Source organism: Vanellus vanellus (assembly GCF_965231255.1).
Source record: "Vanellus vanellus genome assembly, chromosome: 4".
In the NCBI taxonomy this organism is placed as follows: Eukaryota; Metazoa; Chordata; class Aves; order Charadriiformes; family Charadriidae; genus Vanellus; species Vanellus vanellus.
Genome location: NC_138909.1, coordinates 10,108,040 through 10,180,128, shown reverse-complemented (window position 1 = coordinate 10,180,128; position 72,089 = coordinate 10,108,040). Strand labels below are relative to the sequence as shown.

At 38.2% G+C, this 72,089-nt stretch overlaps 1 long non-coding RNA gene across 1 annotated transcript; it reads right to left on the bottom strand.

The window, feature by feature from the left end:
• Nucleotides 1-33,560: 33,560 nt before the first annotated feature.
• Nucleotides 33,561-68,992, bottom strand: LOC309671310. Its single transcript, XR_014269123.1, has 4 exons — nucleotides 68,958-68,992; nucleotides 65,053-65,182; nucleotides 46,691-46,762; nucleotides 33,561-33,652 (listed from the first exon to the last, which is right to left on the bottom strand). It is a non-coding gene; the product is annotated as an uncharacterized lncRNA (long non-coding RNA).
• Between the last annotated feature and the right edge of the window lie 3,097 nt (nucleotides 68,993-72,089).

Genomic DNA, 72,089 nt, shown 5'->3' with positions numbered 1-72,089 from the left:
AAAGTTTGTTTTCTGTAGTTCTGCTTAGAAAAAATAAAATATATTTTCGTAGTAAATAGCAACGCGCCTTCAGACAGGTATTTCTTTTCAATCATCGAGGCTCAGCTTCCTATTCGAATCATTGCCAAAATAGTTTTCTTCCTGAAAGGGAGACAGGGAAAAAGAAGAATCCCTTTAAGATTTATCACCAATCCAAATCCATCAATCCAAATGTGCCTGTGGTACTTTGCAGGCCACAGCTTCACCAGTTGTACACACTTTTTTTAACACACACACCCCATTGCACGCTCTGCACCATCTTCTGTTTTGCAAAGTTTAGTGCTGCACCCATCCAGGTGGTCCAGATTATTCACGGTAATCGAGTATCTCCACTGTCTTCTGGACTATCTGGCCTCTGGATGTCAACAGGGACACTTGTGGGGCCAGTATGGCATTCAGGCGGATGTTCTTGAAGTGATACATGGTCAGGGCAAGCTCCCAATGTAGTCTTAAGGCAGCACTGTATTGCTCAATTTCGGCTGCCACATTCATGTCATGTCAGAGATGAAAGGTACTAAAAATTAAATCAGCCACGTCTATATGAGGCATTCTGCCTGTAGAACATGAGGACTTCCCTGTATCTTTGGATCTGTGAATTTGAATTATGTCCAAACCATAGTAACTTCATTAACTTGAATCAGAGGCTCACCTTGGATAAATTAATGCAAACAAATTTAGCAATGTGTGAATGTTTATCATCTGTAGAGGTTTATTTAATAGACTACACTTAGATCATTCATTCATCATTCCATAACATTAGGCTTTAAACGGCAAAATGAACAAAGTCTCTTTGCCAAGAAAAGACCTATTAGTATAGATCTTAGAGTACAACATACTGAGCTGAAAATTGCACTACCTATACTCTTAATTGATAGGTGAGAAGCTGTTGCTGTCTCTGTTTCGCATGGCATCATCCTGATGGGTCACAATAATCTGCGGAGTAAATGATGCGGCACTACCAGAGTCTGGATCCCAGGTGAAGAAATCGGTACCTACAATCACACCCTGTAGCAGAGGCTTTGATAAATGCCGTCATAGTTGTGCAGAAGGAACGGTAGGGAGCTGTTTTATTTTGTTATCTCCGAGAATGTCAGTGACAATATCGTAGCTAGCCTGTCCGCACAAACTGTTTTTCTTGCTGAGATTACATAGTCCAAACGGGATGGCAAGTAGGACATGCGCATACAAATAGCTCCCTGCTGAAGGCAAGGGCTATTTGTGAACATGTGGGACTTTCTGGTAAGTCTTTAGATATCTTTATTTCAATGTAACTTACTCTGGCAGTTAGGATTGACTGGCTGTTCTATTGAAGTGGATATTTTGCAGTTCTCAACTGACACAGAAGGGATGAGGTGTTGAGTTTCGTGTGATAGAAAAATAACTGCAATAGTGTAGACAATCCAGTTAATAGGACGCTCCTTATTCTCTAAGTATGCTCAACATCATGGTTTCCAAGAAAATATTCATTAATATTAATTAACGTATCCTCATCTCAACTCCTCTGAAGTATGAAAATTTGATCTCTACATCACACAAGTTGCTCTAAATAATTTTCAAGCCTTAGAGTTGCTGTCTTTCTTAACTAACTCCAGAACAGTCCTTTCTCCTGCTCCAGGTTCCACTCTTCTTTGATGCCATATTATTCTACCTTCCATTTTTATTTTGTCTGCAGCTTATCTATTATTCCTCTCTTGTTAATCTAATACGTGGGAATACAGTATGCTATTGAAAAGGAATGAATATATAACTATGTTTTTATTTCTTCATTTATCAGATGTTAAATACTGCATTGATATTATATTTGTAGTACTTTAGGTTCAATTTCTAAATTAATTAGGCATTACACTAGCAGGTCATTCAAAATAAATTCAATTGTGTGCATTTTAGTAAAAAATATTTGACTTCTGAAGATTATGTTTCATGAGCGTTCAACATGTTAATTCACAGAATACCTCACTGTGGAATTAATGAAGTCCCTATTTCTACACAGGTACAAACAGGCTGCAGGTTATACACAGACATAAATATACACGCATGTATTTATGATATTAACAAAAGTTGTGTGTATATATATATATGAAAAATCTCATTGTACCTATACATATTTTACAATTTTATACATAGTTTTATGTTTGGTGTATATTATGAGTACTATACAACAATAAATACATAAATACAGAAATAAACTGCACTTACATATTATATACACCACACATACCTTATGCAAATGTACATACTTACATGTATTCACACATATTAACATGAATATCACTTTTCTGTCATTGCTAATTAGGATTGATAGTGATAATTTTGATAGACCCTTAACAAATAAAACATGACAGGCATTGCAGTTTTGGGCAATTATACTGCACCCCAGGTGGTGTTAGCTGGCACTAAGCCAAATGACTATAATCACTCAAGAACTCCAACAATCTCTCTGCAATGTTTTAGTTTGAGTGTCTTGTTGCTATTCTGTAATGCTATGTCATACATAAAAATAAGGAGGAGAAATTATTCTGTTCAAACTTATCGGGGTCATGGGAATGACATCAATGTCAATCAGTCAAAAAGGTTCAAATGTGTTCTGAGCTGTGAGTTTTTCATTTAATTATAGCAGTATTCATAGATGTCACTGTAGTTTATATCTTTTTCGGTGTGAGCTGTGCAACAGAATAGATTGTCTAAAAAGCAGATGATTTTTGCATCGTCTCAGGCAAAAGTAAATACAGACAAGATTTGGAAGAACTCTTTCATCAGATTGAAACACCTGTAATGGTAGAACCAATCAGGTACACTTTCTATACAATTCTTTTTCTGTTTTTGAATATGATGCTTCTGGATCAAGTGTTTGCGCACTACTTTGGAAGGCCACTGCTTTTAAAAAGTACTTTAAACTGACTTTGCAAAATATATGACTGTCAATAAATAAATACAGCCAAAGACAATTTTTATATGGGGTTACATTTTTTTGTAATTTTTCTGATCATTCTGGGAAAAGAAAGAGTTCATGCGTTGTACATATCTTGTTCCACAAAAGGGAACATAAAGCAGAATGGCAGCAGAATGAGAATGGCTGCAACCTGACCTCAAAAATCCCTCCCAAAGTGTGTTAGTCCTCGCTTCCACAGATACTTAATGATCCTGCGCGTGGCCAGAGAGGTACCAGTATGGCAAGGCCATGTAAGGAAGGCTCAATCTTTCCTTTAGGCTGAGGAAAGCCAGGGATATCTGCCATCCCTCCTGATGCTGACCTTCCCTCCTGCGAGAAGCAGGTTCGGGTGTCACACTCGACTCCTAAGCTGGAAGCCGTGCCTGTTTTTGCAGAGAAATTACTTTTTTTAAATCACAGAGTGGGAGCCCTCCCTAGCAAGTGATACCTGTGCTACAGCCTGCTTGCCAAAGATTGTGCCGTGTTAGGTTTATAATCAATATCATCAGCTCTGCCTCCCTCCGTCTGGGTGCCCCGATTGTGGAGCTGCAGCCCCCGGACCGGTGGCTGCCGTCACATTCCCATTTGGAGACATACGCGTTTGCTCTCTCACAACATCATTTCTCTACGTATGTTAAACCTCCTCATACCTGTGTCGTTCCTGTTCATGGATGACAGATCACTGCGCTTTTTTAGGAAAACAGCTGTATTCTAAAATCCAGCTGTAGTCCTGTATCTAAAACATACTGATGAAATAGTGTATTAGAACTAGGCCAACAAAGATATCAATCGAAATAGTTATTAAGTGCCAATTACTTTGTTTGGTAATTAACTAATACCTAATGAATTTCCTCATTGCTGTTTCCTTTAAAGCCAATTAAATGCTCGAACAGACCTTCCATGTTTAATAAACTAATAAGAATGATTCATTTATAGCGTATGCATTTTTGAATAATTACCCAGCAGCTGTTCTTATCTCCAGTATTTTTATTAAACCTCAGCAATCAGTTTTAACAATAATTCAGTATTTAAAATGCATGATGTTGAAAACTCAGTTATATTAATTTGTGTTGCTTCTTTTGAATAATTTTATTTCAGTACACACCGTTTGTGATTTGTCAACACACAGAATTTAATTTTAGTTGCTGGTAATAAGTTACTTAGAACTTGGAATTCCATTGTTCTGCTATGTAATTATTTTCTTATCTGTAAAATATTGCTATTTGGTTAAGTATCATCAGACACAAACACCACAAAAATGGTGCTGGTTCTGCACAAGGGTTCATGCAGCCCAGTATTATTTTCCAACAGTGCTCACGAGCAGACACCAAGAGAGAAAACTATGCTCCAGGTGCACATCCGATTTCCATAGAGCCATGCAAGATATGCATCCATCCTGTACCACCCCTTCTTTGCTACTCAGCTCTCCCACAGCTCTGTGGTATGAGTCTTGGTTCTTGTTTCGGAAGGAACGGATGCCCCATGCCTGGAAGTGTTCAAGGCCAGGCCGGATGGGGCTTTGAGCAACCTGGTCTAGCGGGAGGTGTCCCTGCCCATGGCAGGGGGGTTGGAACTCGATGATCTTTAAGGTCCTTTCCAACTCCTTCCAACCATTCTATGATTCTATGACAGTGTAACTCTGATCTCAACCCACTTTCTTCTCGCCACACCTGATTCAGCAGCTCTCTGCCCTTTCCTCCTCCACCTTTTGCTCTTCCAGACTGAACACGCTAAGCCATTCAAAGGAGCACTTTGCAGTGTGCATGTCACACCTCCAAAATGCACAGCAATGCCCCGTTTATACCCCAGTTTCCTTTTTTGTGAGAGGAGAACACTTGTACTTACCCACCTTTTCCAAGGTGTTTCAGGTTCCCCTGAAAGGCTTTTTGATACGTATGAAAGAATACTAATTTGATCCACTTTTACATTTTCAAATGCAAAATTATTATTATTAATGCTAAAATGAAAACATTGAGGCTTTATTTCTACTTCTTTAGATCATTTAATTAGTATGTTAATAAGAAAAAATCAATAGATTTCATATAGTAGATGCTAAATTTTATATTTCATTTAAAACTAACATTTTTAAAAGTTAGTTTGGCAAATAAACAGGTGTACAAAGCATGAAAATGCATACTAAACAATGGTATGTGTTAGGGCAGATACGGGATTGTAACACCAAGCACTAGAGAATGCACGTTTAGCCTTCTCAGAACAAAAACTCTAGATTTGCTAGAGCTAAAAATGAATGTATGAGATGCTGTTCTAGTTTTTGTACTTCCTGAAGGCAAAAGACTGTTTTCTGCGGACACAGTGAGGAGGACTCTTAAATAAATAAGGGAAAATTAAGTCAGAAGAAGGTCAGCTCAGGTTCCTATCTTATTAAAATCAAATGAATTTGGATAATGTGTTTTTCTTCTTGCTAGACGATCAGTGCTGTGCAGTCTGTGAGTTGTCCTCTAAAGAAGGATCACTAACAGGAGCCCGTTAGGTCATCGCCAATCTGTTCGCAGAGAGGTTCAGTGCTGGGAACTAACCTGAGCTGACACGACCACAGCTGTGGGTCCCAACAAGTGGATGGCATGCACAGACCGTCTCCAGCACGCAGAAAAACACAGGCTTTGCGTATTTCTAATCGGACGGTGTATTAATCCTCATGTATAGACATGCAAGATAACAAATAGCAACACACACTTGAAAGCGCTTGCTGAGATGTGGAATGAAGGGATGACTGACAGAAGCTTAGAGCTAAAAAATAATTCAAGTTGTCATTATTTTTCTTCTTTTTTCCCTAAGTGAACTATGTAATGATGCAGAAAGTCTAATTAAGTGAATGCGCTGTCTCCAGGAATTTTCGGATACTGCAGATGCCAAAGTTTGTCCTTCATTATACAATTTAGGATTTCAAGGATGTGTCTTATATTGTAGGAGCTATCTAGTCCTTGTTAGCCTAGCAAATCTACCATTCTTAAAAAATGTATTTTGAGCTTGAAAGTCAATTGTCTTTATGATTTATTAAATCAATGGCTGTTTAGTGTAATTAGCAGGTTTTAAATACATGTTTAGTAAAGCAGGAACAGAATAGGTATGCCCTGATTTCTATTGAAAATAATTCATTTTGCAAACTAAATTCCCTCAAATTTCTTTTGTTCCAGTTTTCCAAGTTTAACTCCCATTCCCTCAAGCGATCTTAATGTCCTCTAACTATAAATTCCTATAACTATAAAAATTATGCATACGGTCTAAGTCAGGACCTTAAGTTAGGATCCTGTGTTGTCAGTGAAAAGATATAGGAATCTCCAGGAGAAAATTCATCCCACCCACCTTTAACGGTTATCTTTAAGTGATACTTAACCCTTCATGCCTTGATCATGCCCACTTTTCTTTGTTAGGCATGTGAATTGGCCCAGCCTAGACAAATGGCTCGGAGAACAATACCTAATTGCGGTCAGATGAATTACATCTTATTTGGTCCCTTTTCCTTTGCAAAGGTGAAGGACTGGTCTTCTGGCAAGACCGGTTTAAGCAATGAATGAGCACAAAACTCTTGGACTGACTGTTTTTTCTGCTAGGATTGTCACCTCCTGTCCCTCAGAGACGTGACACCTTATTGAAGAGGGATCCCTGGGTGTCAATGTAAATAAACTCTTTATTAGTAAGTTTTGGGTCTGCAGGAGTAATGACAAAAGGGATAAAAACGGGCAAGTGTCCCATTCTTCATTTCTTCCCTCCTTTGAAGGTGCCAAGAGGGCAGAGGGGTTATGAAGGGCAAATTAATACCTCTCTTTGATCATCCCGGGGCACACAGATAGAGGTTTTTTCTATCCGTGTGGAACAACTCTAAGAAAGGAGGTAGAAAGAAAAATTGTTCCTTATTTTGTGATTTTTTTAAAACTTACTGCAAAATAGGTCCTTATTTGGAATATATTATCACTTCATAATAAATGAAGAATGAAATGTCTATCCAGGCAGCTTTCAATCATATCTATATAGTATAATACATACTGATCAGCATAAAGATATATTAGCATAAAGATTGATGGAGTAAAAAAGATTAATAATTTTCTTGTAATTTGTCTATGCTTTTTATTTATTGTTTCCTAATATCATTCTATAATTTATGTCTCACATTTCAGGAAAATTGGGGAGCATCTAAAGTAGGTGTTTATGCTTTGCAACAATTATTCCCACTACTGGTTTTGGTATTTCATGGGAAATTAGTTTATATCCATTAGAAAGCACATTGAATCCTGCAGTAGACATAGGTCTAACAAATCAAATTCTCAACTTACTACTTTGGGGAAGACTTACTTTGAGAGTTAATAAACCAGTAATGTCAACAGCAGTGACCAGAAGGCTAACTACAATAGGAGCCCTGGGTTTCATACACGCTTTTTCTAATCAAAAGGAGCCAATTATTTTTCGAGTTGTGCAAAATGTCATCTAATTGGCTGCCTGAAAGTTGTGTAGACTGAGAGAAATGTAAAATTAATCAAAATCCTGTTTTAAAAAATGTACAAAGAATGTAATACATTGTTATTTTCCGTGAGTGACGAAGCTCAAATCCTTCTTCCTTTCTAGAGCCCACAGTAAGGAGTAAGGGAGGGGAAAAGATGCTCACAGTTATTATACTTAAAAACAAGCAAATTGATGCTTTTCTTGGCTCCTGTAGCCAGTTGGCTAAACTGGGATGGAGATGTACGCTGTCATGCACCCCACGGTCCTTCATCTCCCAATCATCCAGGCTGAGGACCTGTCCAGACAGGCCCAGGCATTGCAGTTCCTTCCATGCCAGGCATAAAAAAGAGTGGGTTTAAGCACAGCTCTTGCCTCAGGTTGGAGTTAAGACGCAACAGCAAAGGACCCTTGGAGCTGTAAGCTGAGGAGAGTGTTTCAGTCCTCCAATTTAGAGTCTAATCTCCACGGTCACCCGGGGGCAGCTCGGAAACAAGGGAATGCAAAAAATCATCAGTGCTTCTTGCTTGGTATTAGTCCTAATCCCAGGCTGTCATTTCAGGAGCTCAGTGAAGACTACTCAAGGTTTTGCTGGGGTTTTTCATACACGCACACACACACACACACACACACACACACACACACACACACACACTGTAAAGGTTTTAGTCTAAGTTTTTGCCAGCAAGAGGACTAAAGAAGTCGCTCTATTGTTATGTGATCTTGCTTTGCTACTTTTCCCTAGCACTTTTATTGGCAAAATAATAAGTCACAAAACATAGAACAATATCATCTTTGCTTAAAAACATGGTTTAAGAACCAAAACTTCTACTTAGATCAATATGAGGGTTGTGTGGGTCCCATGAGCATTAGTTATTGCAGGAAGATTAAAATAAATGCACTGTAATGAAAGAATTTGCAAACCTCAACAATTTGTGTAACAACAGGAGACATATTTCTTTATAAAGGTACTTGCCATTTATTAAAACTACCTGTATTTTTTTAGCATTTTAAATAGCAAAGATTTTTTCCCCTTCATTAAAAATAATCATCTCCCTTGAACGGATGTCCATAATGATTGCAGTAAAATTCATTGTCGTAAGAAACAACAGGTGGAAAGCACAGTTGTGCCATGAGAAAAATGGGTTTAGGCCTTTGCACCATTTAATATCTTTGTTTGTTATTTTCTCTAGTACTTGTTCAACTCGAATGTTTTATGACTGCACAGGAGATTTTATAGCACAGAACTTCTGCAAAGCTTTGCAGAGTACTAAGATGAAATGAGTTTCGTTTAAGAATATAGAATATGAGACAGTGAAAAATAAATTGTTCTCACCTTATTTAATCTTTTTCTTCTGCATCTAGCCTATTCAGTTCAGTTTTTTCTCTTCTGTATCGCAGGTCTGTTTCTCTAAGGAGTAGTGTAAGTGTGTATGAAGTTGGGTATTCTAATTTTTGTGGAAGCCAGTACGATATAAGCTTCAAATTCTGCTTCTTGCTCACAAGGATCAAGCGCCGCCTTAATTTCCATTGTATTTTAGGCATGGCTTTGGTTTGTCATCTGCCTTCTTTTGGAGCAGTGAGCGCTCTTTTGCCTGACGTTTCCTTTGAGCTGTATCTTCAGCTTTTACTAAATGAATTATTACAAAACAATGAGGTTTCCAAGTTACTGTATGGTGCGATGGCTGTGTGGTGGGTTCCAGAGAGACCGGTGGGTGCAGTGATTTGGTAACTGGATTGTTTTCCTACGTCCCTGGGACTAGAAAAAGAGTTCAGCTTTCAAATTAAGCCTGTGAAAAGGCTACCTAATGACATACTTACCAAACAGGGGAAACGGATGGAAAAAAATACAATTTCCCTCGTGCAAGTGAAAATGGCAACATCCCGCACCATCAGCCCCAGTTCCCCACGGGATTAGAGTCCTGTGTCTAATGACGAGGTGGGGCAGGTGTGTAGGTTGTTTCCTACTTTGTTACTTTCCAACTGCTTCGGGGGGTTGCATTTTTCAGAAGAGGAATTCCACCTTTTTCAGACTGTAAGAAATGAAGTGAAACTCACTGAACCTATGGAGCGCAAGGCTCAGTTTCTGTGGCAACGCTCCCCATTTGACAGCTCTCAGGACTTGCCTTTGCCTCCCCTGACTTATTTACTGCTTCAGCAGCGCGGGCAGCAGAGGTGAGATCAGCAAGTTGCACAATGATCATGCAAAGCGCAGAAATACAAGTATTGGGAAAGTTCATTTATGCAAAAAAAGGGAAAAATAAAAGATTAAAATAACATCAGCTGATAATGTTAAAGAGTTGTTGCGTAAAGCACCGGTAAACAGGTGCACAGACATGCTGCTCAAATAACCATTTTGCTGGTTTGGACCATGATGTTTAGATTTTCTTGAATTAAAAATAATGATGGACAAACTCAGTTTTCTTCTTTACCCCCTTTTAATAACGCTTTCATTCTGTACCTCGGCCAAGCACCTGCACACCTGCACTGTTACTGTTTTCTTTAATCTTACACCAGAATGACACATACCATCTGATTAGAAATAGGTAAAACCTGTGGTTTTGGGCGTGCTGGAGACGGTCTGTGCATGCCATCCACTTGTTAGGACCCACAGCTGTGGTCGTGTCAGCTCAGGTTAGTTCCCAGCACTTAACCTCTCTGTGAACAGATTGGCGATGACCTAACGGGCTCCTGTTAGTGATCCTTCTTTCAGAGGACAAATTGATGTTTGCAATGCTACTGCTTTTTTTATTTTTTTTTTTTGGGGGGGGGGGGAAGAGACACAGACATTATCAAATTCAGTCTGATAAATCCAGCAATCTGAGCTGAACTTATTATGCCTTAATTTCCTCTTAATTAATTAATTTAGAGTTGCTTCAGGTACCTTCTAGAGCAAATATAAATAGATATTTACAGGTAGTAAATTGTGTTTCATTGGTGCCTTCCAACAAGTAGGAGGAATCAGAGTCTAATTAGTGAATTGTACCAAAGCCTAAAACAATAATGATATTAATTATAAAGAATACTCCACATAAGCATGTAGCTTTAAATCATTACAAAGGTGCCCTCATTAAATAACAATGGTGGCTATTACCAAAATTGCAAAGAAATGATATGCTGAAACAATATGAAAAGCAACGCGGTAATTTCCAAGTATCTCTAGCTCTATTTATTTTGGTTTTTTAGAATTGCACAGTGGGAGTTATCTGGAGAAGGGTTGAATTCCACATTCCCATCACAGAATGCATCAAGAAACCATCAAGTGACAAATAATGGTATGACCTTGATAACTGGCTGTCTGAGCATCATCTTTCCAAAGCACAGGCATTCATAGCACACCAGTAGGATCTTCAGTTACTAGAGATACGTTTTTCAAAAGCTATTAAAATCTCTAACATAAAAGAAGAAACCTGACCAGTCATGATAGATTATGAGTAACACATCAACTTTTGAAGTTGTAAATATGGTTTTGATAACAAGGGGATACAAAGTCCTGAGTGGTGCATTATACCCAGGATGAATCACGAGTCAAATGACTGAGAAGACGAGTTCTACTTTTGTGAAGTATTTAGGTGCCTGTGAAAGTGTTTTTATAGGTGTGTAGCTAGCCAGTGGTACAAATGCAAACCTGACAGGCTCAGGACTCCTTTAAGAATCGTGTGTTTGGTGTAAGATAGTTATCTGGGATGCTTCATGTTCAAAGGCATCTCAAAATTCACAATGAGGCAATGAATGAGGTGTATGAGCTATTGGAGGTTTCCATCTTCGTTGACTCTAAAGGAAAATTAGCTGAATAGCTAAGTCCGGCCCCGGAGCCTGAGACAGGTCGGGTAGGTGAGACTGATGGAGGTCTGCTGTCACTGGCATCAGTCCGTGATGCCATTTTCATTTTAAAAAATGGGATCTAGGCTGCTACCTATTGCAGTTAGAAATGCATATTCTTTGCTTGAAATACCAACTACTTATCACTGAACACCAAGGCGTTATGAATATTCTTTTGTTATTTTCTTTATCTAACATTCTTTTAAGCTAATGAAATATGCTCACTATCCCCTCTTTGGGTCTACTTAATTTGGATAAAGTTCTATGGAAAAGTAATACATGAAGAGCATTGCTAAAAATAGAAAACAACTTTCTGTTAACTCCTCTGACAGATTTAAATGCAGACATATTTTACACATTCATAGACATATAAATAGGTACATCTTTCATTCACAGCCCTTTGAAGTTTATCGCCAAAAGAGAATTTGTTACATGCAGATGTTTCATTCTGATTCCTGATGCTTAATCAACCCACATTGTCTTTGGAGATACAATTGTGATTTTTCACAGAAAATTTAATTACAATGACTATTCCAGGCTGGATTGAAAAATTAATGACAGAAAAAATTATATATTGGTATTTAGTATAATCTTTGATATTTCAAGAGCTGGAGAGAGCCTGCAAAGGATTTGAAAGCTGGCTGAATAAGTCAGTCCCTGGTTGAGCTGGTTCCAGCCCTGAATGATAGACTTCTATCTTCTACCTATTATTTTTGCAGAATATTCACCTTGCTTTTGGCATTATATTTATCTGATTGCTTCAGGCAAAATTAGATTACTGACCTCATCACTTGGAGCTTTGCTTTATTCTCAATAGAAAGCAGTTAGATCAAACTCATATAAAGGATTGGCAATGAAGTTGGCACAGGGGGAATTTTATTTTTCATTTGTTTTTTATTTTCCTTTTACTTCTTTGGTGAAACAGTTTTTACTAAGTTATGGGATATGAGTGAAAATTGAAAGCTAGGTAAAACAGTGGTGAAACAATGCAGCTATTTCCCCAGAAAGAGGAGAGGAAAAATGCGCAGCTATGCTGAAACTCATGTTTTGTAAAAGCAAATGTACTGGTTATTTTATAAATAGAGCAGGCCCTTGGTTTTGGAGTTAAGACAGTGTACATGTTTTCTGGGAAGCAAGACATATATGTACAGCGCAAAAAGATTAATAGAACTAAGTGACTTGTGGATGGAATAGTTGAAATAATTAGAATAGAACAGTGGTTCTTTATTCTCTTCTCATGAGCTACTCATATACAAGCATATCTAAAAATATAGTTTATTTGGAAGTATTGCCATGGTAAATCAAATCCAGATTTCCCGGTTCTATAAGTTTCCAGCTTGGATGGTTCAGAAAGAAGCATGAAGTGTGATCATCTTTACCTATGCAATCTCTTCCTCATACCCATTAGTCCAAAATTGCCTTAGATCTTGAGACACTATAAACAAAACTGTATTGCCAGATACTTGTTGACAAATAAAAGGAGAGCAGGGGAAGTACCTCAAAAACAGAAAGAAAACAAAAAACCCATTTAATTCTGTCATTTGCTTTTCTCATCCCTCTAATGATGGATGTCAACTGAGTGCTTTCAGCATTAGATGACTCATCACATGCTCTGATCAAAAGCAAATTCTTCTTCTGTATATCTCCTAAAGCAGAACTGTCTCATCTAGAGCTGAGGTTCCTTAGCCGATACATGCATCCTACGGCAGTGACAACAGAAACACAGATGAAAACTTAACTGCCAAGTGTGTAAACTGTTTCACTGCAAACCACTTTAGCAGAAACATTTAGCTAATGTGCTAATCTCACAGTTTTTATCCCCTGCCTTTCTGCCTGACATACCAGCCGTCCAACCTTCTCCTGACAACATAAGCTGCGAGTGTAGCTTGTACAAATGAGGTGGCATGGAGACAATGTCTCTACAAGCGTGGAGACCAGGCAGAAGGAATTGCAATGTCTTTGACGTCGAGAAGTCTTTGAGTATGACAGAACTAGCAGTGTCAGTAACTTCTCACCAGCCGGTAAACAGCCTTCACATTTTTACGCTAACACAAATAACACTGAGATTTCTTAACTGTTTGTGTTATTCAGCATCATCTAATTAAGGCTTTTCTGAAGCACCAGCTAAATTGTTTTTGTGGTCATGATCAATGTATTCCAACTATGGATGGGGATGAAGAGGTAAGGAAGCAGCCCTGCAATGCAAAGCCATCGTTACGGAATTTATTGAATTGCGGCTTGGTACTGGTGGGACATGGGAAGCTGGCAGCAGCAAAAACTCCTTCTAAGGAAGACACTTTCAACCTCTATACCTGCCCTCCAAAGGCGTTAACACACCGCTGCTTCTTTCAGCAGCAGCAAATCTGCCTCTCCAGAGCTCAGCAGAGCTCTAGCCATTTCCCATCCTTAGCCTGCTACCCTCAGCTCTGCACTTTGCTCGGATATATTTAGAAGTGGTCCTGATTCAAGGTTATAATTAACTCAACACATTTTTACAGTTTGCGTTGTTTAAATAAAGCTACCTGGAATTTTTAGGTGCCGTCATGCAGAATCTACTGAAAGGTCACAGATTTTTATGCCATGTACATAGGTGATGATTTACTTCTGTAGTCTCATGGAGGCCAGTTCACAGAAAATTAAAATTGCATAAAATAATAATGGCCAACCACTGCTTCTTTTTTTTGTTTGTTTTCACAAATACTTCATTTACCTAATTTTAATGATATGGGCATTTGTGGAAAATGAATTTAAAATCCCAACATACAAATCCATGAAAACCAGCTTCTAAATTCCTATATAGCATGGACTGATGCCAAAAGGGCTTGAAAAGTCATCTAGGAAAAAAATAAAAACAATTCACAAATAACTAGTGCATCCAATATGAAATACGTAATACAGCCTAAAACCTAAAAAATTCCATTAAATTCACATTACAAAATAAAAACGAAAGTATATCATGCAACATGAGCAGAGTAAGTTTAATTAGCACAGAGCATTAATTTAGGTAAGGATACTCCACAATAGCCTTGTCAATATGTTACAAGAGGTATTCCCAGCCTTACCTATGAATTGTGTTTTGAGCATAGGCACAAGCCTATACTTGAATCCAAATTTGCTTGACATTATCACAGTGTGTGAGCAAGTCCAAGTTCAGATACAGGCATTAGGACTGAGAAACAAAAATACCTCCTCGCTAATCTTTGGTATCGAGTCCAACAAGCATCTTCCAGAACTTTTCCATCGCTTAATCAATCTGTTCTCACAGCAGTATCTGTTCTTGATGGTAACAGAGAAATTGGTCAAAAGATCTTGCTCGGGGAGCCCGCGTACCACAAGAGGGATTTGTTGGCACGCTGGTCGTCTCAGGATGCCTTTGGCTGTCTGCACAGGAATCTCATATGGTGGGTGGCATCTTGGCCAGTTCACTGGAAAGATAGATGTCAATGAGTTAATCCCACGGCATCACCGTTTCGCAGAACGGCACGACGTACAATCTTGTTAATAAGCCATATGAAGCAACTGAAGCCAGCGAGAACTGTCAGGGTTAAGTAACGTTAATAAGCAGGATGCTAATACCTGCCTCTTCGGGAAACGCTTCATTTGCTGCGTTTCATCAGTAAGCCGCGGGCAAGTTTGCAAAGGTTCCTCTCCTCTATTTGCCCATTTCTCCGGCTTCTCCACCAGCACCATAAACCCAGCCTGCGAAGCCGACGGGCACTAAAAGGGAGGAAGAATTATTCAGCTGTGATTCTGTGCAAACATCTGCAACGTTACTGGCCACATGGCAAACAAGGGCACGTCAACCTTCAGACTTGGAGGTTTTTGTGACTGTTCAAAATTGTACTTGGTCAAGCCTCTTGACATTTTTTTCCCTGTACTTAAATACAAGCTTCCACTTTTAGCATTGAGACTCTGACCTCAACCTCGCTTCTTGCTGCTTTATTTCATTAATTTTTTTCTTCTATGCTCTTTCATTTCCTCAAGTATTATAAACTGGGGCATTCACTGAATACATTTGAATTAGACTTCAAGTGCTTAATGATTTAAAGTCAGAAAAATTCTTTTACTAATGAGTAGTGGGGGTTTTTTTTCTGCAAAACGTCACATAAACGGGTAGGAACACTTTTGCTAAACATTAGAGGAGTTTTCCTGATTCAGGTTAAGGACAAAAGTCTAGCATGTAACGGATTTGAAAAAGGAGTACACAAAACAAAAAGTAGGGTTTATTTTTCAGATTGTTTTATTTTCCAGAAAATTGTGGATTACTAAAGTACGATGAATACGTATCACTTCAGTGGTTTAAAACTCATCATTAACACAGAAGGTGTACAAAGTGCTAGACGTGGATAGCAGGGGTGCAGGAGCCTCAGGACAGGAGTGTTGGAGACTGGGAGTGGGAAGCTTACGAGTGGGAAGCGAAGGACAAGACAGGTCAGAAAAGAAAAGTGCTGTGCCATTTGATTACAGTCGCACATAGAGAGAGAAAGGATCACGGCTGCAAAAACATTCCTGTGTGAGCCCTTTTTTTGATTCTTGTAACTGATGCTATTTCAGTGTAAATTAGTCTCTTGACGGAGAAGTTACACTTGGCTTTTTGTACATTTACCGCTAAAGGACCCAGTACATACTGATGTCCCTGCAGCGTCGTAACCACGACCAAGGTGATCTCATTTCTGAAGTTTTAGTACCAACTGCGCCTGTGAAAGATACAAAAACACCCATAAGGTCGATGATGAATAACACTGGAGCTGGTTTGAAATCATTGCTAACTTTTGTAGGTGGTGTCGTGACACTGTGTTCATCCTCTTCAGAGCAGACCCGAAGATGAGTTGACTGCACCGTATCTTCATTAGTGCCTATCTGTTTCTACCTATCTATATGTATGTATGTATGTATATCTTTTCCCTTCCAGGAACCAGGCACAGTGAAAGCCTCACTCAATGCCCCAGAGCAAGTATTTAACATTTAGCAGTGCTAGTCCTGTCGAAGTTAATACAGCTTCTCAAATATACTACAGTACATGTTTATTTAGCAGTTTTTCTATGTCGTCGGCAAAAGGTCACTGCGTTGCCAAGCAGATCATGGTTAAAGTGCTTTGGAATAAAAACAAACCCCAGACCAGAAGTCCCAGTATCCCAAAACTGGTTTTGGCCAGCTCTTCAGACCTACAGTCCTCTCTTCATGCAGAAGGCTTTGGGGGTGCCCACTGTCAGCCTTGGGACCCTAACCACACCGTCAGCCAAGATCCTAGCCCATCTAATGGCTAAACTGTGCCACAAAACAATTACAGTGATTTTGCTCCTCCTGTTGTCATTGATCAGATTTCTCACTGATGGATTTCCTGTGATAGACAGGAAGAAAAAAAGCTAGAAATAAGCTAGAAATAAGTTGTAGCTTAAAAGTAAAGTGGGAAGAGGCAGAAGATACCAGAGAGGAAGAGCTGTAACTGACAAACTGTGCTAGTTAAAGTCACTAAGAGTTAAGGAAAAAAACAGTTAATTAGGTGGAAAAGGAGGAGTAAAGTTCCAGTTTTATCCACTTAATTAATTTCCACCAGTCCTCCAGGAGGCTTAGAGATTTAGTATCAAAGTTAGGGAAAGACGAAAAAAGATATCTATCAGCAACTTCACATAGACAGTTTTGAGCAGGACACAGAGAAAAAAAAAAATCCACAGCAAGGTGGAGTCAGTCTTACGAGAAAAATCAATTAAAAAATTAGATTTGGATATCTTTTGAAAATGGCAAGCTTAATTTATGTGTATATTTCTCCTCTAAGAGCTCTGTGAATGACATGGCAGGGACTGACTCTGCTCCTCTTCTGCTCCTCTGGAACATCAGGAGTAGAACAATAATAGTACACGGCTACTCTCAATACAAGAAAAACAGATACATGCTGTCTATAGAAATATGTCTATTTCTTAATGTCAGTTATATTTAACAGTACTTGCCGAGCATTGCCTGAAACGTTAACACTGATAATGTCCATCAGTACAATCAGTATCCACTTCCTATAAAAGCAATAGCAACAAAAAAAAGGGATGAAAAACCTCAAAGTTAGGGTCACAGTGCTATAATTTCATGCCTTTTCATTATCAGCTTTGTAATTTAGCATCCATTATTTACGCAATAAATGGAACTCTTGAAAATGTGTCAATGCAGGATGTCCATCGCAAACAGTGTGGCATGTTAAAGGACAATGTAGAAATGCACAATGCCCTTAAAATCTTATCATTAATTTTCTACATTTCCTGACTTTTCATCAATTTGACAATGTTACCTGAAGATTCAGTTGAACTGAGCAAGCATTCCATTCATTAATTACATTATTATGTCTAGTATCAAGGAAAACATATTTCCAGAATTCAATTTCCTGCAAAGTAGGACATTTGCCAAGTTAGAGATATGCTAGTACTTGTGTTTAAAATATTTGCAAATGATTTTATGACCATTATTAACACTGCGCTTCATCCACATGCAGATCACCCTCTGGAAAAAAAAAAGCCATCTGTTCCTTTCAACAGTATTTTAATAGTATTTATATATGGCTCTAAGGAGGTCCTTTTATAAGATTAAAATCTTAGATTTGTCAAAAAACAGATTAATTTTTGTTGCCGTTTTCAGATCTCATTATATTTTTGGCACAAAGTAAAATGGTTTTATGTCATTTTCTGTTCTTCTTACAATTTTGTCACTGATAGTGCTTTGTAAAGATAAATCTACATCAAGTATTGAGCCTTGTGATAATTCACTCTTACAGCAGGACAGCACTGATTAGAACTGCCAATTCCACAAAATCAGTTGACTCCTGCTCATAAATATCAGGGGAGGAGGTATAAGTATTGCTTGTTTCGCATGGTAATTTATAGGCAATTTGGAAAAAAAAAAAGTTGTTTGTTATGACTGAGACCACATTTACTGATGCTTTAAATTCTTGAGATGGCTTCCATTTAAATAGAGTGCAAATATTAAAAAAAATATTAAAATTGCAACAATGCAGAAAAGTGTAATTTATGTCCTTTTGCAGTATTGAGCTGTGTAGTGTTTAGAAGCCTCGTGATGCCTAATAAGGAATTATTATCCTAATTTTGCAGATAGAAATTTGGCCGAAGGTAGTTGGAGTGACTGAAGAGGGTAGATTTAGATTAGGTATCAGGAAGAAATTTTCCACTCTGAGGGCGGTGAGGCACTGGCACAGGTTGCCCAGAGGAGCTGTGGCTGCTCCATCCCTGGAAGTGTTCAAGGCCAGGCTGGATGGGGCTTGGAGCAACCTGGTCTAGTGGGAGGTGTCCCTGCCCATGGCAGGGGGGTTGGAACTAGATGATCTTCAAGGTCCCTTCCAACCTAAACCATTCCATGCTGTTATGATTCTATGACCGGGAGCCCAGCAGTTTTTTGACAAAACTGTAATTCCCCCCATCCCCTTACCAGCAGTTGCTGCTGCTTCAGACCCACTGAGATAAACTGGCCACAGGAGCGCTCCCGCCAACTAGCCCGTAAGGCAGAGCAAACCAGGTTAGGAAAGACCTTCCTCCACCACTATGTGCATTCGGTTCATTTTAGGCGCAGTGAGCCGAATCTGGAAGTGCTTCAGCAACAAACAATAAGATAACGGGAACGTATTTCCAGGGCCAGTGGTTTAATTGTTTTTCCTGATTTTTTAATCCTTTTTTTATGGATGTAATGCACATTTCTGGCAAGTTTCAGTACCTTCTGGCATCAGCAGTCTCTGCAGGTGGTAATGTTTTAGCCCACCAAAAGCTGTAAACAGAAAAAGATGGCTAGCAGCGCTGCAAGCTCAGGTTGGCTATGCCCAGACTGTGCATCCACACAGCTGAGAGCATCGCGGTCCCCTTTCTCTTTGTGCATGCGAGACTCCTGGGGAACCCAAGACACATCAAACCAAACTGGGATACTCACAGCGAGCACACTGGAACCTGGTAAACAGTGTGTAGACAGTGATAGATAGCTACAGAGCTACTGCTCCACAGAACTGCTGACGCTGCACAAGAGACCCCGGAGGTTACGTTTGCGTGGTTTTTCCAATAATATGGCTAAATCCTCTTTTGCAGGGAAGCGAATTCTGAAAGTGTTTTCCTTGATAAAAGACATAAAAGCATAAATAACGGGTTGTTATGACATTTATGACAAAATGAGGTGGATGCTGAGAGGTTACACGGATCCAAGGGGAACTCAGTCAAGTTCAAATTAAAATGTGACCCTGAAAGTCCTGGGCAACAAATGATAGGACCCTGAGAGAGTATTTGCAGGGGAGTTTCATATAAATTTTACTTGTTATTCTACCCTTGGTGAGTCTTCCCCTTTTAGCTGTATTTTGAGACACAATAAGGGAGCAATGGTTGCGTCCGACCTAAAGCAGCTACCCTTATATTCTCCTGTTCTGTTTTAGCCTCACTGTTTAGTGCTTATCGTTCCTCAGATCATTCCTGTTCATTACTTCTCCACCTCGCACACAAATCTGCTCAAAGAATAATTTTAAAATTCTGCTTACTCCCATTTCCCACTTCCTTGGGGAAAAAGAAAGCAGAGTGGGAGTCAAACACATTTAGCACAGATGCTGTCATAACAGAAGCTAAGCCATTTTGTCCTTGATTTGAGGTGAAGGGGAAAAAGAAGGAAGGGGAAAAAAAAAGAAAGGAAAGCACCGAAAGACCTGCCTCTTTTGAAAGCGAAAATAAGATCTAAAAGTGAAATTACCATTCAGTTTGAATAATTGAAGGTAATAACTGAGAACCCCAAATAAAAGGTCTAACTTTTGAAAATGTGTAAACTCTCTCTGAGGACAACATATGGTGCTTAAAGCGCGTTATGACTGAAGAAAGCTAATATAAATAGAATTATTTGTGTAAAAAACCCTGTCAATGAAGTAATCCCAAACTAAAAAAGCAATTGCTTTAGAAGAGCATTCCATGCTCTTCTTCAGCATGACCTTGTTAAACCCCTGAATGTTTCAGTGTCGGTACATCTCTAATCTAAATTCAGTATTACAAGGTACAGTGTAAAGCTATTAATGCAGATTGCCAGCACAATAAGATGACAGGCAGAAAACATCTGAAAAGTGTTCCACCTGGATTTAAAGAAGTGCCACAACCCATTGCCTTATATACGCCTATAAAATTCCAAATTAAAGGTACATGCTTAAGGGGTAGGTTTTGGCATATCCATCGTTCTATGACACAGAAAATAGCTAGCTTCCCCCCCCCTCCCCTCCCCTCCCAATTTCACAGCTGGAATAGCTCACTTGAAAATTTTGCTATCTGTCCGTGCCAGTCTGGTTAATCTTTAAAACACACACACACACACACACACACAAAATCCCCAAATTGATGACAGTAGTTAGTGCGCTCCACTGCATTCCTATTCATCTCTCATCATTTCAGTGTATATGTAATAATATTTCTATCTGAAATACTAAATACTGATCTATAAAGTAATATGAAACTATTTACTTGAAGCTAATTAAATACTTCGCTTTTTTAAATAAAAAATCTTTGTGAGATTGCCTAATGAGCAGAATACAGACGTGGCTGGCAAAATGTAAAATCAACACATTTGTTAGGGTTTTTTTCATTTAAACTTTCTTATATACTCTTCTGTTTTCTTAACATAAAAATGCACCTTCCTGATACACTTTTGCTTTGATCAGGAAGAAATAGTGTTGGTAAAACTAAAAAATTCTAAGTGCGGCGTCCAGTTTAATATAGACAAATCTTATTTATTTATATTTACATAGCACCTCTATGTGTGTGTGTGTGTGTTGTTGGTTTTTTTTAATCTAACGTTGCAGCATCATGTAATGCAGCAACGTAAAAAGAGGAGAAAAACCAGTTTCATTTGGCTGCCTGGCATGCTAAGCAGTGTTCATCCAGAATTCTGAAAAAAGTTGTATCCATAGACAACCGTAACATTTCTTCTGCTACTCCCAATTTGTGAGTGGAAAGCATGAGATACTGCAGAGGGACACTAAAAAAGGCCCCACCAGAAATTCCCCAAGCCCCTGACAAAAACTGGGAAGGACAATCAGAGCTCTGCGTTCACCGGTTTTTCATCCAAGCAGGCAATGCCATATGACAGCGCTACAAACTGCTTTGAGAACTTCTGGACTTGCTTTTTCACTACATTAATGAAAACTATGGTGCCGCTTATAAAAAAAATAAATCCATAATGTATAGTCTTACACTTAATACTTTTGTGTTCACTACAATATTCCATAGGCCCTTGAGAAAAACAAAAAAAGTTATTGACTCAGTATAATAAAACCTCTCAGTAAAACATTGCAAAAATATTTGGGCCTCATATGTGCACACAAACCGATTCATATTTTCAAATAATAATACTGATAGATGAGTTTGGCAAATAGGCTCAGAGAGCTTCTCCCTGGGTTAAGCATGGACGCGTAAATGGTTTTAAAAGCTTTTGTGTTCTTTTGCATTCCTGCAAACAGATCTTGAGATACTTACGACACATTACTTTTGAATATCTGGGCGTCCACAAATGTCGGATGCCTTGATGGATGGATCTGGCAAGAAAGGCATGGAAATTTCAGTCATTAATTTTATACCAAGATGGCTATGGGTGCCCATCTTGTATACTTCACGTGCATTAACTGTCGGCCTGTCTACCTCTCTAACTGTATCGAGTGTTTTTGTAGATCTGTGCATGTAATTGTGAATGTCGATTATTTCTAGTCTTGCGGGCTTCACACAAATAAAAGATCCTTAGCACCTTGTGGAATGAGGGCTCCACATGTACACAAAATTTACTGGTGTTAAAAAAACCCATAGAAAAGGATTTTTTACATGATTTCTTCTCGTATGTGACAATCCTAATTAAAACAATGTTTTCAACAAGATGGTGGTTACTTAATTGTTATGGCTGTCTAATCTTGCATCCTCCGTATTAGTGTCGGACAAGTGTCTCTGTAATCAGACTCATGACAAATTTAATGGTTAAGATTTTCTGCTAAGTGTTCGGTCTGTCTCTGTGTTATGAACGGTTGAGGGTTTTTTCAGTCTGTGCTTTTTTTGGCCATATAGTATATTTGACGGCTTTTTTTTCCCCCGTTAATCTCTCAACAATCCAGACAAATGCAGTTCTGTGCCTCTCCTAGTCTCTTGACCCTTAAACACTGCTGCCTTACAGAGCAGAATTACGGTCTGGTTCCGAGGAACCCGGCTCTTCCTGAAGCAAGACATCGAGGGCACTCATAGCTGTTGTAGGGCTGAGTCCTTTACAAGGAGCAGATGGTAAATATTTAACTACTCCTCTTTGTTGTCTTTCTTTCCACCTTTAACAGCATTTCACAGAGTGAAATTGTCCTTCTAGCAGTAGGTTGTGACAAAGCTGTACCGTCTTTTCTTTTCCTTTTTCCTTTTTTCTGTTTCCTTTTCAATTTGAAGACGCCGGTTGCAGCTTTTTAAAAGGTTGTGTTACCAAATCTCTTTGCTTTAGCTCTCATAAATTCCACTTCCCCGTAAAGGTATCAGATTTATTTTGTCTTTTTTTTGTACAAATAGTAATAAAGTTGACTAATAAACGTAGTTGGTTTTCTGGTTTGTTTCGAAACATAGGGTTCTTAATATTCTTTATGGCATCACATGAATGGACAGTAAGTTCTACTTCTCAGTCAAATTAAATATAAACCTCTTTCCTGAAAGATGCGCTATAGAACTTAAACATTAAGGACAGCTCCTATGGAGAGTTTAGTAACCACGACGTTTGGGTGGAATTTAGGGAACTAGGTCTACCTGCAAAACTGTAGACCAAACAGACACTCGCAAAAGTCAGGAACAGGACCTCATTTTCTTAATGTTAAATGCTGTTAAATGCTGCAGCTGAAGGGCTGGTAGCATTTAGAAAAAATGGAAGACAGAAAGTCTACATAATCCATCGGAAGTACGCAGCAAATATTGCCCCCTAAATAGCAAGTTGTTTCAGCGGCTTGTTGGAAGGTTGACAGCTCATACAAACCCTGGGCTACGTGCTCTGGAAATGCCCCCAAGCCGGGGTAACCCCTGGTACTGAGCAGCACGCTTCGACAGGAATCCATCCTGTTGGTCATCCTTAATTCACATCGTCCCCTCTTGCGCTATTTCTGCTCTTTTCCCTTTTCATTCACATGAGCAGTAAGGTCTCTAGGGTAACACCGCCGCGAATGAAGCAGCCCCCCTTGGGGAATAAACGAACCTTATTTTCTATTGGTCTGTATACTTTGCAAATTCCCTTCGGTACACTTTTAAAATTAATCTATTTTGCTTATGATTTTCCTGATGAAAGAATGTCAGTTTAAAGTTTGTCCTTTGAGAGACTCGGGATCTTTTGTTTCAGCTGATGAAGGACTGCCGTTCGTTGTCGGCTGCTGGTTCTTTTTTGCAATGATTGATGCCCAAAAGGTTCCCAAACAGAATAACTTAGAAGAGAAAAGAAGAGATTCCACAGACAAATATTTAAGCTAAAATGGCAAACCGAGGGAGTACAGTTTGTACTAAAAAAAAAAAAAAATGCAAAAAGGAGGGGGAATATGAGAGGCTTTGTATTCTCTTATATTAACTTTGATCTATGAACTCTAAGACTTTAAATCTGATATGGGTTGCATTCAATAAGATGTTTAAGCCATACCAGAAGCGCTTAAAGTAAGACACACACACAACTTGCTCAATGTTATAAAAATCTTGTCTCAAAAGGGAAACACTTTTTGGCCTTTTTTTTTCTTCCCTGCACCATGTTCTGTTTCAAAGGAGTTACTGTCTAGCCTCATCTTCCATCACCAGACACAATTATTACAGTACTCTTCCTACTAAAAATAAATGATACAGAAGTAATGTGATAGCCTGGTGACCGAGGCAGTGACAAATGAAATGTTTTTAAGAGTGACCATTCCCTATAAATTTCACTTCTTATATCTGTTGTATATTAGACGTTGTCAGTAAGTAAATCTTGTTATAGCAGAAATCTAATCATTGCCAGAGTCCTTTTGAAGCCTTACAGAAACTTATTAGCAAAGGATTGATGGCAATTCTGAATTGCTTTCAGAAAGGTACATCACATTTGCAGCTGGGACCCGGCGTGTAGAACAGCTGTCCTGACAGTGTCCTTGTACCACAGTGCTGTCATCCCGGCAGCTCTTTAAGACCTAAAAGCATCTGGTTCACATTTAATTGTTGTACTTAGATGACTTATCTGCATTACATTTTAGCGTAGGACGTTTCGTTCATTATTTATTGTACATAGATGTTCAAAACCCAGCAACTTTGTGTATGCCACAAACCCCTCATCTGCAGTATGAGCTGTTTGCATACGTTTTTGGTAAATTACTTCAGGTAGATTAAAAAAAAAAAAGGCAGAATTTTCTCTGGGAATTTATGCAAAAAACTGATCGAGCAGATTAAATGCTTGAAAACAACTGCATTTCACACTGGAAAACGGCCATTACAGTTCTACCAGTGCTCTGACAACTTACAGCATATATCTAAGTGGAACGCATCGCTAACTCTGACATGTGAAGTCATTCCCTTCCTCTGTCACGGGCATAATGGGACGCTAACAACAGCCAACACACGTCAGCCTTGTTTTGCTAAAAGTGAATGATCAGCATGAAATACTGTAATTTCTTAATTTTATTATTGAAGATGAGCGTCTGGTACCAACTATGGAATTGGGAAAGAATGAAGAGCCTATTGCCTCATCACCTATTGCCTCAGAAATCTGAAGACCGTTTCCAATCCCAGTTGCAAAGGAAAACGTATTTCAGATAAAGTAATTCCACAAGCAAAATGGTGATGTGATGGAATTCGAATTTTGCAACCGCCTTTTGCATTATTTACAGATATTGACAACGCATCTGGAAGAAACAGGGATTTGGGGAACTAGCGTTTCAGCTTGTAGAAACCAGACAAATCTTAAATTAGCAGACTGGCTGAGGGGCAGCCGAAATATCTTAAATTCTTTACTAGCGACACCTCGCAACCACCTACACTTAAAAACGTTCTTGAAGAATCTTAAACAAATTCTTGCGTTATTTTGCTACAGCAGCATAGCAAAAAGATGGTTGTATAGCAATATTATAGTGATTTACCAGTATTCCTCTGACGAGCATCCGTAACTTCCAGACATGCTATGGATACCAGTTTCCAAACATCTCCTGACATCACGAAAGATGATGACTGTGTGATCTTTTTCTTTTTCTTGTATTATTACAAAGCATTAGCAACACAGAAAAGCCCTAATTGGAAAACTGTTGCAAATCCACGGATGCATTTGCATTTTCCAAGTTTATGAAATGAGGTGTTTATCTTTGGTCTTCATTCCAGAGAGAACCCGGTTCAACAAAGGGAATCCAGAGGAACTGTTCCCTTTTTTGTCAGGTAGTATATGAGTTTCAATCATTAAGATGAGTCTGAGCAATTTTATTCTTTGTTCTTATGCAAATGCAGAATTAAAATTAAATGTAATATATAATTCATATAGATAAATTTATTTTTCTATTTAATATATGATAAATTATGAGAAAATACATAGAAAACCATGGGAATTTATCATATATTCTCAAGAGACACATTTCACATCCTAGGAACTAATATTTCAGAATGTGTAAATGAAAAACAGTATCTTGGATTACGCAAAGCGGCATGCCTATTTAACAGCAGAGAATCCTGAAATTTGTGGGATAAACAAATCTCTGCCTTCAAGCTGCATTTCTGGGCAAATAACTGCCCTGTTTCAGCTTCCCAGCTCCCATTCTGTACTAGGTTTTATTTGCTTTAAACAACAAAATATCGCTCATCTCATGTCTTCTGACATCTGTCCATTACTGGTCAACTGTTCCCAATTTGAGATTAAAAAAAATTATTGACCTACTAATTTTATTTTTGCAAGTACATGAACTGTCTTTCATATGCCAATCTAAGTTGCAGTTGTTCTTTGAACAAAATAGTGGAAGAGAGTAACTAACTCTTTGAACTGTAGATTGCAAACCACATCAAGTTGTCCACAGAAGTGTTTTTATTCATGCACTATTCAACCATTTTAGAAATAATTTGATTTTTTTTTCAGTTACAGAAATCTACTTCCTAAAATACTACATTAAAATTCACAGAATGCTTGAGTATAAATTTCAGGGATATATATTTCTAGGGATATATATCTCTCCAGCTATATTGCTGGGATAGATTAAACTGAGTATAGCGTTTTAAACAGGCATTTTAAAGTTCTCAGGGAAAACAATGTTTATGTTGGAAGAAAATATAACCTGAAGGTACGTATCACAAATATCCTTCACTCAGCAGCATAAAGTGACTGACTACAGCAGCAGAAGACCAAGATGAGATTTCCTGGTGTCTTCATACAATATTGAAGCCCAGCATGACTTTTTATTGTTGAGTCATGAATATACTTCTCAAAGGACAAAGCTTTTTGTCCTTCCTCTCTTGAGGATAAATTGCCCACAGGGTTTCCTGGTTATTTTATTCTGGCTGTAGGAAAATACAGAAAATTTTTCATCTTTCTCCTAACCTTGATTTTTTATTTTTTTTTTTTTTTAATTTCTGAGCCATTTAAAAATTTTGCCGGGGCTCCTTGAATTAGCCTGGTTTATAGAAAAACATTATGGATATTTGAAAAGAAACAAAAATACAGCTGCCATGGGGGAAAAAAAAAGAAGTGTCCAGCAACTGATGTTGTTGTTTTCCTTATGTTAGATCTTCCTCCGAGGAATCCATGCAGAGTGACATTGATGCTCTCCCTGGCACGTACCGCTCCTCCTTTCAATCCCTGCACTGATAAACTAGTGCTTAAATGGCTGTGCAGTCGTCTTTAGGGAATGGAAGGCATTAAGAAGGGAAGAAAGAGACACTCTAACTAATTCTTCTACAAAACAAAACAAAACAGAAAATGATTCACTCTTTGAAAGAGCCCACTCTGTTCTGAACCTTTAACGCACAATTGTTTGAAGGCCAAAGTGCTCGATGTCAAAGCGGTAAAATTCCTGACAGGGGACATTACAGTGGCTGTTAATCGCCGAAGGGCTTTGTATAGACAGCCCTTAGAAAAGATATACACAGGCAGTATCCCTGTTACTGTCATGGCATGTACTGCATAAAATTTATTGACCCTTAAGTTGTTAAAAGCCCTGTGATCCAGAGCCTGTTATCTGTGCGCAGGCAGGAATAAAGCAGGGAGACGTGGTTGTGCCTTTAGGCTGATCGGCTGCAGGGAAGCTGGCAGGAGCTGGAGTTGGGGAGGGACGTCTCCCCCAGGCCGGCACATCGCTCTGCTGGCTGAGCAGCCTGAGCGTGCTGGATGAAATCAGTGCGGGCTGGATCCTCGGCGAGGAAAGAAAACATCTGACGGGGCGGCACACACTGAAACAGACGTACTCCGTCGCCGGGAACCCTGGGATCGTGCATGTTCTAGGATTACATTTCCCCAGCTAAAGGGTAGATATTGCTTAATATTAAAACAAAGAGAGTTATGCATAGTTACTTCGGAATAAAACAGTTTGAGGTATCAGCGTCAGTCATCTTCCCTCTCCCCCTCCATAAATGCAGGTGCTTAGACAATTCAGCTTTCCCCCAAACAAACACCTACCTCAGGAAGTTAAATCTAGATTGAAATGGAAGAAGTAGACCTGAAATCAGTGAGAAGTTAAAACAGTAAACTTGGGTAAACTCAAAGTCTATTTTACCCAGGTCCTGAGTTTTAAGCAATTTCCTTTGTTAATTTAAAAGCATATCCTTCATCAGCTGTTGGTAACATTCCTACTGTTGTGATACACTAGTTGCTTTATGTGCCCTCTATTTGGGACTGGAATCCCCCCCCACTCTGGTTATCCACCTCAAAGACTGAGAAGCTCTTCCTGACTTAGTTCCTACCGTGACACCCCTAAGACTGACTTGCCTACCTCCTGCTCTGCACGGGGAAAGCAGTCCTGCTGTAAACCGACTTTGTCAGTAAGTATTGCAGAGCTAGTAAATTTCATAATTCCTCACAAAAATTTTAGCAAAGCTAGTTAGCACAAAGCTTTGAACAAAAGAAAGAAAAAAAAAAAAGAGGATTTTTTTTTTTGCCAGGTTTTAAGGATATTGTAGTTCCCTGGAGCTACTCCAGCGGTTTCATAAAACCTCAGGTCTGCTCATTTGGTTTTTCTTCCTCTGGTCCACAGTTTCCCCTCTACACTCCCTGGATCTTTGGCCAGCTCCGTGGACCTGGACCCAGAAAGCTGGTGGCTGGTGCCATACTTTGTGACCCTCCCCAGCGAAATGTGCAACGTATCAAGGACCATGGGAAGTCCAAATTAATATAGAAAAAAAATCCCATTATATTAAAAACTATTTAGCAATATAGATTCCTTCTAGTATCTACTCCTTTTCTCCAATGTTATGCTCACCCTTGGGGCTGTCTCTCTGGGTCCCAAGGTCCACAGTGACCAAGAAATTTGGAGAGGGAGCTATTACATCAACTCGTCAGCATGCTGAGGGCTTTGCTGGGGGAGCATGGCATCCACGGTGGGATTTTATTTCTCTTCAGTCTTGGATCTGCCCAGGGCTATTATTTCATGTTTTCTTGAGGCAGTCTGCTAACTTATACTTTTTTCCCCACTGGAACCCAGCTACAGCTTAACGATCCTCACCCCTTTGCTGTTAAAGACGCACAACAGCCTCCCACAGCCCCGGTTATCGGAAAAGGTCTTTTCCTTGTTGTGCAGGGACTGCGCGGTCTTGCTAGACCTTTACCACATTTGGTATGCGCAGAGATAAGCTTAAACAAGGGAGGTAATAGTCTTCTGACAGACGGACAATTGCTATCGCAGCTGGAAACAAGCTAAAATGAACTCCAGGCGAGCGCCGAGGCCAGGCGAGCGCCGAGGCCAGCGCTGGTGAGTTAATACGCAGCACGGGGCCTTTAGTAAAATCAGAAATAATCAGATTTGCTGAGCTGCAGCAGCGGCTAGCACCCAAGTTTTGATCTGCTTCCATTTTGTCAGATATCTCTACAACATTTAAAGTTAGACAACCGGGCTTTTGGTGCTGCAAGAGCACGGGCAGATGGAGAAACAGATGTAAAAGTGGTCGAAGGCAGAAACAAATCAGGAGTTAAATGAAGGGAGAAGCATATTAAAGGGATTTTTGACACTTACAAAGCATGAGAAAGACTCAGGTGTTTATCCAGTTTAGTCCCCGAGTCCTGTGGGTACATATTTATAGCTGTTGGACTTCAAAAATAAACGCGTACATCTGGGAGTTTGCTACAAACCTACTGCACGTACTTTTTTGAAGGAAAAAAAAGTTTATTTTCCTCTGAACTGGAGGACTGCAGCACTTGCCCACGACACAATTGTATTTTCCCAAATTAAGACCCCAAAGAAACTAAAATTATAAAACCACGTGGTGAACAGCAGATGTGAACGCAGAGAAGGCACGTGGGGAACACAGCCAGTTATCTTCATAGAGTTAGTTTGCTGGGGATCCAGGAATTTCTGAAATAAATAAATGGGACCAGAGTATTCAGAAGGAGATTCCCCAAATCTGCTGAAGTTACTTCATGTTAGTCTGTCATTAAAATAACGAGAGTGGATAGTACTCCTGTGCAGTTTTCCTCTGTTCTAAGAATATTCTATTTTGTGTCTTAGAACTAGTTAAATTGCCCATCTTTCTGCTACTAAACATATACACACAGCTCCTAAAGTATACCCTACAGTAGCTGCACATTCATATACTAACACTTTACCAATGTTAGGCAATTTCTTACTGCACCATTGAATTCAAGGGATGAATCTGAGACAAATAGAAATCAATTTAAAAACGCCTCTTTACTAGGAGGTTTTCACTGGCATATTTACAGGGAAAAAAAAATCAAAATATTCCAAAAACATGAATTAAAATCTCTTTTCCAAATAATTCTGCCTCCTAGCTTGGTTATGATAACCAACTATTTACGTATTAAGGCCCACAGGGTTTATGAGAGATGGAAGACGCTGTAACCTCCAGAGGAAAGGCGTTAGGTACTCTCAGAGAAATGACAGGGAATTTACGTGGAAGTGGATTTCAGCAGGAATAGCTTTGACCAAATTTAGCATCCTTGTTGGGCCAGCGCCGATCACATTGATTGGTGTGGTTGTCACTACAGGAAACTCACTCCTGTAGTCCTCCACACTCAGTGCATCACCAGTTTTCACCCCCGTTTCCAAAATGAAATTACACCATTGTCTTCACGGGCACAGCCTGTATGAAAGATGATGGGAGTCACACAAGATTATGAAACAGCATAATTAAGGTCCTGGACAGTGACGTACAATTTCAGAGAAAAGAAATCTCTGGAGTGCAGATTCAGAAAGATCCCAGAAATAAACTTCTAAGTTATTTTTGTGGGATTGTTTCCTTGAACGCTAAATACATTTTTTCCCTTCAAATTTTGTGAATGAATTTGGTTTTCCCCAAAATTGTTGCAGCACGTGTACTAGCAAATAAATGTTTCACATGAGCTGGTTTACCTGGAAACTAAAATTTCTTCAATTGACAGATGAAGACCATTATTCACGGTAGACTAACGTATATAACACTATGGCTAGTATTTTCTCTATAAAGTTAACAATACAAGATAGTGAAGCTATTTTTATGTGAATGACATTTTTAGAATAGATTTTAATAGTAAAAATATTTAGTGTATGTGATTTCTGTGAGGATAAACTAAACCCAAAATCTAACGTGACTTAGACACCCCTAAGGAGCCCTTCAAAGAGCGTGTAACTAAAGAGATGTGACATAAGTCAATCAGAGATTGACAATACTTCTTGACAGCCCAAATTTTCATAAAAATTCTTTTCCAAGGCCTTTCCAGTTATTATTAAAAGCCTGTTTCACATACTACATTATTACAAAGTGCCATTTTAACAAGAAGAGAGAGAGTAATTATGCTAATAATTTACGTAGAAACTTCTCAATATTAATTGCCAAGAAATGCGTAAACCCAAGTAAAGAACATGTAAAAGGAGTCTCAGGTCCCAGAAGATTATGAATTTCCCATAAATAAAGCCTTATTTTCTGTGCTTTGTTCAGCCAAAGACCCTGTGGAAATTTGGGGTGAGTTGTAGAGAGGTTTTTTTATGATTCCCATGTTGGATTTGTGATGATATCCTTTTTTTTTTTTTTTTTTTGGTAGAAACTACCATGGGGAGTTTAACTGTAACAAGAACTGTGGAGTTGATCAAAACTTTTTACATCAAAGTCAGTGAAAAAGGAAAGCAGAACATGGGGAATCTATGCAAAAAAAAATAAATTATTTGGACCCTCAGAGTAATTTGAAACAGCTATGCCACTAGGACTGCCTCTCACATTTTCATTAAGTGGACTCAAACAGTTTCCTAAATAACTAATTCTTACGAAAGTACATCTCCCCACTCCTGCTTATGAAAGATACGACTTAGGAAATTTGAGAAAGCAGTGTGAGAGCAAAATGCCTCCATAAAAGAAAATTTCTTGGTTTTCTCCTAACGATTACCTTGTCCCGTTAAATTTACTCCCACAGCTACTTCAAAACCTTTCTTTCTCTTCTTTCAAGAGGCCCTTTATTTCCGTCTTCTGCCACTTTTATGACCGTACACCTGCAGCCCGGGTGTCACCTCCATGGTTGCGAATAGGGCCAGACTCTGCTTAAAGGATGAGAACAGTGCCTGGGATGCAACAGGAGACTGTTGACAGATACTGAAAAGTGGAGGAAAATTATTTTTAATATCACTTGAAATTAAAAGGAGCAGGTTTTAACTTTTACACTGAATGGGTATGTTTATTGCCAATTTGGAGACATTTTCTCAGATGCACATATGCAGAAGTATATGTTTTGATGTTTTAAAGTGTCTGGATTTTTAAGCAATTTTATTTACTTTTCTCCATGCTATCATATTTGACTTAGCATGTGTAACAATGTTCTGAGTGTATCACGACTAAACCAGCAAAACAGAGGCTGTCTTTTATCTCCCACTTACCTATAAAGACATTTATTCCTCGGCCAGCATTAAGGTAACTGAGCCTTTCAGGATACCATTAAATAATAAGCAATCATAACCGACAGACCTAAGCTTAGAGGGACAGAGGGTTCGGTGCTCCATAAGAGCATGCAGATGCAAAATCCCTGAGTTATTTTTGTAAATTCTATCTTGAACTACATGGAACCAAGTTCTGCCCTTGGTTATGTACGTCTAACTCCCAGAAATTTCACTTCTATTTACATGTCTTAATATATCGGGACAGGAGCGGACTTTAAATGCTCTGCTACTAAAATTATAACATTTTTCATGCAGTGAAACTGAGACTGTTCCATTGCCTTAAATGAATTTGTCTGTTGGTTTTATGCAGAAATCTTGAGAGAAAGAAAATCAGATGGTAATTCCACTGACAAAATACGCTGGTGATTTCAGCTTTTTGAAGAGGCAGGCAATAAATTACTCACTTGGTCAAAGAAATACTCTGGAAATGGCAAAATCCTCAGTTTTGAAATGTTAAATGTGGAAGGTGAATCTCACCAGGAAAATGAAAAGTCCCAGCTAATCTCTATGTAGTTGCATTTAAGGTAACCATGTAAAGCGTCTTCTATTAAGTCTAAGGAGGATCTCTTCAGATCACATTCCACGTATTTTGGCAGAGACCTCCTTAATTCAGCTTTTGAATTGCAAACAATGTTGTAACAACTGAAACTACAGTTCCTCACAGTGGTAAGGTATAAGCAAGGTATTCTGTGAGTGCCAGAGGATGTTATTGTGCCTCTTTTTTTTTTTAATCCATTCCAAAAGCATTAAAAAAATACTAATTGTAAGGCATATAACGTGGCATCGGGATCACTGTGTTTACATAGGCTGGTCTGTAGCGCCATTGCTGAAAATTAACAAGGACAGACCTAAGCGTACAGCTTGGTTACATCTAATACTTCAGTATATATTCACGGTGTGGCTGTTCTGGTTACTGCCACTGATTTCCCAGCACGAGCCCATCTTTTTATCTTCCATCTGAGACACCTGGGGGAAAAAAAAAAACAAACAAACAACAAACCACACACACAAAAAAGGAGATGAGAGATCTAGTATTCATGAATAACACCCCTATGTTACAATAAATACCATCTTCTGATGACCCTTTTTCATCGCCTATGAAGCACAAGGCACCATAAGCCTCTGCTCAGCAACTTGAATGCTTTCCTGTTCTTTTGAATATGAAACACAAATCACACGTATTGCAGAAAAGGCTAGATGTCTTGGTGTGGTTTGCTGAGCATAAACCAGGCCCACGGCTATCATACTTTTATGAATGTACCTGGAAAGATGAGCACTGGAGCCTACAGTGTTTGTGTATAACACAGTCGCTTGTTATTGTGAGTAATACTCTACCTTTATTCTTCTATATTCTGGAGGAAAACAAGAAAAAGAAAATTACTTATAATTGTGATATACAAATTACGTTCACTTCGAAAATGTTTAAAACACATTGCAGTTCTAAAATACCTGAAACAAAATTCTTAGCAAAAATATGTGTAGCTTTATAACTGTACAGAGAATCTTGCATCAGGCTATATTGTGGGGGTTGTATAAGAAAGCAATCTATGAGCAGAAATATTTCAGAAACAACTACATTCCAGTAGATTAGTATTTGGTGGCAGATTACTAAGCAAAGAATTATTTTACTGAAAGATATTTTTAAGATATATATACACACACATTTTTATATGTGAACATTGCTTATATTTATTTGTTCACAGAGAGGTTCCAATCACTGGAGCACTTTAATAAAATGGGGGCACAACTGGCAATGGAAGCTTTTAATTAACAGAGAAAGCAGCACTTTAACAAGCATTCCAAAATCTGTAGAGCTACGTGTTCTTAAATCTAATTTATGTACCCATTTAAGTATATGCCCTTTTATATACCCTTTGTGTGCTTAACTGCTTAAAACATTTTGAACAGGCTGTAGCAGCATTTTGCCAAATATATTAGCTGTGAGTAGTGTTATGTATCCGGACTTCTACTATTTGATTAAATGAACTAAATGACACTAGCTCAGCGGAGATTAAAATAGGTCTTGTGTGTTTTTCCAGAATGGTGCTGCTGAGTCCCAGCATGGCAGTGTTCATACTTGAATTTGTCTTCCCTTAATGACAGCAGTGAGAGATTCACTATTAGGAGCTGCTTTTATAATGTGACTAAGAAAAAATAATCAGTGGCTTTTCTCGTATAACAATGCTTTCCTGGCAAAGAAAAAAACAGGGTATACTCTCTTTAAAAAGGATTGGTAGGTTTCCCTTTCCTCTGGATGCTAAATGAAGAGTACGTTTACTTTGAATCAAATACGCACTGCCAGAGTTGCACAGCTTCTGGGGTGGTGCTGTCTCACAGCTGGCTTGGAGAGCTGGTGGAGTCGTGCAGATGCATCTGCACATCTGTGCAATGCGTGGCACAACTGCATGTCAACATGCTACAGTGCTTCTGCATTGGTTTATTTCATTTAGGACTGTTCTTTGAAAAAACGCTGCCTCTCCTTGCCTCCTAAAACCCTCATCGATTGCCAAGTATACCGATATACACAAGACAGGCAAGCAAGCCTTCTGTCATGAATACTACGATATGAGACAAAAAAAGCATTCACCTGGACATAAGTATGTGTTTAGGTGAACAAAAACCCCTAAGTCTGAGAACCTAAGGCCCGAGGGCGCCAGCCGCTGAATGCCAGGTGCTGAGCACTGCTTTCAAATTAGCCAACATTTCCATGGGGAACGCTGTGCTGCCAACTCACCTACGCTGCGCAGGAACCGGGCACGCGCCTATCTCTGTTACCTGTGTGCAAGTTACGTGTATGTCCTCTGTATATGTCTGTATATTTAGATATAAGTCTATAAGTATAGACTCCTAAGTTTATACATGTATACTAGGCATATCAAGATTAGTAAAGGATTTCTTATGGCAACATCTACCACATCCTGACACAAAACCTGAGTTTTACTTTACCTTGCTCCTGTAAATTGGTTTTGAGTCATCTATTACCTGTCATTTACACCCAATTATTTTTACATGTCTGCAACCTGCAATTAAAATGAGCGAAAGAGGAACTCTAGACTATCTGTGATTTATCCACTTACAAATTAAAACATTTAATGCATGATTTAGTCCATCGTAAAACAAAAATATTCGCCACAGTTAGCACATGGAACTAAAATTCTTGGGTCAAAATCTTTTACTTGAAATGCTGTGTGATTTTTATGATTGTTCCACACCTGATTTATAAACACTACTGAAAGGTATCCTCTATTAAGCAGCTCAGTAACCATTACTTTATCCCCTAAAAAGTGACAACTGTTAATTCTCAAGACAAGCTGCAGATGGGGGGGGGAACCTCCAGCGAAACCTCCAGCGAAACTAAAATGAGGCAGTCTACAGGATTGTGTGTTTGTAATTCAAAGCCGGTTTCTTATCATGGGCTTTTCCAGCACAGTTTCTGTAGGGCCGAACAGGAAAACTCTTTCTCAGAGCTTTTGTAAGCCACAAAAGCCAGCATCCCTCCTCTGAGTCCCTCTGAACCTTGTCCCCATCACAGCTGGTGCATGCATTAGGACTAAATATTGATTAACTAGAAATTACAGAGGGACAGAGTCAAGCAATGGAAACCCAAATTTAGATGAAATTCAGATCAGAAAGCATACAGTTACCCAGATGGGGTATTAGGTTTAAGGCTCCTTAGAAAGCTCATGTGAGTAGTCCCAGCTTGAAGTCAGGGAAAGGCTGAAGGCTTCATTTCAGAAACATAACCTGTGTGCATTGAGCCCAACAATGATGATGGAGAGAAGAGAAAAGCCAAAAATAAAGATATGTTATACCACATTACACAGTAAAAAATACAAAATGCCATTCACTGGATAGTAGAAACCTAAACTGGGATGAGGACAAGGGCAAGGGCTGACCTAGACTGTGTAGAGCAACAGCCAGATGGAGAAAGGAAAGTGAACAGTGATGGAAATTTGGTTTTTCTATGTGAAGGGGTTCAGACTGTTAACACGACCACTAATTTCCACTAAGGGTTACAATACATGCAAAAGCAAAACAAATGAAGATGCAACCCCCTCAAACATCAAGCTGGTTTTGAAGTAATTTGACTTGCTTTCTCTACACAGCTTTCTTCAAAAATCTATACTTTCATATAGAGCTACTGCTGTGTTTTCAGTATCTCAGGGGACACAATACAGTATCCGAGATCACTTAAAAAGGCATCTTTGGATTGATATAAGTCGGTGTAGCTGCAGCAAGTGCCTTTTCTTTCCCCTTTCACAAACCCAATGGGAAAAGAGCCACAAAGCAGTGTTTTGTCTCTGAGAACACACCTCAGGGAACCACCGCGCTGCCGCCTGCAGCCTCCACGTAGGTTTAAGATCCCAAAACCGGAGCCATAAATATTGTGTCTTTGCATTTAGGACTTCAGAAGTAGGTGTTCGTGTATTTCACAGGGAATTGATTTAGCTGAAGATCTGGTACTGAAGATCTGCTTGCTTTAACGGCTGAGGCAAGCAGACAAGCCGCGGTTCACACTGGAATGTCACTACCTGTGACTCCATTGTGATTACGGTATTGAGTATTTTTTTCCACTGTGGATTCCTCGCTGAGAAGCTTTTCTTCAAAACCTTAGGGAAGTACATCCTACTATTCTATAATGTAATTGCTAAGGTAACATGGCTTGTGACATAGCTGCAATAGTCTCAGCGTCTGAAAAATAACACATCTCGCTAAAAAGATTAACCTGAGTTGAACCAAGCATTTGAAAACTACTAGGTTTTCTTCTCCCCAATAGAATGATTTCTTTCTTCTGTAGGATAGAGTTTTGTTAACTAAATGCAAGTGTATTTCCCAAACAGCACAGCTATATTGCTTTCTTGTTTAAATTTATTTTATTGTTCATTAAATATTAAAAGTATTGTCTCCTTTAACACTTCTGCAAATACTACTTGCTTCTGCAAAGCCCCTGATATTTTTGTTAGTGTTACACTATTTTACAAAAAAAAAAAAATCACATAATAGTATAATAATTTCATGACAGAATGCTACTTTTGCATAGTAACCCAAATTTCATAGCTTAGCAAAATTGGTAGGGCGAATATTGTCAAGTGTGATCCATCCCAGTTAACCCAACATAATATGAAATTCCATTAGAGAAAAATGCAGTCTAAAGAGAGGACACCTAAATCGTATTCAGAGCCTCTAAGACAAGACTAATTTATGACATTCTGGCTTAGCAAAGGCTCTTTTGAACACCCATGAACAGGCAAGAATTTTCTGTAGGATTTTTCAGTCAAAGGAATAGATTTAAAGCTATCCAGATAGGAGAGAAAAGTTGGTCGGTTTTGTAAAGAGCTTTGTGAGTGGAAGAGAGTTTGCCTCTCTAACCGGATTTTTTTTTTTATTTTGTTTGAAGCTCCTGAAGGAGGAAATGCTTATCTTGAAGGGTTCATGCACACACTCCTAGAAATCTCTCTCACAGGTAATTATTCTTTCCAAGTGCTGTATCTTTGCAAAATATATTAACTTCCTCTATTCTTTCTGCACTGCAATTTGGATTGGCTTAGTCAAAAAGGTGTTCTGCTGGGTTTTAACATTTGAAAAACTGTATTCCCAAAAACAATTATAATCTGATAATTCATTAGAAAATTTTATAAACGTAGACTTGCAAACTATACTCAGGAACAAACAGCAGCTCTATTAATCCACCCATTTCTAAAAACTGAAGTGATCTTCATTCATTCTACATTAGTTAAGAATGAAACAGAGTTTTGCATTGTATACCACAGAAGTTTTAAAATTATTTTTTATTACTTAAAATGTTTTTAGAATGTTTACTGGCATGGGAAAATTTCAAACAAAGCTAACTACAGATTTGTACGTGTGCTCGACCAAGCTTGGTAAGGGTTATGAGAAAGTAATTGGAAAAGAAGTAAGCTTTAACCAACATTATAAAATTACTTTAAAAAAATGTAAGACATTTAAAAACTAATTCCCTCTTGATACACATTTTTGGAACGTCCTCAGTAAACCAAGTACTAGATATTTTTTCCACTATCTTGGCACTAAAAAAAAGAAGATGAAACCTAAATAAGAATATCTTTCCTTCTGATGTGCAATATTGTTCTGATATGCTATATTGTTATACATCAGCTCTTCTCAGTCTCATTAGTGGAATCTGAATAGAAATCTATTGAAACTTATTTCAATATTGTGTTGGATTTTGCCTTTTAAAACTTTTATATGGACCTGAAGGTATCCCCTCACTGCTCTGTCGAGCGGCTCCATCCGCAGCAGAGTAAATAGAAGCAGCGTCAAATATTCCAGCTGTACCCCATCGTGCAGTCTCACTAGCAGGCTACCGTCTGCTCCGCAATGGGCTTGGAGTTAGCTTCCTGAGAAGGAAGGCTGTTTGCGCAGCATTAAGGCTAAGCCCACACACAGAAGTAGATCTCTCAAGCAAAAAAGTCATTGTGCAAAGAGCTGATGGTCTCACTTCAAGCTTTTTGGCAGATTTTACTTCTGGAACAGCTGCCCAGTAGGGGCTGACGTATATAAGGTGCGCTTGTGGAGCACATCTTTTATTTTACTTCCATATGCCAAGGCTACAGACTGTGGCTCTCCAAGGCCACTCCTAGATATTTAGCAAAGCACGCTTAAGTGGATGCGACTGAGATACAGAGTAAGAGTGCACTGCTAAACTCAACTAGAGCATTGGTAGAGACACATCCTAAACTGATACCACTGTCAGATGTTAAAATCACCTTGGACTCAGCAAATTCTTTTGGAAAGCAGGTATATATATATCTGATCCAAATGCATCTTGACCTTCTATTAATCAGCCTACCTTGCTCTCTGCGAGACTATATGGAGAATTGCACGGAATCCCCACCCTTCCAAGGTAGTTTTTGCACAGAATTTCAGGATTTTTTAAAGATCTATTCCTGAATTAAAGTCCTGAAAACCTCCATGACATTTAATTTCTTTCCCCATACTGATATCCTCAATGCCACGTTGCAATCCAACAACAGAGAAATCAAACTCTTCCCTTCTGTTCTGTAGGATGTGACTGGGCAAAGATCTTGAAATAAATATTAAACAGAATATTAAATCTTTCACTGCTATTTCATTGGAGCAAATACATGTTCATTATCCACATATTGGCTAATAATAAGCAGTATCTTAACAGATCCTGACAGATCTTAATTGGAACATATATATGTATCTCTAGCCATATTTCATTTGATATTCTTTTTCTTCCTTTTTCAGACAGTAATTAAGAAAAGAACCGTTGACTAAAAATGTATTCAACAGAACATTAATATATTTTAAATACAATGATCTGCACGTAATATGGGTAATTCAGAAGGAAAAAAGCTGATATTCATCTGTCTCATCTTGAATTTACTTTGTTGATGATTATGGACACAACTCTTGAATACTGGCACAGAAAATACAGAGAACACTGGGAAACCAGCCATGGAGGGGTCCAGAGAGGAGGAGAGAATGAGGTGCTGAAGAATACTAGAATGAAGCTTGTGCACGGATGATGTCTTAAAATGGCTTATGAGCAATTCGAACAGTCTGAGAGAGACGCATGTTGCAGAGATTACCTAGATAGAGCTACCAAATGTGGTTGACAGGGAAGGGTTGTTTGTGAAAATTATTACTATGATTAGTTATGTCACTCTTTATCTTAAGTCTTTATTTAGCTTCTATGGGCATATTCATACTGATTGAGGGAACAAAACCCTGTAGGATAATCTCAAAGTTGCCCTTAAGCATCATTTGGCACAGAATTTGCGGGGAATATCTTTTTAGGGTACTGGGATGAATATCTTAAAAGCTTTGATTGTAACTCGTAATGCAGATGACAGCAGCAGTTATCTACACAGCCTCAGCATCCATTGCTTTACATCTCATTTCTCAGGATCCACTGCTTTACATCTCATTGCATATATACCAACAGGATAATAAAAAGCTCAGTTCCCTCATCTATTTGGTGGATTATTTCTGAAGTGGGATAGGTACTGGGATACCAGACCTCTTTGAGCATCATACCCTAACTGGGCAGGATTGCAGGCAGCTTGTAGCTACAGTGTTTGCCTTACAAACACCTTCTCGGGATTCCCACCGACTAAACCACTAGCTGCTGCACCTGCTGCAAAACACTGACAGATTCGGATAAGACAATATTAATCATATCCCTATTAAAGAAGAAGGCTAGGTTAATTTTAGAGGGTCATTGCAAACTAAATCATATTAGTGTACATGCAATGCGGGTATCTGGCTTCTGTCTGCTTTTCTCTAGGAATACATACTAGACAAATACCAGACTTCTAGTTTCAGCAACCATTCTTCCTTCAAAACATTCACACATCAATATGCACGTGCATCTTTACATGCACAGGTACACACAAACCACACGCTTTCCTTCTTCTCCAGTAACACTGATATGACATCGTTATGGAACAAGAATTATCTATCATCTATAGTCCTTCGTATTCATCTGAAAGGCTAAGAAGTAGGTTAATGCCAGAAGCAGGGTTTTTTTCCCTTGAAATTCACAAGCATTGGACAGTTGCCCCATGTATCCACAAGTCTTGCAGTCTGCAGACCTTGACCCAAAGAGTGTATCATATAATCTTTTTGGTAACCAGTGAAATAAAGACAGCAAAAGTTATCTCATGAGAACAACCTTTAGCAACACTTTACTGCAAATGACACATACTTACTTAAAGCAGTCATCTGTACAAAATAATAGCTGTCAGTGACTTAAAATAAGAGTTTTCTTATGTTAAAAAAAGCCAGTATATCAGATGATTTTCTAATAAAGGCTCTTAGTTCGACTGAGTCAAAATATAGGAGCTTTATGTACTTTGACAAACACTAAAACACAAGTGTCTAAGCACTGGGATATCAATTTATGACTAGACAAAGGTTATTTTCCACTCTCAGTACGAAAATATGATCTACTGTCTGTACCGGGTGCCTATGCGAGTGGTGCAGTCTATTCACTGCGAGCAACAGAGCTAACTCCTTTCTCTATCTGGATTGCAGGTACAGACTCTTCTCTTGAAATAAGGTACTCAGCTAACTTTATATGATGTTGGAAAGGCTTTTACTGAAGCATGTGGCTCTTGTACTACAACGTACACAGCTGCTTGCTTGAGCAGCCAGTTCAATTCAGTATGCGATTCCGGGACTGGTTCATTGATCTGATTAGCTCTTGATCAGCTCAAATTGAGATCCTTTCTTCAGTCTACAAACATAAGAGAGGTCTTTACTTTATGATATCCGCAAAGTAAATTTATTTCAAAAAAATGTACTTCCTTCCCCAGACACTCTGGTCTACTGCTTTTGCTGACTTCTCTGCTCTCTCCGACTGTGGAGACACAACCCAAGTAGCTGCAGTCTAAATTGCTCTTTTAAACGATTTCTCCAAACCCTTTATTTCCATTTTGAGTCTTGGACTATTACAGCTCTGCATTAGCATATATACTTTACATTCATTATAAAATTCTTCAATATTTCCTTTTTTTTTTAATCAAGTCTCTAATACTACCATTGAAGGGATGAGGAAAAGCGGGTGAATAGAAGAATGATTTATCTGGTACCATCACCTTTAAACATATTGTCTCTCTAAAGTTTCAGAGGAACATTTGAGAGCAACAGCCCTATGACAAGACAGCCAGATTTCTTCATTATTGCAGATAATCCCCAATCCTACCTAATCTCTCTTTCTGTCTATTCACCTGTGACATCTATAAAGCTCCAGTCAACATCGTATCTCAGTCCCAGTCCTAGCACTTCTCCAAATATGTGATTCTCTACCTCTACTCTGCTCTCCTGAGACCCCACCTCGAGTACTGCATCCAGTGCTGGGTCCCCCGGCACAAGACAGGCAAGGACTTGTTAGAGCAGGTCCAAGGAGGGCCATGAATATGGTCAGAGGGCTGGAACACCTCTCCTGTGAAGAAAGGCCGAGAGAATTGGGGCTGTTCAGCTTGGAAACGAGAAGGCTCCGGGGACACCATTTGCAACCTTTCAATATGTAAAGGGGGGCTATAAGAAAGACAGATAGAGACTTTTTACCAAGGTCTGTAGTGACAGGACAAGGAGCAACTGTTTTAAACTGAAAGAGGGTAGATTTAGACTGGGTATAAGGAAGATATTTTTTATGATGAGCGTGGTGAGATACAGGTGGAGCAGGTTGTCCAGAGAAGGTGTGGATGTTGCATCACTGCAAGTGTTCAAGGTCAGGTTGGATGGGGCCTTGAGCAACCTGGTCTAGTGGGAGGTGTTGGACTAGATGAGCTTTAAATATTCCTTTCCACCCAAACCAGCCTGTGATTCTATGATACATCCACACTCTAATGACAGCTGTTATAGGAGCACATTCAACCTTGAAGTGCCACAGCAAAGTCTTTGGGAAAAGGCAGTAAAAGCAAATACTTTTTTCCCTTTTAGCTGTTGTCTGTGTGCTCTGCTAGTTTATTCTAGAGATACATACCAATTCCTAACAACATTATTAGAATAGTTCGTGAGAACTGGGACACAGGAGGACACTCATTCAGTTTTAGCTGCCTTTTTTTTTTTGCTACCATTTAAAAATAATTCTTATTCTACAGTGTTTTTTATAAATCAGATCTTGACTTGCACTCAATAACTTGCTATACAGTTTCCTGTCAAAAAATTGGTTATTAACATTGATCTCTCATCAATTGCTTGAGCTGAGCACCAAGCCTGTAAACAGAAGTAAAATGTCTGTTCTGTTAATCTAGATGACTTTTAACCTGGATGTAGCTTCTGGTCATGAAATCATCTTTCAAGTAAAAGATGCTTTTTCCCAGATAAGTGACAAGTCTTTAATTAGAACATTAACTCAGTTTCTCTGCACTTTCCTAGTGCTAGAAAGTATTTTAACAAATTGAACTTGGGCTACTAGTGACAAGAACACATTTTTTTCATCCTTCCTTTTGTTTGTTTGCTTTCAAAATCTGTTTTAATCATTTTTCATAAGTAGTCTGTGTTGCTTCATCCAAGCTAGCAACATTTTGATTACTGAAAAAGGCCATTTTATTTTTCTGGCTCTCTGAGAAATCAGAGCTGACAACACATTCCCACCATTAGTTTTTTTCTCTTTGGAAAGCAGCAGCATTTAAAAAGAACAACTGTAAATTTAGCGTTACTAAACAAACATAAACAAAATAAATAAAAGCAAATTGCAAAAAGAGGACATTTTTCAAGCTTCCTTTTGTACCATGGCTACAAAACAAAGTAAACATTATAGGAAACATCTTATCTGCAGAATACTCACACTCTCAGAACCATGAAGACTGGTAGATATGGGAAACACTGATTGCCATAACATTTTTCAAGTAGAAATGCTGACAGAGAACAGTAATTTCTTCCCTCCAAAACTGTATTATCATTTGTGTAACCAGGAAACTTTCTATTTTAAAGTTAATGTTTCATTAGCTTTTTTCATCAGAAAAAGTACTGAAGCATAAGTGTACAAGTAACCTTTGGGCTTTAAGCAGCATATTTTTTGTGATGTGGTGCTTTCAATAATGTCTCAGGCTACTGCTAGTAGAATCATGGCCAAGATTGGGAATAAAGAGCCGAGTGTGGAAAGTGAAAATTCTCTCTACCTCAGGAAACCTATGGGACAAATTCGATTTAGCTCAGACAGGAGGAAGCCGACTAATTAACTTGCCTAATATTTTCTGCATACCATCAGAAAAGCACACCCAGAAAACCACTCCCATTCATCTTCAGAGACATTTATGTGCAAGGCACATAAATAAATTAAAAAAAAAAAGACGACCATTCCTATAGATAAAACCAGCCACTGCACTGGAGCCTGAAATGCAGCTCAGGTGAATCCTAACACTGTTAAGAAATATTTTAGTTCCCCAAACTAACCTCACTGTTACTGGGTGATATTGAACACTCCTCCTGGCTCAACAGGTCAAGTTTATGTTTAAACTGCAAATAAAAAAAAACCCTAAGATTAATAGCAGCAGCTTTGGTGGGCTCTAAAGAGTTGGTGACTGTTGCATTACCGAGTGGAAGCAATCCTTGCTCCTGGGAGAATAACTGCAGGGCACTTGTAGCTGAATACGTATTTTTGCAGATAAGAGAACTAATAAGTAAAAGTCATGCACATCAAATGGCATAGAGTTTGTGGAAAGTCAACTAGAAAGCAACACAAACTACTTGGACCTTAAACCCCAAAATACCTAAGTGAACACTAAAGCTGGCATTCAAGGCATCCTGTTACAAGATGATATAATTAGCGTTTACTTAAAGTGCTTTCTGCTACTGGAATGACTGTGCTTTTAGAATATGATGGTACACTCGATACGCACAAGGACAAACAATGCTTTGTTAAAATATTTTTGTACTGAATTTATCATTTTGAAGATCCAGGTAAATTTCAGTGTTTTAAATAAATCTTTGCCTAAAAAACATACGACATTCTGTGTATTTGCCTACCCAGATACTAAATCATCAAAACTTGTAAGCACTATCAATTACTTACAGCGACTGTGGTACAAGCATGGATGCCTGCAGTTATTAATTTATGGCATAAATTCACCCAGCTGAGAAGTCTTGAAAGAACAATAAAGTCCTGTGTGTTTTGTTGGGAAATTGCAGCGGGGCCTGAACAGCTGCTTATTGTTAGCTGGATTTCCAAAACAAGACCATCCGTACCAGCTTACAGACAAATTCAGATCCACCGGTCAGCACAGTGTAAGTTCTGCTAAGAACAACAATTTTCTTGCAACTGAACAGTGATTAAATCACACCAGGTTCATACAATTCAGCTGTCCAACTCCTTCTGCCATGCTCTATGGCAAATTCTATCTACACAGATACTGATTCGCAAGGTACTAAAGTATATACCTAACTTTAATCACCCGGATGTGCTATGGCAGATGTGCTATTTTGGCCTTCACAAATTAGGCTGCATAGACTCAGAATTTTTTTTTTTCCCCCAACAGAAATTCTATGTAGAAGTATCAAAAGCACCATAGAGAATTAAGCAAAAAATCTGAGAAAATACCACTAATAAACAATAAAATAATGCCTATCAAACCACTGTAATGATGACTACAGCATATTGTTTACACCATATCATGTATACCACGGGTACTAAAATTTTAACAGTATTAAAAATTTAGTAGCAATTAAAGTCTTAAGAAAAGATAGAATTTGCACAATGTTTAATTTTTGGTTACTTTTTTTAACCAAGAAGAGGGCTTTCCGTGTATGTTTTTTTCCAGAGCCTAGTGTGAGGAGTGCTGTATGTGAATTGTGGGGAACGTACCCCATGCTCAACCTCTCGCCCCCCTCAGTCCCTACTTCCAGTGTTACCAAATTATTTTCTTTGTGCTTTACAATAAAAATATATAAGGAAAACTGATAAGTGTCCTGAAGTCTGGGGACCAGAGTCATCAGCACTAAGTTAACACACACAATTTAAGCATGCAATTGTTTAGTTCAGTTGAACTGAAGACTATCAATAGCTCTTTATATGCATAAGTGCTTGCAGAATTTGGTAAGGCTACGTATGTAATGCCATTTCTAACCTTTCTGTATCAGTTGCAAAGGTTCTTCCCTCACCCATATGTGATCGAATAACAGGCACAAATACAGCACAAACTCCCTAAAGCAATTTCTTCTATTGGTAGAAAGATGTCCAGAGCAGGGCTAACAAGCAAATCTTGCCCAGATTTCACAGTATCACAGTATGCTAGGGATTGGAAGGGACCTCAAAAGATCATCTAGTCCAATCCCCCTGTCGGAGCAGGAACACCTAGATGAGGTTGCACAGGAAGGCGTCCAGGCGAGTTTTGAATGTATGTATGTATGTATGTATGTAGAATTTGACTGTATTCCAGACAGGTTGGGATCTTCCTTTTCCCTGTGACTGATCCCATGTGTTACTACTTTTCAGGACTCCTACTCCAGCACAACAAGATGACCATACAGAGGACCTGCCTAACCAGACAGGGCTGCTCAGATTTACACTAATTATCCCAAGGGGACTATTAAGTTTACTCTGTAAGTTCCCTTTAAAGAAAGGGTTGCATAGCCATGCTAAAGACCTGAAGTATTGCATGTGTTTGATGTTGCTTACTGGCTGACATAATATAAAACTGACTACCAAATAAATGAGAAATATCTTGATGCAAAGAAAACACTTTTTTTTTTTTTATGTACCACTTTAGATGCTTTGTTAGTTGTCTTAAAAATATGTCATGATGTTTAAACGAAATTTGAATATCTTTACTGTTAATCAATTTTAATTCATATACTTTATTATTCCTTCATAATATCACTGTAAAAGTTATTTTGAAGTCAACATTTTAAAGTATTTCTTATAATAAGGGATTTACCTTTATCCATGAATATTTGACCTGTACTTAAACTCTGCATCCAGCTCAAATAATTAATTTCTTTTACTTCATCTAAAAGAACAAAATACATAATATGACATGGAATGTTGTTAATTCATATTTAAGCAAAGCAGAATATATATAAACAATCATATTCAAATAAGCATATTTTATTTATTAGCTTTGAGGGTCTCTGTATTATTAAATAAATTAAATAAAAAATAAAAATAAAAAATAAATTAAATAAAGCAATTAAACATCGTATTATATAACTCATATCTTGAATTCAGCAGCATTAGCTAAGTTGTTTTTCTATGGACTTTAAGACCATCACTGCCTTGCAAAATACTATTCATTATAAATTTGAACCACTGCAGATCAAATTGAAGGGGAATGGCCTTATTCATTTCCTAATTTAGTTTCATTGCATGGATTATAACCATACAACAAAAGATAGCAGGACAAATATGTTTGAAAGTGATAAAAGGATAAGATCATAAATGCCACTTCAGAAGATACTATCTTTGGAACCAATTTAATCCTTTGATATTGGTTCAAACTTGCACAGAAAAACTGCACGCTCTCAAATTCAAAGCAAATGCTGTGTTTTACATGAGCAGGCTGCGTGATCCAGCCGTCTTAAACAACAGCAAACACAAAATCACATTGTATAAATATTCCGGAAATATATTAAGAGAAATGCAATAAACGAAACATTCACGTAATTCTTAATAGAAACTGAAATGCCACCAAGAACCTGGAAGCTCAGAATTAGAAGCAGCTCTTCCGAATGATTATAAACACAACCATAGACCATATTATCATAGTCTAGACTTGAAAAAAGTATTTTGTACATTCTCATTGAACGTTTCCAGCCTTTAGCAGTATTTCAATATGGCTACATTAGGGTAGCGGTGCTTTCAACTAAGTCATTTGCCTCTCTACTTAGATGTAAGAAGAAATAATAACGGTAATTTAATTATGTCCCTAATTTTAAAGACAAATTTACTGTATTTCCTTTTAGCACATGGCCAATGGAAAGCCTGTCAAGCCATTATTTTTGAGAAGAACAAACAGCAATGGCACAATATAGTGCAGTTTTTCAAAAAAAATCAGGAGAAGGGAGGACACTTTAAGGGAGGGGAAAGAAATTATCATATTTTAAAAGAAAACTTAAGCAAAATGTGTCTGTTCTATTCTTGTTATTAGTGTAGTCAATAAAAGAATACCCTGGGAAGTAGGACAGTAGATTATGTAGAGTATGTAGAGACGTTGGGGAAAAGACTAGATATTCTCTTGAAATACTGTCAGTCAAAAAAACATTTTACCACATTAATGAACGAAACTGTGGAAAAGTCCACCGATCCTTCTTGAACAATAGTGTTTAATAAGGATGTTTCCTATTTTCAGCTATACTTCACTCAAAGTTAAAATAGATGACAAAAATGTATATGTATAGCCAAAACCAGAATTCCTTTTTAAAAGTCTTAGGTTAAGAGAAATGGATGTATTCGAGATTAGCAAAATCTCTAAGTATGAGGGTCTATTAATTATTTATAATTTTTAAGAAAGAATTTCCTAATGTGAAAGTCAGGGCTACATTGTACTGCTCAGAGACTAACAGATCTCCAGTTCCCCTGAGAAAACTGGGAACGGCACAGCTCCTCTCCAGGCATCCGAATAGGTGCCAGAAGTAAGCAAATGATGCATCCAATTCCTCCGCAGCACGCCTGGCATTTGATATCATGGCTCATGGAGCCCATCTCTCTAATGCCCTTGGAGCAATATGCTAGTGTAAGGGAGGGAGGCGAGAGGTATCTGTACCTTCGATCATAACTTTTTTTTCTCATGCAAGAAAGAAAGAATAACTCACGTTGTCCTTCCAGATCTTTATACCATGGAAAGACCATGCTTCAGTTTACATTCATTGTTCCCCATAAGGTCAGCTACTGCTGCTGCCTGGCATGCAGTCATAACCGGCAAACGCTGACTTTGCAATGACTTCTGCTATAGCTTCGTAGTTAAGCCCATAGTGTGTGCTCAATAAGCTGAACATTCCCTTCTGTTTTCGCTAGATGTGTCCCTAATTTTGCTATTTGTGGAGAAAATATATTTAACGTGCAGCCACCCTAAGTCTAATAGACATTCTCACCTCTAAAAGCATCTCGCCAAGAACAATGGAACCTGGGTAAGACACGTTAGAGCTTCAATGGGAGAGCTCCCGTGAGGAGACCCCATGGAAATGAAAATAAACCTTAAAGTAACTTCTGGTGTGAAACTACTGTGAAGACATTTCATTTAAGAGGCTAACCTCTCGATATTATAAAAATGACCACAAACCATTTTGCAGATCACCATCAAAGAGGAAAAATGCAAAATGAGTCATGAAACCTTGAACTAAACTATTTTGTTGGATGCACTGAGAAACATCAAATGTAATAAATAACAAAAGGTAACAGTATTTTCGAGGATCAATTATAAGGCTCAATAAGAGAATGGTGAACTTATTTTCTGTTTTAAGAGTAATTGTGAGACTTAAAAATGTTTTTGGTAGAATTGTATTAAATGGAAAAATGCCCAAATGCACTTTTTTTTTTTCTTGGAAATAAAATGCTCAAAATATTTTGATTATTCAAAATATCTCATTTTGGTAAATAAAATATTTCCTACCAGCTTCAGTTTTTATATTTGCAAACAGTGGAATAGCATACACACCATCTAAAGTTTAAAAAATTGCAAAAAGGTGGGATTTTTTTGAAATGGAAAATTCGACTGCTCCTTTCTAAAAGTGAAAATGGAGCATTCTCATTTTTTAATGAAATTCTCTTCAGAGTGTCACGTTTCCACAAAACATTTCACTTTAAATGAATCAGCACTTTCTAACTGAGAAATACTCCATCAGAAAAATTCTGGCCAGCTCTACTCAAAACGACAAGCGAGAAAATCTTCTAACTATTTAACGGGGATTGCCATCAAATCAAATCACTGTAGTGCGCTACATCAAACCGCCAGCAGTACTGCAGCTGCGCCAGGCTTCCCATCCACTGTCTGCCTTCCACTCGTCATCTGTCATTTCAGCACCCTTCCTCCACCCCCTTTGTGACCGAAAAATGAGGCACTGGAAGAGTCTTAAGATGAACAGCACCAAACCGAAGCAGTCAGAAGAGGGGTTGGCAGGGAGAAGCCTCTCTGTATTTGCAAAGATGATTCAACACCACTAAAAAGCTTTCCCCAGGATGGGACTTGTCCTGCTGAGATGCTGGCTGTCCTACCAACTGAGCTGTCAAGCGTGGAGGAACTTTACACGTGGACCACTATCAAAAAGCACATATAAATCAGAAACAACGGTAAACCAGCAATATCTGACAAAAACAGATGAGAAACACTACAGAAATACCTAGAACAGATACCAAAGGGCAGGCTGTGATGTCCCAGAAGAGAACATAATCCTGCAGCTTCTAAGTAGAGGTAAGCAGAAGAAAGAAGTCTGTTCAATTTCAAACTCATGAAATCTTAGGGCTACATTTAAATTTGCTGTAAAACAATATAAATGCAGTGATTTGGTCTGACGTCGACTTTTAAGCTGTGCTATTCAAAGGCGGCATTAGGCGCACAGTTCCCATTAAGAGGAGCTGAGCACCTGCACACTCACACCGAGCGTGAGGATTGCACCATACCACATCAGAAAGCTTTCAGATCTGCACTAGTCTACAAACGTCCAAAAGCTGCTTTCCAGTCTTACTCAGCAAACATGCAACAATGCATTCCTTTACAATTCTTACTTTAAAATCCACCCTGCAAAGAGTATCTTCATTCAGCTGTCACAACTTTCGGTGGCATTTTTTCTTTCTCTGCCTGCAGTACACATTACAGCGGCATTAAAGGCAAAGGGCCTTTAAATGAAACACAGAGTTAAGTGTTGTTAAGATCTATACTGTTGTCTCCTTCAGCCACTGCTCTGGAAAGAACTTCTAACCATCTTAAAGCTAGAAGCCCAAAGCCTGTTTTATATCCGAGTACATTTAAACTAGAAATCACTTAAAACACTTCTTAGCAGCAGTTTCAAGCCTCTGCTAACCCCACCTCATGACACATCATCCCCTTGTTATTAAAACCTATCATACAACAATTCAGCAGTCCAATCTCTGTGTCTCTGTACCATGTATTTGTTGACTTACGGTTTTCATGTTTCTTACAAATTCAAACACTTTAGCCCCCCTAATGCAAAGCAGGGAAGCTTTCACCTTTCTTATGTAGTCATTAAGGCAGGAAAGGAAAATGTCTCCCAAGCTTTTTTATCTATTTCTCTCCTGTGTGTTGTAATAAAGCCTTCCAAATTTTCTGAATTAACCCTTTGCCTGGGGGAGGGGGAACAAAGCAAAAAACTCCCCAAACCCTAACACCTACCAGTGACCTGAGATAAGTTGCCTTTGGCAGAATCTGAATCCCTCTTCACTGACGGATCTCTGCCTGCCTAATTAAACTGCGGACAGTGAACTCTAGGCTATAACTCTGCTCCTCACAGAGCAGCAATTCATCATTTTGCCATGCAGCTCGTGTTGTCAGGACAATCTTTTGTCATATGTAACATGCCACTTTTTGTTTTGATAGGTGATTTTTAATTGAACCATAATGCCATCGCTGCCAGAGTGTGAGAGGGCTGAAGTTATAAATCATAAATCCAGATCTATAGCACTTATGCTCTTGGAAGCGTGTGAATGTTAAAGGAACCTGATGCTATTAGGATTTCCAAGAGAAATGAGCAGCTATGAAATGGTACATGCCATGGTATAAAGACACGATAATTATTTATGTCGATTTATAAAAGAATAAATGTAACAGGTGGTGCAATAAACCACCTGATGAGCAAGTTATGATGAATGCTATTGGACTGGTTATAACTTCTTTAAAGTATTTGAGTTTATATCCTTGGAGATCTCATAAACTGAGAAATGCTTCAGTAATTTCAAACAACTGAGTACAATGATAGGTAATTTGCAGTTAGTAAGAGCTTTTTATGGCTACTGCAATTAGTAAGTGAGCACAAGAAGTCTTGAACAATAGCTCAACTCATAGATATAAAAAGCTGTAAAATTAGGGAATATATTTAACATTGCTAGAGAAAGAAGTGATGGCAAAAAAAGCCAGATTATCCATCAAAAGCCATGAAAATTTTCTATTTAACAATACAGAGACTTTCCCTGCTCTCATATTACAGCAAAGAAGTATAGTATTACGCTCAAGGCCCCATCCTACCACAAGCATGGCTATCCATGGTAAAAACCCTACAGATGTATGAAAGTTGCACAAGAGGAGAAATGTTCCTCGCCTTTATTGCACAAAAGATCCCCATTTTTTTCTAAATATTGCAGCTGTTTTCATTGTTAATAAGCAATTTTGCACACGAGCATATTACATATTATAAAATAATGCATAGGCTTGTCACGTTCAGAAGCTTCTCAGTTACTTTTAAAGAAAGTAAAGCTATGTTGGTTTTAAGTTGCTTTTACGAATAAGGGCTTTGTCCATTTTTCTCTTCTATCTATTCCAAAGCACCAGAATTTTGCAAACAGCAGCTCAGACAAAATCATTGCAAGGTATATACCAATGAATCTTCAAAAACCAGGCTCCGGATTGAACTACCCCAAAATAGATCTCCCTGATATTCATGGGCAGGAAGGGGGAGCACTCTTCCTTGTCAGCCTTCATTTTTCTCAAACATGGAGATTTAAATCCCTCTTTAATTCTCTAAGAAGCCCCTCAGATCTCAAAGTCACAGGGCATTTCCCCTTCCCAGCCAGGCCTTGGTTTTGTATCACATCTTCCTTTGCCCTACGGAAGTTCCCCACTGCTTATGTGTGGGCATAGGCTTAATTTGCTGTGCTGTAATTCAAATTACAGTGACTTTTGCCATGGTTCTAAAGATTGCGATTTACCTCCTGAACAGCAAGTCAGAATGAACCCCTCATGTGCAAGCCCCATTTCAATAACTAATTCCTCTGTGATTTTTTTTCTTTTGGACACCAGGTATGTCAGTTGTGAGAGCTCACTCATTTCCTCTTTTTTGCCTGATCATACCCTTATTTTCAGTATTACAGGACTTTTCACTTGAAAATTTTTTATTTGTATTGTATAATTATTTTCGTTCCAAAGAAGTACTTCACACACACATTATGAAGCCACAGTCTCTTTCTACATCTTAGGCTTGATGTCTCCAGCCTATCCCTCTCCAGACTGCACAACTGTTTTTTCAAACAGCCACAGAAGTTAAAATTCAGTTATTCCAGTTAAACATGGAAATAATTTGGAATTAGCAATCACTGCAGAAAACAGTAGTTTCATTATATTGTTCTAAATTTTAATCGTTAAGACATGTATAAAAGCAAAAAGGCTCTGACTTTAAAGATCATTTCTACCTGGAACTCTTTCAGTGGAAAATTGGTTAAAAAAAATTACCTGAAATTAGTCTCAACTAAAGTAGCTATCATCTAATTGCTTGTCTTTTGCATGCTTCCTTATTTAAAGAAGGCAGTATCTAAAAATTATTCTGCATTTCAGTTTTACAGGCTTCAGGTCACAAAGTCACCCTGCAAACAGCTTATGTTCTAATTGATAACTGATGGAGTATTGCTATGTTTTTAATCTTCCTGAAACTGCAGTTTTGAAATTAGAGACATTTATCACTCCATTTAACCAGCTATGAAGATATGAAAAAATGTTTAGTCAGTATTTCCAGAATTCAATCACGCAATCACAACATGTTCTTTCCAACCATTAACAGACAGCTTACTAGCTTTGTCACTTAATGCAGCTGAAATGCAATTGACAGAATGACAAATCTTTTTATGAGAAGTCTGAGTCACATCAAATTAGTCACACAGAGATGTTAGTAACATATAACCTGCAAAGATGTAATGTCTTTCTGATTTTATATTTTCCATGTTGTTATTCAGTCACCGCTGCACAGATACAGATAGAATGTCTTTTTGATTTTAAAATACTCCTGCTACCTCTTGTACGGGGTTTTATAATTAGTTTTAAGCGAGGGCAAAGAATTCACGTAATATCTGAAGATGTGAAAATGTATCTAGCAAAAACTAATTTACACAAATATTACACTATTTATTATACACCAACTTTATTATTTCTTCAGCTTCAATCTACAAAATCAAATCTCAAAGGCAGGATCCTTGCAATATATGTTCTAGCTGGACAATTATATCTAGATTATATGAGAATCTTATTCAAACCTGGTCTCTCAGAGCTATTTGGTGCTCTCTGTTGGACTGATAATTTGACTTACAGTACGGGTGGCTTCGCTCCAGAACAAATCCATAAACCAACAAAGCAAAGCATAAAACCCACACTATGATCCATTTGCCCCACCAGCAGTGCTGAGATATGCAGTTAAAACACAGTGTCGGTCTCAATGGTATTGTAGCTTACTGGGGAATACGTCTTTCTGGCTCCACTGTGTGGCTTGGCTCAGATTTTGACATAAAGATACGCGCCTCAGGACTAAAAAGAAAAGAAGATTTTTTTTTTAGCTCGGTTTCAGAATAAAGGGAAGGAGTCTGCCTGAAGTTTCCCATTACTGAACACGAAAAACCTCAGTTTTAAATACACAGGCAGCCACCATTAAACAGAAGGAAATGGTAGAAAATGCTTAGAATCGAAAATGCAAAATTAGATTATTGTTTATTGTGATCGTTATGATCTCAGCACTGACTTAAGTATCTTTAATTAACCCACAGTCATGCCAGTCACGCTTAGAACACTGCTTTGAATATGCAGCACTTGGCTAAAGTGTTTGACGCCCTATAAGCTCATTTTTAAGAGCTCCTGTTTAAAGTCCCAGATACTGTGGGTGCAATGTCTGAAGGACAGAGAGCGCTTTGGATCCTCAGCCATGCCTACCACGCTAGAGGCCTGGGATCTGCCCTTCATAAAATCTCCTACACCTCTGTGACCTCGGTGATTTCAGGGTGGTTGTTTGGCAAACTCAAACTACTTCTGTAGGACATTTATCCTGAGTTCTGCAGTAGTCTTTCTCTCTCCCTCAGCTGTTTGCTCCCATATCTCAATCATGCACTTTGGACCACAGCACCAGAAAATGTCAGCCTTGAATGACTGAATTCGAGAACTGAATTCTCCTACATGTCCCTTTCTTATGTGAAGTGCAGCATTCCTCCATATGTCACTGTGCACTTGCTGTCTGGAGAACCAGTGCATCACATGGAAAAAATAAACTTATCTTGCAGGCTTTTCCAGACTGTGGGCCCTCATTTCTATGTACCTATTATTTCTCATGGAAACTGAAGAAATGACACATCTTTGAGATCTCTAACTCTCTGTTGAATTTGGCTGAAGAACACAGAGCAATTAAAAAAAATATAAGAGAGGATCTCATTGGCTGACAGTCTAACTGGCAGAGAAGTTGCTTTAAACTTTTATTTTGGAAGTACGGCTCTGGTACCAAATTCTATGCAATAAGGAATATGAAGCTTGATACTGAAATATTAACAACATTCTCTTACTGCTTTTTGACAGTAACTAACCTCAAAATTGACCCCAAGTTTATACATGGTCCCTTGAAGTATAAGGATAAAGAAGATTTGGTTATTCTTTCACAACCTGCCATTGACCTGTGCTTACTTCAGTAAGACATCTAAACTTTCTCTTACTCCACCTACTAAGTATTTGATTAAAAAACCCTTCACTTAAGGCATTGATTTATTTTCCATTGAGATATTCTGGGCCCTCCAAGTACTGTGTTAAGTCTTGATGTCTATTCTTGCACTCTTAAGCAATGCCTCTAAGATCTCTAAGATCTCAAGACAATCGTAACTCGACTTTGAGGCTTTACCAAATCCACCCAACTTGAAGGCAGAACGCGTTGCTGCCGATTCTAATTATTTTTCTGCTCCTATAGTTCAAACTACAAATCGCTACATGTCAGTATAAACAAATACTGGTATTTGTTCATGAAATATGGGTGCCTCAAAAGTTAATTTGTATTTGTACACAAATTTATTTCTATTTGTATGTGGATTTTAGGATAATGTTCTTGCTACTCTGCTTTTAAATTATTTATTAACTGTTTAGACAAGTAGTCTCATCTTTTCTTTATTCCCAGAGAGGTGAGTTCAGGGATGAACAAAATGCATTTGCCAATAACTAGTATTTATTTTGGCCTAAATGAAAGTGAATGTTGCCATTTATCCTTCTATATGGTGTTGTGAATTTACATAATGATGTATGATAACGGTTACAAAAAGGACACTCTGTCATCTTAAAGAAATGAAGACAATTGCAGAGACAGCTGTAAATTACTTCAGCAGAGTTGAAGACAGCTTCTACTGCTTTAGTCTTCTATGCACCTCAATTTAACAGGTAAATTCCCAACACTAAGTTAAAGTAACATTGAAAAACACATTAGAATTTTTTTATTCATAATATTCTATATTTAAATATAAATCTAATAACTTTTCATCTATGCATGAAACAGAAATATATGCTCAGAGCATAAAGGAATGATTATTCTTTCTCTTTTTTTTTTCACTTCATTATTCATGGAAGCAGTATAGTCCAAATATTTTGAATTTAATTTCTTTATCTCTGTGCAATGTTTATTTAATCTCACTGTTTCCTCCCCTTTATCAGTGAAGATACTCTGGACTTGCATAGGTGACAGAGACCTGAATAAGGGCCACTGCTTCCCCAATCACCCTTTTCTAATTACTAATGCTGCTTTTGTCCACTCTTGGCCATCTCTCATGCCATGTAACTGTTTTTCAACTGAAGTTCATCCATTTCTCGGCTGCAAAGCACGCTCTTCCAGTCCTTTTGCTATGTCAACCCTTCAGTGAGTTCTCGCGTTATTTTCTCTTTTCTATGCACAACACCAAGTCAGTCATTTTCTCTTATGTTTTGCATGCAGTTTTGTTACATCTCATTTCTTCTTCCCGCAATCCCCAAAATTCCTAAATTGAACAAATTTCTTGGGCAACCTTAGCTAATACCACCCCCCTATGCTGCAACAGCCTTCCTTGCCTAGCACCGAATCGGTCTTTCCTGCATACACTTATGCCTGGCCTTTTAACGCTGCTGTCTTTCTCATATCTTTTCCTGTGCATTTACTCACATTTTATTCAGTTCTTATTTTTTAAATACAGCTAAAATCATAACAGGGTATTTTCAACATGCCAGCCTCTCATTAGACATCACATGGGATAATCATTCTCCCTGAACAGCAAGTTATTTACCATTATTTGCTGTCATATGTCTAAAAGCTTGTTAGTGCCTGAGGGTAGAGACCTGTCTTATATTTCAGTCACACATTATTTACACAAGTTATTATTGTAAATTATTTATGTAGTCTTCCCATTTCTTATGTTCATCTTCCCATCCATCCAACACTCTCTAACTACGTTCATTTCCCTTGTCAGTCCGTTTGACTCTGACAACCTCTCCTTAAACTCTTGCTGTGACTTTGAGTATTTTTCCTTATCCCATCTTATTGTCACAACAATAAAAACCCTTTTCACTGTGAGGTTTAGGAGAATGAAAGCACAATAAGAAGAAAATAAGACTAATAATTTGAGAAAGTATGCTATGTTGATCCTCAAGAGCTGCTTTGTCACTTGGTAACTGGTAACAGGAATTAAGATGACAGGACAAATCACTGGGAGCATAATAATATCCATGATAATCAAAGGTTTGTATAATCCCTCAGAAGAAAAAAAAAACTATCAAAACAAGATAATATTTTTTCTTTTCACTGTTTTTTTTTTTTTCTTTGGCATGACACTATTCATGTCAGGCTTGCAAAATGCTTACTGGGAAACAAACCCCAAATTTTAATTCAGAAACAGAATTTTACTGGAGAAAGAGAAGGGGGGTGCTGTAGAAGAAGGAAATCCATTTCAAAATAAAGCCTAATCTATCTTTTTGTGTGTTTAAATAAACATTATGCAAAGAAAGAGAGAGAATATTCTATAGAGAAAAAAACAGCAAAAAACAAAGTCAGAAAATAATACTATGTTTTGAATTTTTATCATATTACTTTACAACGAGCCAGAGAAGACTCATATTCTTGCAATTTTGTTAATGTTTACCTCCCATTTCTGCAATGTAATGCACATCATAAAGCACCAGAACATTTTTAAATAACAATAAAATTCAGTGTGTATTGTATGTTGTACCACAGGACACAAATATGATATGACATACTACATTAACCTGCCAAAATACCATAATATCTATTACCATGTCTTTTCGACTTTTGATTTAAAAACCACAAAGAGTTACAATTCAAATCCTAACTGGATAAAAAATTACTTTTATATCAGTGCTATCTCCGGGGATACGCTTAGAATTAAAACGCTTGTTTTTTGAACACTTTGACATTATTTCTCATTGAAATGAGCATAAGAAATTGTTCATCAAAAGCAGAGAGAAAAAAAAAAAGAAAGGATTAGCATTTTAAACCTATCCCAGGAGCTTGACTTAAAATTGAGGTAATTTCATAGCCAGCTAGAATTTAACTCCTTGTAGATCTCATACTGCTCACACAAAAGGAAGAAAAAACACTAAATATATTTATTCTCTAATGACCTGAACTTTAAAGGAAAAGGCTGCTACTTTCATAAAACAATATGATTCTTGTCTTCTGATTTTTTTTTTTATTTATGCAAGAAAGTGATTCTGACAAGGCTTTACAATTACATTGCCCTGCTACTACAGTTTCTCTGCTCTTGCTGTCCTTCCAGATTCTTTTCTATCCTCTCCTAGCTTGCTGCTTCTTTCCATGCTTTCCTGTTCCCTTATTTTCGTTCCCTTATCTCTTTTCCATATTTTTATAATTACAAGTAAAAGTCCTATAAAACTTAAGAAGCCTTCAGATAGATCATTATTAATATAATTACAGCATGGAGAGCATAGTGATGTTTGAATGTAAATTAGAGTGAGTTTTACAGTTCATTAGAAAGACTCAGGGATTGAATTTAGTTTAATCAAAGCTTGAGTGCTCCCAGTATACACAGCACATACCTAGTGAAAAAAGGCATTAATATAGACTCAGAGAGTAAAGAGGTATGTCATGCTTTGCATCCACTTACAGGTGTCCATACAGGGTGCATCACAGGACCTAGTACCTAACGGCCTAATGGAGATGAATGAAAAATAATTGTATGTAATTCATTAATTTGCAAATGAACATACATCACTTTTCCACCTTCTTTCTGCAAGCATTCCTCCCATAGACAAACAGGGGGAGATGCTTGTCCCCGGTCCTGCTGGCTTTTGCCAGACTCCCGCCACAGATGGTGGCAAGCCCTCAGTACCTCCTCCTGCATCATTTCCCACTTTATCTGACCTAAGGTCCCTTCAAATATATTGGGCAGTTTAGCCGACAGAAGAAAGGGTGCTTCCCACTGCTGATTCTCTCCTGGTTTATTCCCCTGTGGTGAGCACTGGCACTATTTCTGGGCTTCAATGCACCCCGGAGCTAGGGAGAACAGCTCTCAGAACCAGAGCTCCAGGGAGACCCAGCTCCCGGCACTCCCGTGTATTGACAGTATATAGGAAATGCATTTCTCACCTGCTCACTGGAAAAGCATATATCCTCAAGATAATCAACCAAAACACTAAGTGCCGTTCCTCTTAGAAAACATCTCTGTGGAAATTTCCTAGGATCTCTCGGTGGCTGCTGGTTTTCCACTTAGATTTACTTTGTGATACCTAAAAATGTTCAGGGTATTAATCCAACTGATACAACTTTGTTTAGTGTTAAAATTTAAATGCAATTGTCATGCCACATTAAACTACTTGCCCTAGAGAAGTTAGCTTTCTCACAGTTATTTTGCTCATCTTCAGATGGTTTTTTTTTTTTAAAAAAAAGCCAATTACAGCCAGAGAAGGTCCCGCAGAACATGCAGCAGCTCAGCATGTCAGGGCTTACTGGGGCACATCTGCAGCCTGCTTCTGGATGGGGAAGGGGCAGCTGCTGATCACTCTTTAAGGAGACTACGCTAGAGCTTAAATAATTTGGGGTACGCACGTGAGTGCACATACGCACCTTGTAAAAATATACTGAAGAATTTGCAGTTTAACGAGGAAAGGTACAAGCCAGAGGAGAGACGGTTAATGGGCATAGGGTCCTGGGGGAGTGCAGGGGATATCGCCCTACATGCCATGCCACAGCTCCGAGCCACAAAGGGGCTGTAGCTGCAAGCAAGAATAGGGCAGCAGTGCCCGAGTGCTTCCCTGCTGTGACTGGAGCAGGGTCCAGAGCTACAAGAGCTTCCCGGGTGCTCGGCCACATCAGGCAGCGCCGCCCCGGCTTTAATCAGTTTATTGTCTGCACAAAGCGGGCTGGGTTTCACTGCTTGAAAAGCCCTGGCGTGGATTCCTGTGTTAAGTTTTTACCGGCCTAAAAATAGGAGTTCATAATTGAAAAGCTGGCAGATCCTTTAATTATAGGGGAGCAAACAATGCCACTAGAGAAATGTAAATACAGCCTAATTGTTACTTCTTTATTTCATTGTTAAAGAGCCAGCTGACATAATGGCAGACATGGGATAATGCCTGTGTCTTAAGCAGCAAGATCTGCAATCAAGTTTTTAAAATGTTCCTCATTTGTCTCTCTCACGGGAATTTACATGCAAAGTCTTGCCAAATGAATCAAGAAAAAAATAGGGTAAGTGTGAATGCCGGAAAAAGAAACCGCAAAGAATACATTGAAAGTACTATACGGGGCACAGTTTAATTGAATTGTGATTTGTTGGTCTTGTAAGCGCTCTCCAGAAAGGAATGTCATGCTAATCAAAAGCTGTCCAACTTCACCTTATTTTTAGCAGGCAAACTTTAAATGAGACAGTTCAGGATTTTGATTTCTGAGGGATATTGGATCACATTCACCCACAGGGCATTTAAATATAAAAACCTATTTATATGCAAATTCTTTAGTATTTCATGTAAAGTGGATTTTTATCAATTGACCATTCTATTCTATAAGTTATCATGTTGATAAAACATCTTTAGTAATGGTAAAATGAAGGAGCAAATATAATCAACACCGCTTGGTTAGGTAGATCCTAGACTTTCTCGGGCATTCCTGTGAGTTCTTGAAATGTAGAGCTATAAAGTTAACAAACTGCCTTTCATAGAAGGACCCAGGAATAGGAGTCCACAGTAAAGGCTCTTTTGATCACTCTCACCTTAATTGGAGAGATAACTAATACTGGGGAAAGTTCAGAATATGTTACTCGTAAGTCAAAGGAAATGAGAGTGTGCTTTTGCTACAGAATCAAATCCTTCATTTTTTTTTTTTTCTTTAGAAAACTCAGGCCAAATCCCTAATGTCCAAATTTTAGCTTGTCCAGCTTTTGTCACACAATATCCTTTAGACATCTGTAGAAGAAAATGCTTCATTATCAGAGCATCTCTGGCTGTAGTGAGGGAACATTTCCTATTACAAGGTATTCGTTTTGATGGTAGTTTATATGCAAATGTGTAATTTGGGGTGGGGGATAGGCGTGTCTTGCTAATTCTACATATTGTGCAACACTAACGGAGTTTGTGGGGGAACTTTGCTGCAGGAAGAAGCAATCTCATCAGGAAGGTCAGTGCTTCTCACCTTTCTTTCATTCGCCCACTGTGAAATGCCCTGGCAAAACTAAATATAATCGCAGTGCCTCTTTGAGAGTTTTAGCAGGAGACTGAGTATCAGCACAGAGTACTGCCATCCACACTGATATTAACACTTCCAAACAGGAAACTCTTCACCTCCAGAAACAAATGCCACCATCTCTACTCTCCTTGCAGCACTCCGGTGTTAAGCATTATTATACCGAGTAGCTGGAAGCCACCTTCAATCCTCTCTAAACCTTCTCAAAAACACACTAATTCTTTTGAAACACTTTGACTACTTTTTTCTTTTTTTTTTTTTTTTTCAAATTCTCTCGAGTTTGGAAGGCAACAGGAAGAGTTATCCCAGCACTGCCTTCTGGAGTTTTGCAATAATCTAGCCAGCTGAGATGGTAATAGTATAATGTGATTAGCCAAAGGACACAGAGCAGCCTTGGTGATTAAGTGAGATAGTTCGGTGATCAGAGATCTCACCCTCGTCCCTAGGAGGTTATAGTCATGATAGCTGATTGCTTTGAACATGCTTGCAGTGGTTATTTGTTTATTTAAACAAGTTAAATGTAATAGAGCAGTTCTCTCTGTTCCTGGAAGCAAGTTAGTGTTTCTTTGGATTGTTTATTCCTCCAAGGCTGAACTCGGGGACAGCTTTTTAGAAATAATAAAGTATTACAGATTGTGCTGGGTTTGGAACAATACACAGAAGTGACCATTTCATACACCATCTATCTTGTAGAGAGTTTAGTATACGTTATTACAGAATATAGCATCATTTATCTGACTACTAGTAGCCTTTCCGGTAATAATATTGCATCGAGAATCAGGTATGAATTCAAGAATATTTGTCTGGCATAAATGCTCACAGATTTTTTCTAAATTTACATAGTCCTTTTAAGAGGTTTGAGAGAACAGGCAGGCAACTTCACAAATAGAAGCTCATTAGATAAGAGATATTAACATTATTAGTGTATCTTCCAGAATTCAATCAATCAAATGAATGAAAAAGGTCTTCTCAGCTAATTCTTAATAGTGACTGATCAATGTGATGTTTGAATTTACAGTATTTCTAGCATTTAAATTTTGCCTTAGCCGGTTCACAACTGATTGCAACACTCAATGTCTCTTATTACCTCCAAACTTCTTATAATTTGCTTCCCACTTTCATCTATTAAGTTGTTCTCTAATACGTAAAATAATAAATAAATTTCAACAGGCAGGCATTATCACTGATTGGACTGGCAGGGACTGCACTTTTTACATTTCAGTGAAGATTACTATTCTTTGATATCTTTTCCCTGTCTTTCAGTTGCACATATCAATAACAACCATATTCTGTTGTATTATTATAGCTAAGTCAAACAATGGAATTTGTAGAAACATATTCAAAGCAGTTCATTAAAATGATGAACTCATGTCACTATTTATAATTTCTGTACATCTGTATTGTATTCATGTATTCATTCATTTCTTCTAATGACACCGATTCTTTGGAAACATTTACAAATTGATTTCTTTCATGAATGCAATCTTTTTGTTTCTTCTAATTTTCTACAAGCAGTACACAGCTTTTATGAATTAGTTCACAATTCACAATCATTCCACTACTCTGAATAGAGAAATTTCATCCTATCAATTTCTCCCGATCTTTTTGGTTATTTTTCTACAATCCTAATTCTTCATTTGATCACGAACACAGCAGTGTATTGTGTCCCCTGATAGCTTTTAGTATAAATGCATATTCTAATGTGAACTGCCTTACTGATATTAGTTTGAACACAGAAGTTCTTTCCAGCACTCCAGGGAACAGAAAGGTACCTCTTTAACAAACAAAATACAACCCTAATTAACCTTATGAAGTAAACTTACCCTCAAATATTACAATCAATAAGCAATAGAGGAAGGGCTGAGGCCGAATTCAACCAAACTCAAAGTAATTATTGTGATATTTCCTCATCAGATTGAAGATCTGCTAAAATTCTTAAAAGATCTGCTCACCGTATTCATGAGAAGTTCAACTGAATTTCACTCAGTTTCTGACAAATTTATATTCTTGCAGCTACTACATCACACTATATACAGAAAGCCGCAAGCTCGTCGTGTATAAGTAGTGGATTTTCAAAATTCTAATAGTCACTATATTTGCTCTAAGGTGTCATCAACTAACATCTATTAAAATCTTCATGGAAATGGAATTGGTGAAATAAGGACTCACTTTCCCAATGTGTGAAACAGCAAAACACTTTGAAATGAAACAGAGATTATTTTCAAGGGCTTTGTTATACCAGAAATAGAAAACCATTTACAGTCAAGCCAAAACAGGCCCATACACAAGTTCTTACAACGCATAGTTTCCTATCAAACAGTAGCACAACTGCAAAAAAAGAGATGAACGCCAAAAAATCTAGTGTCATCACCCATGTTTTAAAATTCCTTCTTTCTCGACATTAACTAACAAAGGTTGTCATTTGGAATTAGTTTCACAAAGGTGTACTGAGATGTGACCCACCATTTACAGTTTTTAAAATATTTCTAACTCATTTTCTAGCTTTCCACTTTAGATCCATTTTTTTAAAAACTTTTTTCAAAAAGCGGCACAAGGAAGATTCTGACATCAATGATACCAGTTTGCCTCTGGATTATTTATGCAAGTGAACTGTTACTCTGGGCCTTTCTGGAAGGAATTGGAGCCAAAGGTGTCCCAGTCTTCACTTCAAGCAGACACTCATATTTTAGAATTATCATTAGTGAATTAGCCATATGCATCCTTTTAATAATCAGCCTTATTAGGGATAAAAGCTTATCTCCTATTCTCAGATGTAATTACAACATACCCCTGATCTCTACTAAGTCTATAAACAGAATACTTGTTTTAATTCTTGACCCGTGGGATCAAAACCAAAATCAGAGATTAAATGAAGTCAAAAACTTATCAGTAGCCCACTATAATACAAACTAAAATACAGAGAGCGTCCACAATTATTTTGTATTCAGACTTCCCTTTGTATTGTGTTCAAACACTAATCCTTCCATTTACTTTAAAAGATTAATGCAACAAAAGGGTGACTAATTGTAAAAGGGGCACAATAAAGTTCAGGTTAGTGCTCTTTTGTATTAGAGAAAAATAATATGTTTGAGATGGAGAAATTAAATTTTCTGGAAGAGGTCAGCATGGGAATCAAATGAATCCTTCTGATTCATGCAGAGTCATGCATTAACCACTTGAGATTTGGAAGGAAAAGACTTAAAGCTTTTTTTCCTCCTGTACAGATAATTTCCTTTAATAACTAAGACGCTATTTTGTCTTCAGAATATCAACTTTCCAAATTAGTTGAGTTCTGAAGGTCCTCCAGAGCACAACATCTATGATTAAACACTTTCTAAAGTTCATTCTACTAGTAAAAGTGGAAATTCCATTATTTTAGCAAGAGCAGGCATGTCAAATCTGTCAAGACATGATAGGACTGAGGATAGAATAGAGGTAAGGCATCTATGTTTGTAAGTTATATTCACAGGGCACAGAAGTTATTATGAACCTCATTATTCTTTGGTACGGTAATCAAATGAAAATATAGTTATTGTGACTCTTGTTAAGCCTAAATTGTGAAGAATTACCTTCAAAAGGTTTAAAAGATAGCAACCTAGAGGCAGCAGAATCACACAAGCATGATTCCTTTGGCTTGGTTTACTCATGAGAAAAGCCCCTATTTATGACTTACCCTCTTCAGAAGCAGTGGGGGTTGCTGTAACAAAAGCCACGTGCAGCATTCCAGCCTCTCCATCCAAGTTGCAGCAAAAGGGTCGGCAGCCTCAGAAGCTCCTCCACCCGAATGCAGACTCCAGCCAAACCTGGGAAGAAGCATCACAGAGGACCTTAATACAATTCCTAGGGTCAGGGGCTAGTGCCACGGAGAGGATTACCTATTTTTTACAGTTCTTTTATGGTGCGAAATCATATCCAGAAGGTGGATCTAAAGCTTAATGCCTGGCTGTTCAAATAGCTAAGTGACTCATTTGTTGCTAATTTATGCACTTTCCCCACCACTACTTTTCCAGCTGTACTGATGTACAGCTAAGGATTGGTAAAAGTAAGTTACCAGGCTGCTCTTGAGGCATCTGAGCATTCTTTTTCCCCACAGCTGTGGCAGATTTGTGGAGAATTACCCCCAGCGTGTTGGAAACAGACACCTGCTACTGAGACACAGGGCTAGTTACTGCAGAGAAGCAGAACTGATGGACGTGTGCTGCGTATGGAGCTCTTGGTAGGATCTTCTCATCATGATCTACCCAAGCTCCTGGACAGTCTCACAGAAGTAGAGGGATGAGACAGGCAAAGACAAGCACAAAACCATGACCAAGCAGATAAAGCTTCTTGGCGAGGTCTGACACAGCATTTTCCAAGACTACAGTAATTGTACCGGGTTGCAATCCCAGGTTGTCTACCTTAGCATGGAAAAATACAACATGTACAGTTTTATTAAATTATACATAATTCCTAATTTTTGCTTGTTCAAGAAATCTAAAAAATGTTACTTTTCTATTTTGAAATGAGATATTTTTGTTCTGGTTTTAATATCAAAAAGTTCCAGCAAAATAGAAAACCCATGCTTCCATCAGCTATAAAGGGCAAGTATGGCCAATGTGAAGCCATAAAAGTAGAATAAAATATAAATTATTCCACAGCATTATCAAAGTGTCTGAATTATCCAACTGTCTCATGATTTTGGGCACAATTAAATTCACTAATAGGAAAGCAGTTGAATAACATCATGCTTCAGATCACTAGTTGAATAACATTGTCATACTCAGGCTAATACATTGTGACAGCTCCTGCCTAGAATACATTACTTAAGATCTGAAAGTTTTGATCATAAAAACGCCTTTTCCAGAGCTTCCAAACAAATAAAATAATAATATAATAAGAGAATGAGTAAAGGTCTAAAAGTTAATATTTCAGAACAAGTGAAGATATTTCTCAGTTAATTTAAACATTTGTCTCTATGTATCTTTGACATTTGGAGCCAGAGGAAGGGGTGTTAAGAAGTAATTGCATTCACTGCCTTCCAGATATCTTTTATTGGTTCTCAAGTGGATCTGAATTCAAGAAATGACTCTGAAATGTTTGTGTGCATAGAGAAAATATTTCATTTGACATTTTGTTCTCTGGTAGCATTTTTATGCTTATGCGTATATAAATAAATTCTTTGAAAAGCAAACTCTTTCAGTACACGCATTAATGAAAAGGGGACAACAAGGCAGTTCTAATTTTCTCTTTATAAGAGGAAACACGCCAGCTAAGGATCTTGGACATATTCAACCTTTCTCTAAAAGATGCTTTTATTTTAACCAATGAGAATTTTGTACCTGGATCATTGTTGTGCAAAGATTAAGCTAATCGCAAAAAAAACCCAACCAAACAATAAAAAAAGTACAAGCACTTTGAGACACAATCCAACAAGCAATACAATCAATGGGCAATGGATTAAGTCCCTTATAATCATTATACAGATGGAGTTATGAATGGAAACCAGACTTTTTCATACTTGGATCCCCTACTATAATTTTCAAAGTTGCAGTGTATAGTACAGCTTTAGCTGCCTGGTTTTAAAAACTCGATTTTATACACTGGTCAAAATGTTCTACTCAGTTACAACAGAAACGCTAACGAGCACACTGCATGGGGGGCAGTTTGGGTGCTTGAACGTAGGTGTCTGGTGCCATTTCACTCACACCCTCACCCAGGAGGGTGAACATGTTCTGTCAGGTCTGTGTTTTATCTGCCAGCTCCTGGCAGACGTCTGGCATGCCCCAGGCCATTTCAAAAAACTTAAAATATTTAGATACCTAAATCACTCCAAGCGTTTCTGAAATTTAAAAGAAAAGAAGAAACAGCATTCTGAAGGTTGGTATTCCTTTAAGAGAAAGTCTATACATTTTGGTTTCCAATCTAACATAACTTTAAAGCTATTTTTATAGCTGTTGATCATGATCTATTAGCTAAGAGGAAAGACTAAATTGCCTAGACCAAAATAAAGAAGGACTGGCTGAATCTCCTCTCACTTAACAGCTATTTGCAGTAGTTCCATAGATGTTGGCATAGTGTATATACCCTTCGTGGCCAGGATTAATTCTGAAAAGTAGAAGTCTTCTGAAAAACAAGTGTGCTATTTTGTCTTCTCTGGGAATAAAGCAACATAACGAGTGCAATTGCTCTATCAGATTTTGAATCTCAGTTTAGTATACAAGTTTCTCAAGAAAACTGTTTAAAATGACAAAGTTGGCACAAGTTCCCATGCAAGCATCTTTGTTATCTGACAGTAGATATGACCGAGGGTTGCTTTCTTGTAAGAAAATCCTGTAAGAGCTGTAATAACCAAAATGGGGCAGCCCTCTCCAGGGATGGGACCCACACGGTGCACTGCGCCCCAATGGGACACGTTTGGTGCTGCAGACCTCAGGTTTCCCAGTATCTGAAAAGACATGGGATTATCTAAATTATTGCCCCTTTCTTTATAGCATTAGCTCTAATAAATAGCATTTTAAATGGTACTTTACAAAGTCTGAGTGCCTTTTGTACTGGGATTGTAATGGACCAGCACCTGCTGGTGCAAAACGTCATCTGGCCTAAACTTATTTTCAGTGTGTTAATTGACATAGATTCTTTGCTAAACCATTACAGTGCAGTTTTTAATTATTTTTCATTATACAAGATTAATTAGAATAGTTGTTTCTAAATTTCTCAGATATCCGTTACCACACATGTTCTTAGCTATTTACTCCATTTTTTGTTGATTTTATGTACCAAAGTATTATTTCAGACATATAGTAGAAAACCCCCATTTCTCTGTAAAGCAAACCCAGAAATATGTTATGGAAAATGAAAATTAATTGTTAGTTTGTTAAGTTTCAAAAGAAGGAACAGCCAGAGTAAGTAGGGAGATGGCAGCAGGAAAAAATTACTAAGTCTAATAATCAGTAGTTGAATTCTGTTAACAGAAATGACTCATAAATAAAACAAATGTGACCAATATCCCCACATCTTTTGCTAACAAATTTGGTTTGTACTGTATTTAGTACTCTAGATAAATATTGTTCCCTCTGTTAAGCCTCCCTACTTTTTCAGCTTGTTTAACCTGTAAAGCCTTCGCTCGGCTTAGGATGCGCCTGTCCTGCTGTCTGTCTCTGCTCGTCTTGCTCTCTGTCTGAGGAACCAGATAAAGGAATGTATGCAATGCCTGGGCTAGGCTGGATGACAGCCCCGGTTTGAACGTACGCAATGGAGACAGACTCCGCCAGAAAAAGGGCTACCGCGATTTTGGTGTAGGGTATAGCTCACAACAAAGCAGAAGAAATTCCACCAGACGGCTGGCTCAAGCCTTTCTTCCATGCAAGCAGAAATGACTTTTTTTCTGCCACAAAAGAGACAATAGCATTACATTCCCATCCCTGAAAGTGAAGTTAATCCTGCAGCAGCAGCATGGACAGACTCAGCCATCTCCCGCGGGTGCATCAGTGGGTTGGCCCTCATGAGACAATATGCAGCAGACAGTGAAGGCCCCTCCTGACTAACTCGCTCCACTTTGCCTGGAAAAAGCATCTGCAGAGCAACTCCTGCACTTCTCACCTGCAGAGCTTCTTTGTGTGTGGTGCCTCCTCTCCGGCACAAGCATCACCGGCTGTGCTGACAGCAGGGAATTCCACAGCGGGGCAGCGGGAGGGCAGCTGCTCTTTCTGCAACAGCGGTGAAGGGCCCTGAGCTCTCCGAGCAGCCAGTCTGGAGCCACTCGCCCTCTCCAGTGCAACCCCCTCACAGGGCACTGGCCTTCACCGTGTCTTCTGGGCACAGCTCCAAGTCCTCCCTCCTGCCAGCAAATAAAGTGTGATTAGAGATAAGAAAAAAAATATCAAAAGCTATCAAACAGAAAGATGTCACTGGAAATTCTTGAGACACAGGTCAGTGCAGGATGAGAAAAGTGCACTGGGAAAATACGTCTTCAGTTTCTCTCCTCTGCCCACGTTCTGGATTGGTGGGATCCAACACAACTGTTCATGTGCACTCACCCAAGTCCTGGACTCCAGTTCCCGAACTGCACACCCTAGTTGGGAGTGGGGACAATGAAAAGCCCGAGTCCTGCCAAGAGCAGTGGCAGACATTCAAAACTAAATGCCAGCAATAAAGCAGCACAGTATGGATGGGTTCCCACTGAGCCTGTCCTAGGTCAGACAGGAGATAAGCCAAACAGCCCCCCAGTATGCACTACTGGTATTGTCATTAATATTTGCTATAAAAAGCACTGATGACTTCCAACTTGTCCCCGTGCAGAAGAGGATAGGTGCCATATTTCATACAGCAAGTTGCAGAGTTGTTATTCTAGTCATTATTAAAAAAATTCTGTTGGTTGTCTTCCATCCTAGCGCACATACATAACACCTAGCATTATATGTCTGAATATTGTTATATTATACTGTAAAACAGCAGATGTGGATGGAATATCCTGGCACCTTCTACGCTGAAGTCAGTTTCATTATGTTTGCAAAAGGCAAATACAGATACATCAGTGTACTTTATTATAATGTCATATTCCTGACACTATAGTAAAAGTTGATTTGGTGTTTCCATTACAAATCTCATTTTCAGAGGCTTATGACTCATCCATCTAAGTTTTTTCAGGATGAGATTTACCATACAGACCTCAGTCTGCTTATAATTCCTCCCCTAAAAAATTGGTCAGTATTGGCTATCTGCACATTTTAAATCCCAAGAGCTCAAATAAATTGTTTTCTTCATGCTATTTCATTTTTAACATTATCAAGTATTTGTGTCCTTCTTTAAGAATATAAAAGAAATTACAAAATTTAAGTTAAAATGTCCTTGCTTCAACATATATCACAGTCTTATATTCTTTTTCCGTGTATTTTAATCAGAAGGTTGAGAGCCTGCTTGGGAAAAACCGTAAAAATTCTTTAAGAATGAAACAGGCACATACTACAATTTTGTCTGTGATTTTCAAAGCACTAACTGAAAATCTGTGTTTAAGATATAAATATATCGAGCATTATTTCTAACGTTTAATAAAAGCCACCACATTTCACCCCTCTACTCCATTTGCGGGGTTGCTGTCACGCACACAGATGCATGCAATTGACATTCAGCCCTTCTGTTTTGCATCATCAAGAGGTTCTGTTCTTTTATGCTACCGCAAGCTTCGCAATTCTGAAGGTCTGAATGAGTATCTTAGCAATTTTTAAACCTATACAAGCAAATTCACTGAACATTTATACAGTTTTTGTATTCACTATAAAACACCATTTATCTAACTCTAGTCTTGGATTGCATTTTCCGAGTTATATGTGTTTTTAAGCTCAAAGTTTAACAAATCATTGCACTAATAGTTTCACAGGGTTGTCATGAAAAACTCAGAACCGATTACTATTCTTTTTCAAACGCCTTAAGGTTTTTATCTGAGCTATACAGAAAGCCTGTTAGGATAGTTAAAAAATCATTTCAGCTACTACATATATTAGGAATATAGGTCTATTTCCCAAATATGATTTGGACATAAAACACTGGCTATTGCAACTTATGTATTGCAAGCCTCTAGCACCAGAGTGGAAATCAGAATCCCCGCCACTGGAGAATGGGACATACCAGGATTACAGCCTGTCAAGCACATTGATAGGCACCTGCATTAAGTGAGAATACTCTGCAAGGAAAACTTGAAAAGCAATCAGTAGGGGAATTTTGAAAACTTTAATTCCATCTCGTTTTAGGCTTAGAAAGCTATTGGAAGTATCTGCTTTTGCTATTCACAACGTTATACACTTAACACAGGAAGTGCCCCTAAATATTACCATTCACTACACACAGCACTCGGAATAAAAACACTGATGGTTCATTTTTTCAAAGCAGCATTTTTCATCTTCCACAGCAACGTCCTAATAACAGTATATACTATGTAGAGAAGGGGAAGAGCTGAAGCTTTTCCAATTTCCTAGAAATTATTTAATAATTCATAACTTTATTTGGCTGGGAGATTGTAACACTGAGAACTGAAGTGTTTCACCACGATTCTGTTCTTAAACTATGGTTACTGCCATCCCTCCTTTGGAGAAATTAAATCATCCTTGACCAGCCTGCTCTCTGTAATAAAATGACTAGGTCTTTGGAGGAGGGGACAGCAGTAGAAGTCATCTACCTGCGTTTCAGCAAAGCTTTCAAGAAAATATCCTTGCGGGTACACTATGGTCTAGATGGGTGTACTACAGACAGTTAAAAAGCATTTTCTTGTCAGACATAGGGTAGCAGGTAAAGGTTTTCTATAGCAATCATTATATTATTTTGCAATTGAGTCAAAACAATTCTTTTTGACTCCACCTAGTGCTCAGTTGTGGAGCACTGGAAAGAGCGATAATCCGTGTTCGTTTTAGCATACTCAGAAAGCATAAATGCATAAGCTATACTTATTCATATGCTGTATGACCTTTTTAACTAGGTAGAAAGTAAAGTGGTGTAGGAGGGAAGAAACAATGGTGAAAATAGTATCCCTTCAACATTTCATCTATTTTCTGTGCAGCTGGAGAACAAGCTGCTCTCCATAAAATAACATAGATCTCTTCAGAAAACAAGGTGTTTAAGCATGCTACCCATGCCTTCTTATCACAAGGGCATTACCAGTTTCACTTACTTGATTTAACATCAGACAGCAGGTAAATGAGGTAAGATAAAAATAGAAAAAGCTCTTCAATTTTAGTACAG